This window comes from Musca autumnalis, unplaced genomic scaffold (genome assembly GCF_047663935.1).
Source record: "Musca autumnalis isolate F117 unplaced genomic scaffold, ASM4766393v1 scaffold_4, whole genome shotgun sequence".
NCBI lineage: Eukaryota > Metazoa > Arthropoda > Insecta > Diptera > Muscidae > Musca > Musca autumnalis.
The window spans coordinates 222,523,417-222,595,505 of NW_027411977.1; the positions used below are offsets into that span (position 1 = coordinate 222,523,417).

Below are 72,089 nucleotides of genomic sequence, written 5' to 3' on the forward strand. Positions count from 1 at the left end.
CTGAAGGGAGTCTTTATAGACGATCGAAAGGGAGTCATTGTAGTCGGACGAGAGGAAAGGTTTATAGACAAACGAAAGGAAATCTTTATAGACGACCGAAAGTAAGATGAATTGAAGAGCTGAAAAGGGGTCTTTATAGACGAGCTGAAAGGAAGACTTTATAGACGAGAGAAAGGGAGTCTTTATAGACGACCTGAAGGGAGACTTTATGGACGACCTGAAGGGAGTCTTTGTAGACGACCTGAAGGAAGGGTGTCTTTATAGACAAGCTGAAAGGGGGTCTTTATAGACGAGATGAAAGGAAGACTTTATAGACGAGCGAAAGGAAGTCTATAGACGAATTCAAGAATATCATAGGCGACCAAAACGCACTTTTGAAGATGAATGTTTTCTATAGGGGAGTTGAAGGTATTCTATCCTTTTAAAGAAGAGTATCTTCCTCTATAAGACATCAAAATTATTTATATCTATGGAAGGGCTAAAAGTTTGCACCTTCTAAATCCGTTTCACAATCTCGCCTTATTATGAGTGAACCAATCCATTTTCGAAATAGAAAAATATTAAATAAAATTTACGAATTATTATTTTATATTTTAAATTCAAATATTCAAAGTTTTTGTTCTTACTTTTGGCATCACTGGTAATAGGACGAGATAGTGAAAGTGAGATATCTCACCCAAGTGAATATTGATCGTTGTCGATATAGGCATGTCCATTTCTGTAGTGCGATTCTCTAACTCATTTTTTTGAGTTACCGACAAAAATCGGTAAAATTAAAACGCAAATTATGTATGAAAAGTTCAAATAAAAGTTGACACCACTCTTGCTATCGGTAGAACCTTACGACTACTTTTTATTCGTCGTTAACTTGCCGAAAAAAATTGTTAATTTCCGAAATTATAAGCATTTTAATTTTACCGACATTTGTCGGTAACTCAAAAAATGAGTTAGAGAATCGCACTACTGATTTCGGAAAATCTTTACCGGATGTAGTCAATGTGGTCCCTCCCCCATCACATCGTAATGGGTAATCAATGAAATTTGTCGGTATGTTAGAAACCAAAATAAAGTTATCGCTAAGTCCAAAAAAATGCGTTAGAGAATCCCACTACAGATATGCAATCTCACGGCAGCGGGTTCTTTCGCGGATTTGCACGAAACCGTAGTGTTTCGGCCAGCGGCTGCCAACCCAGCATCAGATCTATGCTCTACGTAGGTTTCTAAGCTGCTACAACAACAACTACAGATATGGGTCCCGAAAATTTTCAAAAATAATGTGATTTTTATAAATTTTATGGAAATAGGTTTTCGTATCGTACTGTCGTAAAAATCAGGTATGTTGAAAAATGCTTTCTCGGTGTTACTTCATGTCGATCTTCAGTCAATGGAGCTAAGTTAATGTTGGATTTCATTGATTCTCGATTCTATCAATATGTAGGTCTTGTGGGTTTTTAGGAAATGAAATGTTGGTGGATAAGTTTGGTTTTTGTTGGTGGATTATCAGAATAAGTTCGCATTGGTAGTAATCTACCTGTTTAGAGTAAAGTTCAACAACAATTTAAAAATCTTGACAATCTTCTACATGATTGTCCTGAACAAATTATCGAGTATGTTCTGTGAAACACTTCACCTCTCACTTCGCGATACAAGCATTTTGTTCACCCCATTTACACTTATTTTTCGAGTATTTTATGGATGGGCTAGGAGGTACTCTTCTTTTTAAATACCCTAATGAATCTTTGCCCCAATAAATTCGCAAAAATTGATAGAAAATGGGTGAAAAAATGCTTGAGGCGTGAAGTGAGAGGTGAAGTGTGTCTCAGAACATACCCGAATATTCGTTCCAATTTTTGAAACAAGTGATGAATTGACTTTCATTGATGAACATGTTTGTCTTTGTTTTTAGCACAAACTATAGTCTCGAAATCGCTAATAACAACATCGGTTATTACAACGTAATTTAAAAGTCCCGAAAGTTAGCTCGGAATTTATAGCGAATAAAAGCAAATATCGGTTATGGCGAACAAATTTTGTCTGTCCCTTCTTGATCTTCACTATAAGCGATTTCGGCTGTATAAGTCTTTTGACTATACTATATTTCAATTATATTTAAAAACTTCTTCCGGAGGTAAAAACTTATGTTTTTTTTTCAAATTATGTAATTTCAAATATTTAAAAATAAACAAAAGTTACAAGGGAATTTCGTTTATATACATTGAAACAACGAAACATAAAAGCTTGTAAACAAGACGCTTATTATTTTATTGTACTTTTTCTTTAAACAAACAAAAAAACACGCACACACACTACGTCTTTAAAGGAGGGTCTCCACTTTTCTTCTACCCATTTAGCTTTCGAAGCAATAAGAAAAAAGTAAGACCCATAGAACTTTCGTTCTACTCAAATTGTAGTTTTAAAATACATGTATTTTTAATGCCATAATGATAATTTATTTAATGCAAAACAAAAGACAACAAATTTTAAATATCGATTTAAGTAAACATATAGAAATAAATGATAATAAAATAAAAACAAATTTAAGAAAAATGAAATATTTTGAGGTTAGAACTTCTTAAAATATATTTGTTAAGATCTATAAGTTTCCTTTTTTAGTATGTTAGAGAAATTTGTAAACTTATAAATGAAACCCAAAAGCGGAAAAAGAGCTAAGAAATATGAACAAGTAGTTATTTAATATTTACATAAAACCAATTCATACAAATAATATAATACATGCATATAACCAATAAAGAAACTTTGAATGCACTCTGAAAAAAGAATCCTTTTGTTTGATTGATTAAATGTTGGTGAAAATAATTATCTGAGGTAAGATGTTCGAAAGGATGGATTTTAGAAAGGATTAATCCAAAAATAACGTACATTTTCCTTATGATTAGGAGAATGCAAAAAAACAAAGGTGTTCCCAATGACAAAAGTTGATATCGAACCCCCAGCACACTTCTAATACTACAAATTGTTTGTTTCTGTTTTTTTTTTTCGAATTTGGTCAATTTCCAGATAATGCCACAACAAGTATATTTCTGTTTCTATTCATGCAAAACACTTTGTAATGCTTTCAGCGAAACGAGCGTGTCTCTGAGTTTATTATGATTTTTGTTTTTTATATTTATAAATAGGGCAAACTCAGAACAAATCAATTATCGCATCGTTCTATTAGCTATAGTTTAAGGGCTGGTTTCGGGAAGTTTTGAATTTGTTACCGGAGTTTGACCACGTTAGTGCCTGTTTTAGCGGTGCGTAGTTTTTCTTGGTAAAGTCCATACTTCCTCAGATATTGGAACGAAATTTACAAAAATCGCCTCCAAATAGCACATGAAAGGAAAGGAGTAACCGACTTGAATTATTTTAATTTTCTCTGAAAACGTTTTTTCTATTTTTCCACAAAACGGATTTAAAACAAATATTTTTTTCTCAAAACGTGGAATTTTTAAAATAAAATTTTTAATTTTTTTCACAAAACGTCAATTCTTTAAATTGTATTTTTATTTTTCCACAAAACGTAGATTTAAAAAAATATACATATTTTTTTTAATTTTTCTGCCAAACATGATTATTATTAAATAAAGTTTTCACATTTTTTAAAATATATTATTTAATTTTTCCAAAAACGTGGAAAATATTTTTTAAATTTTTCTGCAAAATATTTCCAAAAAACGTGGATTTTTTTTAAATTTTAAATTTTTCCACAAAACGTCAAATTTTAATTTTTATTTTATTTTTTACAACATATAAATAAATATTATATAAATAATATTGCGGTGTGTTGTTTTTCTTGGTAAAGTCCATACTTCCTCAGATATTGGAGCGAAATTTACAAAAATCGCCTCTAAATAGCGCATGAAAGGAAAGGAGTAACGGATCTATATCAAATCTTGCATTTGGTAATGGGTTGGTTTTCCCATCAAATTCGAAAATGTACTATATATTTTTTTAAATAAATGCTTAATTATTCCAAAAACGTGGATTTCAAAATATATATATTTTTTTTAATTTTTCTGCAAAACATTTCTAAAAAACATGGATTTTTAAAAAATTTAAATTTTTCCACAACACAAAAATTATTTTTTATTTTTTTTACAATATTATATATTATTATATATCATATATTTTATATATTATATATTTTTAATATTCTCTAAAAAATGTTTTTTTTTTAATTTTCCACAAAACGTGGATTAAAAAAATATATATTTTTTTATTCTCAAAACGTGGATTTTTTAAAATAAAATTTTTAATTTTTTTTCTCGAACCGTCAATTTTTTAAAAATTATTTTTTTGTTTTTCCACAAATCGTAGATTTTTTAAAAAAATATTTTTTTAATTTTCACACAAAACGTAAATTTAAAAAATATTTTTTTAATTTTTTGCCAAACTTGATTTTTTTAATAAATATTTTATTTTTTTAAATATATTATTTAATTATTACAAAAACGTGGAATTAAAAAAATATTTTTTTTAAATATTTCTGCAAAATTTTTCCAAAAAAAACGTGGATTTTTAAAAATGTTAAATTTTTCCACAAATCGTCAATTTTTTAAAAATGATTTTTTAATTTTTTACAATATTATATATTATATAATATTGTTACGCATTTTATGTAATATATATTTTAATTTTTCTCTAAAAAATGTGTTTTTTTTTTTTTTAAATTAAACCAAACGTGGATTTAAAAAATATTTTTTCTCAAAACGTGGATTTTTTAAAATCGAATTTTTAATTCTTTTTCTCGAAACGTAATTTTTTTAAATGTTTGTTTTAGTTTTTCCACAAAACGTAGATTTTTTAAAAATAATTTTTTAATTTTCACACAAACGCAAATTTAAAACAAAAATATTTCTTAATTTTTCCACAAAAATGTGGATTTTTTAAAAAATATTTTTTAATTTTTCTGCCAAACGTGATTTTTTTTAAATAAAGATTTTATTTTTTAATATATTATTTAATTATTCCAAAAACGCGGATATAGAAATATTCTTTAAAATTTTTCCTGCAAAATATTTCCAAAAAACGTGGATTTTTAAAAAACAAAATTAAATTTTTCCACAAAACGTCAATTTTTTATAATTTTTTTTTTTAATTTTTTTACTATGTATTATAAATTATTATATATTTTATATATTATATATTTTTAATATTCTATATATATTATATATTTTTAATATACTCTAAAAATGGTTTTTTAAAAAAAATTTTTCCACAAAACGTACATTTAAAAAATATTTTTTTCTCAAAACGTGGATTTTTTAAAATAAATTTTTTAATTCTTTTTCTCGAAACGTCAATTTTTTGGAAAGTATTTTTTAGTTTTTCCACAAAACGTAGATGTTTTAAAAAATATTTTTTTAATTTTCACACAAAACGTAAATTTAAAAAAAAATATTTCTTAATTTTTCCACAAAAACGTGGATTTTTTAAAAAATATTTTTTTTTCCATTTTTCTGCCAAACGTGATTTTTTTTATAAAGATTTTATTTTTTAATAGATTATTTAATTATGCCAAAAACAAATATTTAAAAAAATATATATTTTTTTTTAAATTTTTCTGCAAAATATTTCCAGAAAACGCGGATTTTTTAAAAAATTTAAATTTTCAACAAAACGTACATTTTTTTAAAAATTATTTTTTTAATTTTTTTTTTCAATGTTATATATTATTATATATAATATATTTTATATATTATATATTTTTAGTATTCTCTAAAAAATGTTTTTTTTTATTAAATTCCACAAAACGAGGCTTTTTTAAAATAAAATTTTTAATTTAAAAAAAAAAATATATATTTCTTAATATTTCCACAAAAACGTGTATTTTTTAAAAAATATTTTTTAATTTTTCTGCCAAAGTTGATTTTTTTTTTTTTAAAAAAGATTTTATTTTTTTAATATATTATTTAATTATTCCAAAAATGTAGATTTAAAAAAAATATTTTTTTTTAAATTTTTCTGAAAAATATTTACAAAAAACGTAAATTTTTCTACAAAACGTAAATTTTTTAAAAATTATTTTTTTAATTTATTACAATATTATATATATGAGTATTTTTTAATTTTGGATTTTTTAAAAATATTTTAATTTTTTCCAAAAAACGTGGATTTTTTAATTTTTTCACACAACGTGAATTTTTTTAAAATATTTTTTTTTAATTTTTCCACAAAACGTGCTTTTTATAAAAACAATATTAGGGGTCGATTATGGATAGCAACAACTGTAGAAGAGAAAATCATGCAATTAAAATGAGCAAAAAGACGAAAATTTTTGTCAAATTCAATCAATATCAGTGTTTTGAATCTTCAGCTATTAATTTAATGATAAAAAAGTATAGATTTTAATGCGGAAATAGAAAATTCTATTACTAAATTTGCTGTGGGCAACGCAACTGGAGTTGGGTTGCTATCCATAATCGACCCCTTATTTTTATCCAAAAACGTGGATTTTCAGTTTTTCCATTTCCATTTTTTTTGTAATTTTTTTTTTAAATTTTCCTCTAAAAGGAGGTATTTTTAAGAAATATTTTTTGTACTTTTACTCAAAAAGGTGGTGTTTTTAAAAATATATTTTTTCTAAATTTTTCCAAAAAACGTGGATTAAAAAAAATCCATTGTTTTAATAAACTTTCGTTTCTCCCTTCAGTTCATCTATAGACTCACTTCAGTTCGTACATAAAGATTCCCTCCGACTCCCTCCAGCACGACTATAAATACTCCCTTCAGCTCGTTCATAAAGAGTCCCTTCAGCTCTTCTATAAATAGGTTCTTCAGCTTGTCTATAGAGATTCCATTTCACTACTCTGTTTTATATTCATTTTATGAATTATTTTGCTTCCAAATACCTCTACCACCCTCTCTAATAAAATAATCAACATTTGTTTCATTTTTTTCTTTAAATTTTTGTTTTTATTGTTTGTTCTCAAAACAAACCACACACGAGCAGCATTAATAACTAAATTTTGTATTTGGCTTCTTACAAAAAAGGAGAAAATTAAATTTTCAATTCAAAAATTTTTAAAACAATACAGGCGACTTAAGACAAATGCAATTCAGTTTTAATTTTTTTTTTTCAAAAACATTTTTACTTCCAAAGTTTGTTATTGTCTGAGTGCTAAAGGAGCAGAGACAGACAATTTGTTCTGCCTACCCAAAAATAGCATAACTCTAAATTTTGACGCAAAAACGGCAGACATATTTTTTGTATATAAGTAACACACTGGATAATGGAGGCCACAGCAATTTAGTAAGCAAAACGATTATCGGGATGATAGCCCAAGGCATCAAGGGCTGGATTACAAGCGAAATTAATCATGGGTGGTGGGCCACACATCAAGGTAATGGTGGAGTCATCGGCAGGGAAGAGATGGACCTTAACCATATTCTCGTTGACAAAACCAACGCCGTAGGGCCAGCCTAAAAGAAAGAAAGAAGAGATTTTGTTAATTAAAAATCGACATTTTGTAAATAATAAATTGTTTTATTTTTAATCGGTTTCAAAGCAAATACAGTCGGTCTCTAAGCGCTATGTTGTAGAGAAGTTGGAGCGTATTTAATTTGCCAGAAACCAAATAAAAATATTTAAGTGTTAATTTTGTTGACAATCTTCGTTCTCTATACTCGGATAAATACCTTTTTAAATTCCTTGTTTATATATGCAGCTTGTATAGAAAAAACTCAACAAAATATCATAAAAAAAAATAATCAAAAATTATTTGCTACACATTTTTTTCTAAAATTTTGCACAATCTACGTAGTTTCATTTAGCATTTCCTATTTCTTCTTCTTCTCATTCAGACATTTTATTATTCTATAGGTGTTTGTTTGCATGATGCCGCCTATTATACTAGACTAGTTGTTGCCACTTGAGGTGCGTTCTTCCCCTTTAGTAACTAAAACGATTATCACTATGATGACCCAGCCGCTCCAGTCCTGGTATACATGTATAATTAACCATAGGTGGTGGTCCACAAAGTAAACATAATGTGTCTGGACTTGGTGGGAATAGATGCTCCTTCATCATATCATCATTTACATAGCCAATGTTATAGGACCAGCCTATACGTTTAGGTCGTGGCGTCCGCATTAGTTGGGCAGCATTTTCAAAAAGTTATTTAAGAAATGGAATAGAAATTTGAAGGATATTTTTTATTGTCTCTTTTTTATTGAGAAAGAGATGATCTCTTAAAAAATCAAATTAAAAGAAAACAAAAAAACGAAAGAAAACAACTAAAAATTATAAAAAAAAACCGAAAAAGGGAAGGAAAACGGAGAAAAAGTAGACTTAACAGACAAGCGAAATGGGTATCCATAGACAAGTGAAAGGAAGTCTTTATAGACGAACCCAAGGGATTCTTTATAGACGAGCGAAAGGGAGTCCTTATAGTCGAGCAAAAGGGAGTCTTTATAGACGAGCGAAAGGGATCCCTATAGGCGAGCCAAAGAGAGTCCTTATAGAAGAGCTGAAGGAAGTCTTTATAGACGAGAGAAAGGGAGTCTTTATAAACGAGCAAAAGGGAGTCCTTATTGTCGGGCGAAAGGGAGAGAGTCTTTATAGAAGAGCTGAAGGGAGTCTTTATAGACGAACGAAAGGGAGTCTTTATAGACGAGCGAAAGGCAGTCTTTATAGACGAGCGAAAGGGAGTCTTTATAGACGAGCGAAAGGGAGTCTTTATAGACGAGCGAAAGGGAGTCTTTATAGACGAGCGAAAGGGAGTCTTTATAGACGAGCGAAAGGGAGTCTTTATAGACGAGCGAAAGGGAGTCTTTATAGACGAGCTGAAGGGAGTCTTTATAGACGAGCTGAAGGGAGTCTTTATAGACGAGCTGAAGGGAGTCTTTATAGACGAGCTGAAGGGAGTCTTTATAGACGAGCTGAAGTGAGTCTTTATAGACGAGCTGAAGTGAGTCTTTATAGACGAGCTGAAGGGAGTCTTTATAGACGAGCTGAAAGGAGTCTTTATAGGCGAGCTGAAGGGAGTCTTTATAGACGAGCAGGAGGGAGTCTTTATAGGCGAGCTGAAGGGAGTCTTTATAGACGAGCTGAAGGGAGTCTTTATAGAAGAGCTGAAGGGAGTCTTTATAGACGAGCTGAAGGGAGTCTTTATGGAAGAGCTGAAGGGAGTCTTTATAGACGAGCAAAAGGGAGTCTTTATAGACGAGCAAAAGGGAGTCTTTATAGACGAGCAAAAGGGAGTCTTTATAGACGAGCAAAAGGGAGTCTTTATAGACGAGCAAAAGGGAGTCTTTATAGACGTGCTGAAAGAAGTCTTTATAAACGAGCTGAAGGGAGTCTTTATAGACGAGCTGAAGTGAGTCTTTATAGACGAGCTGAAGGGAGTCTTTATAGACGAGCTGAAGGGAGTCTTTATAGACGAGCTGAAGGGAGTCTTTATAGACAAGCGAAAGGGAGTCTTTATAGACGAGCGAAAGGCAGTCTTTATAGACGAGCAAAAGGGAATCTTTATAGATTGGCTGAAGGGAGTCTTTATAGACGAGCTGAAGGGAGTCTTTATAGACGAGCTGAAGGGAGTCTTTATAGACAAGCGAAAGGGAGTCTTTATAGACGAGCGAAAGGGAGTCTTTATTGTCGGGCGAAAGGGAGAGAGTCTTTATAGAAGAGTTGAAGGGAGTCTTTATAGACAAGCGAAAGGGAGTCTTTATAGACGAGCAAAAGGGAGTCCTTATTGTCGGGCGAAAGGGAGAGAGTCTTTATAGAAGAGTTGAAGGGAGTCTTTATAGACGAACGAAAGGGAGTCTTTATAGGCGAGCTGAAGGGAGTCTTTATAGACGAGCTGAAGTGAGTCTTTATAGACGAGCTGAAGTGAGTCTTTATAGACGAGCTGAAGGGAGTCTTTATAGACGAGCTGAAGGGAGTCTTTATAGACGAGCTGAAGGGAGTCTTTATAGGCAAGCGAAAGGGAGTCTTTATAGACGAGCGAAAGGGAGTCTTTATAGACGAGCGAAAGGGAGTCTTTATAGACGAGCGAAAGGGAGTCTTTATAGACGAGCGAAAGGGAGTCTTTATAGACGAGCGAAAGGGAGTCTTTATAGACGAGCTGAAGGGAGTCTTTATAGACGAGCTGAAGGGAGTCTTTATAGACGAGCTGAAGGGTGGAGTCTTTATAGACGAGCTGAAGGGAGTCTTTATAGACGAGCTGAAGTGAGTCTTTATAGACGAGCTGAAGTGAGTCTTTATAGACGAGCTGAAGGGAGTCTTTATAGACGAGCTGAAGGGAGTCTTTATAGACGAGCTGAAGGGAGTCTTTATAGGCGAGCTGAAGGGAGTCTTTATAGACGAGCTGAAGGGAGTCTTTATAGACGAGCTGAAGGGAGGAGTCTTTATAGACGAGCTGAAGGGAGGAGTCTTTATAGACGAGCTGAAGGGAGGAGTCTTTATAGACGAGCTGAAGGGAGTCTTTATGGAAGAGCTGAAGGGAGTCTTTATAGACGAGCTAAAGGGAGTCTTTATAGACGAGCAAAAGGGAGTCTTTATAGAAGAGCGAAAGGGAATCTTTATAGACGAGCTAAAGGGAGTCTTTATAGACGAGCTGAAGGGAGTCTTTATAGACGAGCTGAAGGGAGTCTTTATAGACGAGCTGAAGGGAGTCTTTATAAACGATCTGAAGGGAGTCTTTATAGACGAGCTGAAGGGAGTCTTTATAGACGAGCTGAAGGGAGTCTTTATAGAAGAGCGAAAGGGAGTCTTTATAGAAGAGCGAAAGGGAGTCTTTATAGATGAGCTGAAGGGAGTCTTTATAGACGAGCGAAAGGGAGTCTTTATTGACGATCGAAAGGGAGTCTTTATTGACGACGAAGGACGGGATGCTAAACTACTCCATAGCAAACAAAACTCTGTGAATAATTAAGAGTAAAAAGAATTTTTAAATTGTACACCTCCTTACAGAAACTTTTTTTGAATTTAAAATGAATGAATTAAAACTACTCAAGAAAGGAGTGGGCTAGAGGAATATAAACTACTCCAAGAGCCAAAGAGATTTTTTTATAGACGAGCTTGGGGAAGTCTATTTAGACGAGCTGAAAGGTGTTTTAATGGACTAGGGAAAGTGAGTCTTTACAGGTGAGCTGAAGAGAGTCTTTTCAGACTTGCGAGATGATCGATATGGTAGCATAGGGTTCAAACTTAGCCTTGTTAAAAACTGAACGCCCTAGCGAGTAAAAGGCTTGCAGTGGCAAGAAGGGTATCTGGCATGTTCTGAGACACACATCACCTCTCACTTCACGCCTCAAACATTTTGTTCACCCAATGTACGCTAATTTTTCGAGTATTTTATGGATATGCTTGGGTATACTCTTCTTGCTAAATACCCTAATGAATCTTAGTCCCAAGAAATTCGGAAAAGATAGGAGTAAATGGGTTGAACAAAATGCTTGAGGCGTGAAGTGAGAGGTGAAGTGTGTCTCATAACATACCCGTATACCACAGTAGTCCTCAAAAAAACACAAAAACAATCCTTCCACTGATGTTGGTGTGGATGCCTCAACAACCTCAGCCTTCGTTTCCACAAGTGTATGAACCTCCCTCTTCTTGACCAGTATCAACACACAAATCTTCAATTATAGTCGCCAGCAGCTGAAGCTCCCGCAAGATACAACAACGAACTGTAGTTGTTGTCAGAGTCGACATTTCAAAACTTGACACTATCAGCGGCATTTTAGGTAGACGCTGCAGGGTACTCAACAACCTTATCGAGAAGAATGCTCCCCAAAATCTCAGCAAAGTCATCTGATAGAATTTATCCTTCTAAAGACCTTCTATAATGGTCTACTGTGGACTGAAGACCTCCTAAAGGGTGTTTCATAAACAGATGTTCCACTTAAAAGGTCTATATACGTAGAAGGTCCCCCTAAAGGGGGTCTCTGTATTAGAAGGCTCCCATAAAATGGTCTTGTATTGTTAGAAGACCTCCTTAAAGGGGGCTTCTATTCATAGAAGACCTGCTAAAGGAGCTTTTATTGATGAAAGATCTCTTTGAAATGGTTTCTATTGATAGAAGTCGTCCTAAATGGGGTTTCTATCTATACAATACCTTTGAAAAGAGACTTCTATTAATAGAAAACCTCCTTAAAGGGGCTTCTGTTCATAGAAGACCTCATAAAATGTCTCCTAAAGGGGCTTTTATTGTTGAAAGTCCTCCTTGAAAGGGTTTCTATTGATAGAAGACGTCCTAAACGGGGTTTCTATTTATAAACTACTTCTGAAAAGAGACTTCTATTAATAGAAGGCCTCCTTAAAGGGGTTTCTATTCATAGAAGACCTCCTAAAATGCCTCCTAAAGGGGCTTCTATTGATGAAAGTCCTCCTTGAAAGGGTTTCTATTGATAGAAGTCGTCCTAAATGGGGTTTCTATCTATAAAATACCTTTGAAAAGAGACTTCAATTAATAGAAGACCTCCTTAAAGGGGCTTCTGTTCATAGAAGATCTCATAAAATGCCTCCTAAAGGGGCTTTTATTGATGAAAGTCCTCCTTGAAAGGGTGTCTATTGATAGAAGACGTCCTAAACGGGGTTTCTATTTATAAACTACTTCTGAAAAGAGACTTCTATTAATAGAAGGCCTCCTTAAAGGGGTTTCTATTCATAGAAGACCTCCTAAAATGCCTCCTAAAGGGGCTTCTATTGATGAAAGTCCTCCTTGAAAGGGTTTCTATTGATAGAAGACGTCCTAAACGGGGTTTCTATTTATAAAATGCCTCTGAAAAGAGACTTCTATTAATTGAAGGCCTCCTTAAAGGGGTTTGTATTCATAGAAGACCTCCTAAAATGACTCCTAAAGGGGCTTTTATCGATGAAAGTCCTCCTTGAAAGGGTTTCTATTGATAGAAGACGTCCTAAATGGGGTTTCTATTCATAAAATACCTCTGAAAAGAGACTTCTATTAATAGAAGGCCTCCTTAAAGGGGCTTCTATTCATAGAAGACCTCCTAAAATGCCTCATAAAGAGCTTATATTGATGAAAGTCCTCCTTGAAAGGGTTTCTATTGATAGAAAACGTCCTAAACGGGGCTTCTATTTATAAAATACCTCTAAAAAGAGACTTCTATTAATAGAAGGCCTCCTTAAAGGGGCTTCTATTCATAGAAGACGTCCTAAAATGCCTCCTAAGGGGGTTTTAATGATGAAAGTCCTCCTTGAAAGGGTTTCTATTGATAGAAGACGTCCTAAACAGGGTTTTTATTTATAAAATAAAATAAAAGAGACTTCTATTAATAGAAGGCCTCCTTAAAGGGGCTTCTATTCATAGAAGACGTTCTAAAATGCCTCCTAAAGGGGCTTTTATTGATGAAAGTCCTCCTTGAAAGGGTTTCTATTGATAGAAGACGTCCTAAACGGGGTTTCTATTTATAAAATACCTCTGAAAAGAGACTTCTATTAATAGAAGGCCTCCTTAATGGGGCTTCTATTCATAGAAGATCTCCTAAAATGCCTCCTAAAGGGGCTTTTATTGATGAAAGTCCTCCTTGAAAGGGTTTCTATTGATAGAAGACGTCCTAAAGGGGGTTTCTATTTATAAAATACCTCTAAAAAGAGACTTCTATTAATAGAATACCTCCTTAAAGTGACTTCTATTCATATTATAGGTCAATAAGACAATTCACAATAGATATTTATTCTTTATAGAAGAATAGAGAAGTTTGACTGTAATTGCCTTTTTTGGCTTTGTCAAATTGCGAAGATAAGGTAAATGCACCTTGAGGTAATAGATAATATGTTGCATAATATGTTAACGTCGTACCAGACGACGATATCAGTTGAAGTGCCCCATCACTTAACTACATTTTTAAAATAAGCACCTTGAAATGTACACAAAATTGACTTGAATTAAAAACTAATTTCAGCCTCAGACCATTGATCCTTAAAGCAGTTATGCTCGACCATAGGCGTAGCTAACAAAGGAAAAATGTGTTCTGTTTATGTTCATCTGCCGTTCATCTATTTATAAAATAAATACCTCTGAAAAGAGACTTCTATTAATAGAAGAACTCCTTAAAGGGCGGCTTCTATTCATAGAAGATCTAAAGGGGCTTTTATTGAAAAAAATTCCCCCTTGAAAGGGTTTCTATTTATAAAATACCTCTGAAAAGAGACTTCTATTAATAGAAGACCTCCTTACGGGGGCTTCTATTTATAGAAGACCTCCTAAAGTACCTCCGAAAAGTGACTTTTGCGTTAGCAAAAGAAATACTCCCTCACAAAATTATGGGCAACACTGCCTTATGTGTCTAGAAATATTGCAATTGTAGTAATTGCTTTGACTTTTTATAAAATATCCATGAAATCAACTTCAACACGAAAGACATGATTTAACTAAATTAAAAACTTATCTTTGAAAATCAACAGAATGGGTTAAGATAATTTAAAATCAAAATCAAGCAACCTAAACTTTTATAAAACTTACCTTCAGTGGCCTTGTCAACGGTGTACCATACTTTGAATTGTTCAGGATGTTTCTTGGCCAATTCGTCTAATTCATTGCGCAGTAAAATGTCCTTTTCGCTCTATAAAAAACAAATCCAAAAACAATATTAATTTCTCTTCAAAAACAAAATACCACAAATCCCACTTACCTGATTGGCAAACAACAAAGCCAATTCAGTTTTATCCTTTTCATTGTGTTTCAAAACATCACGGATCAACTGCAACATGGGTGTAATACCAGTACCGCCAGCAATCATGTTAACACGTTTAGCCGTCACGGTTTTGGGAGGATCTTTGCGCAATTTCTTAATTGAAAATTGACCATTACCCAAGTATTGCAAACGTCCAGAGGGACCACGGAAAGCGATTTTATCACCAATTTTCATTTGATCCAAGTACTGGGACATTTTACCACCAGCTGGGAATTTGGGATGGACATCTTTGAAATAAACTTTAACGACAAGATCAACATAGCCAACATCATCATCCGAAGAGATGGGGGTATAGGGACGTATCACTAATTCACTATCTATGGTGGCAATTAAATGGATATGTTGACCCACAGGTAAACCTAAAATGTGTTGATGTGATGGTAACCCAAAACGGAAACGTCTTGTGTCATGACTCAACTCTTCCCTTTCGATGAGAGGCAGTTGATATTTGTCATTGGCATCGATCAAGGTACGCAGGCGAGCAGTTCTATTTGGTTCTGGGCGGGCTTTCTTTGTGGATTTCTTATTGATAAGATAGTGGACGATAACAGCACCAGCTACCACAGCAACAATGCCAACAGCTATGGGGATTATCTGCAAAAGTATAAACGAATTTTGAGATATGTAAATAAATATGAGTATTGGGCGAGAGATAAACAAAAAGCATAACGTTTGTTAATAATACAACTATGAATTTTGGAAATAATAATAAATACTTAGGTAAATTGAATAATCAGGGGTTTTGTTGTGCGTTACCATCAGAACTTATTTTAGACAACAAAGCAAACATTTTATTTCCTCAAAAATAATTAATAATAATCATGGCGATTTTCAATATATTATCTCCAAATACATTTATAAATTATTAACTGAAAAAAAAATACTCATTGTGACATGACTATGTGAAATGCATTACCCTAGGGAGACACCTCTAATACAATCAAATAGCTCCTCTACAAATCTCATCAGAATTGATATTTATGAACGCTTCTCCAAAAGCAAAAACGAACAAAAAAATGAAAACAACAACAAAATTGTTCATAAGTGTTTACATAAAAATATCATTATCGTCATGTTGAAAAATTTTGCAAAAATACAAGTGCAAAAAGAAATGAAAACGATAGGATGTAGCTTTCAACACTTTTAAACGATTTTCATTTTTTGTTGATCACCAAACGAAAAAAGTAAACTATAAAATAAAAGCTACATATTATTGGTGGTGCGATTAGTCTATATGACTGGATAGAGATATACAAACCGTAAAAATGTGTTAAAGATTAGCTGCGAGAGATTAAAGTTCAAAGGTCCAAACAAAGATCTTTGTATGTGAGGGAGACGAGAGGCAATTTAACAAACATAAAAAAGCTAGTTTATGGTTTCGTCATAACTTTTTTACGCGTGTAGCTCGTAATATATATTGGAAAGATTGGAATCTACATAACAAGTTGATATTAATAAGTCTTATTACGTTTTACTAATTACATGCAGCAGATAACAACAAGTTGTCAGTAAATGTCAAGAGAAAAAGTTAAACAGAGGGCTAATAATAAACAGCGTTTTACAAAAACAACAATTAACAGTCGTGCTTAACTCTATAGAAGCACCCTTTCTTTCAGAAAAGGACTGTAGAAACAGCTTTTCTTTTAAAACGAGACTATAGAAGCACCTTTTCTACAAGTAAGGGTCTATAGTAGCACCCTTTCTTTCAGAAAGGGACTATAGAAGCAACCTTTCTCTCAGAAAGGGACTGTAGAAGCACTATGAAAGCACCCTTTTTCAGAAAGGGACTATAGAAGCATCCTTTCTTGCAGAAAAGAACTACAGAAGCAAAGTTTATTTCAGAATGGGTATATGAAAGCAACCTTTCTTTCAGAAAGGGACTATAGAAGCACCCTTTCTTTGAGAAAGGGACTGTAGAAGCATCATTTCTTTCAGAAAGGGTCTATGAAAGCAACCTTTCTTTTAGAAAAGGACTGTAGAAGCACCATTTCTTTCAGAAAGGGTCTATCAATCTTTCAGAATCGGTTTATCAAAGCAACCTTTTTTCAGAAAGGGCTTTTAAGTCGACTTTTCCTTCAGAAAGGGTATATGAAAGCAACCTTTCTTTCAGAAAGGATTTATAGAAGCACCCTGTCTTAAAGAAAGCGTCCATAGAAGCACCCTTTCTGAAAGAAAGCGTCTATAGAAGCACCCTTTCTGAAAGAAAGCGCCTATAGAAGCACCCTTTCTGAAAGAAAGCGTCCACGGAAGCACCCCTTCTGAAAGTAAGGGTCTATAGAAGCACCCTTTCTTTCAGAAAGGGACGACAGAAGCAACCTTTCTTTCAGAAAGGGACTGTAGAAGCACAATTTCTTTAAGAAAGGGGCTATGAAAGCACCGTTTTTTAGATAGCGACTATAGAAGCATCCTTTCTTGCAGAAAGGAACTACAGAAGCAACCTTTCTTTCAGAAAGGGTCTATGAAAGCAACCTTTCTTTCAGAAAGGGTCTATGAAAGCAACCTTTCTTTCTGAAAGGGTCTATGAAAGAAACCTTTCTTTCAGAAAGGGTCTATGAAAGCAACCTTTCTTTCAGAAAGGGTCTATGAAAGCACCATTTCTTTTAATAAGGGTCTTTCAAGCAACGTTTCTTTCAGAAAGAGTCTATTAAAGCAACCTTTTTTTCAGAAAGGGTCTATTAAAGCAACCTTTTTTTCAGAAAGGGTCTATTAAAGCAACCTTTCCTTCAGAAAGGGTCTATGAAAGCAACCTTTCCTTCAGAAAGGGTCTATGAAAGCAACCTTTCTTTCAGAAAGGATCTATAGAAGCACCCTTTGTGAAAGTAAGGGTCTATAGAAGCACCCTTTGTGAAAGTAAGGGTCTATAGAAGCACCCTTTGTGAAAGTAAGGGTCTATAGAAGCACACTTTCTGAAAGTAAGGGTCTATAAAGCACCCTTTCTGAAAGTAAGGGTCTATAAAAGCACCCTTTCTGAAAGTAAGGGTCTATAGAAGCACCCTTTCTGAAAGTAAGGGTCTATAAAAGCACACTTTCTGAAAGTAAGGGTCTATAGAAGCGCCCTTTCTGAATGTAAGGGTCTATAGAAGCACCCTTTCTGAAAGTAAGGGTCTATAGAAGCACCCATTCTGAAAGTAAGGGTCTATAGAAGCACCCCTTCTGAAAGTAAGGGTCTATAGAAGCACCCTTTTTGAAAGAAAGGGTCTATAGAAGCACCCTTTCTGAAAGTAAGGGTCTATAGAAGCACCCCTTCTGAAAGTAAGGGTCTATAGAAGCACCCTTTTTGAAAGAAAGGGTCTATAGAAGCACCCTTTCTGAAAGTAAGGGTCTATAGAAGCACCCCTTCTGAAAGTAAGGGTCTATAGAAGCACCCTTTTTGAAAGAAAGGGTCTATAGAAGCACCCTTTCTGAAAGTAAGGGTCTATAGAAACACCCTTTATGAAAGTAAGGCTCTATAAAAGCACCTTTTCTAAATGTTAGGGTCTATAGAAGCACCCTTTCTGAAAGTAAGGGTCTATAGAAGCACCCTTTCTGAAAGTAAGGGTCTATAAAAGCACCGTTTCTGAAAGTAAAGGTCTACAGAAGCACCCTTTCTGAAAGTTAGGGTCTATAGAAGCACACTTTCTGAAAGTTAGGGTCTATAGAAGCACACTTTCTGAAGGAAAGGGTCTATAGAAGCACCTTTTCTTAAGGAAAGGGTCTATAGAAGCACCCTTTCTTAAAGAAAAGGTCTATAGAAGCACCCTTTCTTAAAGAAAGGGTCTATAGAAGCACCCTTTCTGAAAGTAAGGGTCTATAGAACCACCCTTTCTGAAAGCTATGGTCTACAGAAGCACCCTTTCTGAAAATAAGAATCTATAGAAGCAGCCTTTCTGAAAGTAAGGGGGTATAGAAGCAGCCTTTCTGAAAATAAGAATCTGTAGAAGCAGCCTTTCTGAAAGTAAGGGGGTATAGAAGCAGCCTTTCTGAAAGTAAGGGTCTATAAAAGCACCCTTTCTGAAAGTAAGGGTCTATAAAAGCACCCTTTCTGAAAGTAAGGGTCTATAAAAGCACCCTTTCTGAAAGTAAGGGTCTATAAAAGCACCCTTTCTGAAAGTAAGGGTTTATAGACCCTGAAGGGTCTATAGAAGCACCCTTTCTGAAGGTAAGGGTCTATAGAAGCACCCTTTCTGAAAGTAAGGGTCTATAGAAGCACCCTTTCTGAAAGTAAGGGTCTATAGAAGCACCCTTTCTGAAAGTAAGGGTCTATAGAAGCACCCTTTCTGAAAGTAAGGGTCTATAGAAGCACCCTTTCTGAAAGTAAGGGTCTATAGAAGCACCCTTTTTGAAAGTAAGGGTCTATAGAAGCACCCTTTCTGAAAGTAAGGGTCTATAGAAGCGCCCTTTCTGAAAAAAGGGTCTATAGAAGCACCCTCTCTGAAAGTGGTCCTATTTACAGCGACATAATGTTTTCGTGGGCAAGTACATGCTTCCTGACATAATGACCCAATAACTCTAAAAAGTCCTACGGTGATACCAGAACTATTATTATTTTGCGATCCCAAAAAAAGTAGCCTTTTTGATTCCGATAAAGATCCACCAAAAGCTCTAAAAATCTTAGGGTGAGTAAAGTAAAATAACTGTTTGACACGATAACTATCAAAAGAAATCACTCCTAAAATAGAATCAGTTCTTTCAGGTACCTCCTACGCAGAGCTCATCACTTTTGCGCTTTAGTCCAGTCGAAGTAAGGCCACTTTTCTGATCATATTGAAATTGCAAAGAATCCCGGTATTAATTTCTTCTTTCTTTGGCAAATTTTACAATTGTTATTCTGATATGCCACCGTGGTGCAATGGTATGCTCACCCGCCTTGCACGCTGAAGGTCGTGGGTTCGATTCCCCGGCCAGTCAACATCAACATTTTCAACGGTGGCAAAATACCCCTCAGTAATGTTGGCGACATTTCCTGAGTATTTCAGCCATGTAAAACTTCTCTACAAAGTGGTGTCTTAAGACACGCCGTTCGGACTCGGCGATAAATAGTAGGTCTCATATCATTGAGATAATATGAATCGGGGTGCACTCATTGATATGAGAGAAGTCTCCCTTGTCCCGTGTGGGATGTTTGTGATACAATTTTTTTGATATGTGTGAGGAAATTTTCCCTTGCATTTCGTTCATACTCGGCTACCAAACTGGCTCCAAATATGTGTTTTATAATTGGGCGCAATTAAGAGGTCACATTTTAGATATTTCTTTACATAGGGTTTCTGATTTTGGAGCAAATTTCCTTTACCGACAGATTGCAAATTTTTTTAAAAATCGTAAGTTTCTTTTAATAGCCGACATTCGGTCGGGAATTTGAGACTTTCTCCTATGGACAGGAGGCAATCTCGGGAACGGGAACAAAACTTTCTTTTAAATTAATTTTTTCTCTAAGTAGCCGACCTTTAACAAGGGATTTTTCGGAACTTCAGAGGCCCATATCTCGGGAAGTATACATTTCCCCAGCAAAAGTTATACAGCGTTGGAATCTGCATAAAAAGCACTATCTTGGTAACTAGTTCACATTTCTCCGAATACTGTCGGTAAAGGAAAGATATGCCCTGATTTTATTATAATTATTATTTTTTTTTTTTTTTTTTTTTTTTTTTTTTTTTTGCCAATTTCTATGTGATGGTCGTATTTCCCTTTTATCCTTTCTTCCATCATCCACCATTAGTCAGAATGTGATTGGTCATACTTTTTTTTGCTGGTCACTGACTAGACTTAATGGGTAAGTGGACTTTTATCAGCTCCACGTAGTATTATCACATTTAATTTTGTTCACCATATTTCTAGTAACTTTTGATTAACTGCAGATACGAGCCACAGTGTCAACCAACAGCAACGTAGCCAGCCTGATTATACAAAAAAATAAACAAAATAATCTTCCACAGATGATTTTTAATGTCATTGTTTCACATAAGTTATGGAATACCTGCCATGCATGCATAGGTAACTATATTTGCGTTTTGAAATTTGCTTGGATGTGGAGGAGAGGTAATAACTCATTTGAAATCCAATTATGGGACTAACAACAATTTTTTGCGACGTCTACGTGACAGCGCAAATCAAACAAAAACAAAACAATTATTAAACTAAAAAGACCCTGACCTCTAATGATTGATCTCGAATGATTAAAAGCGGCAAGAAAGAAAGAGGCTAATGAAAGTTAAAAGTTTTAATAAAAAACAAAATATATTAATAAACAGATTTTGAACGCATAATTCAGGGAAGCACTTTCAAATGTCAAATAACACGCGTTTTGTAAATAAATCACTTTTTACATCGAAACACATTCTTTTTCTCGTAGGGGTGTTAACCATGAAAATTATGTAAATAACCACTTGTCACCAAAACTTACATCGTTGTCATCCAGTTTGGGTGCCATATTTTATGACGTTTCTTATAAATGCACACTTAACTAACTACCCGTATTAACTTTATTAGAACTACTATTTGTAGTTAATATATATTTATTTTAAATAAATTAAAATTTTATATCAGTTTCCCTCGTCTGACAACCAAATACTGATTAGGTGTTCGTTTTTCTACTACCGTTGCTGACTGTGCGGCTTTTTTTCGTCCGAGTTTTTGAGAGTTCGCAAACGTTTTTTTTTTTTTTTTGTTTTGCTAGAGATTGTGTTAAGCATGCCGCCCATATTCCCCAAGTAAACAACAAAAAGAACGAACCCCATTGTAATCAGAGACCAGAGACCTTATGAGATACGATTATATGCCATTAAAAAAATAACAACAAAAAGCCCGCGCAATATTTGTGATGATAAAAATGCCAATGCTCACACACTCTTAAATTGGGGAAAGTAAGAGCTTTAATTTTAGTGGGCATGTGTTTATTGTTAAGAGAGTCCAAAAGCAGTGCTGGGAATTTGCAAATATTTTTCGTGGAATCACTTGATAAATTCAAACATTTTTAAAGTCAATAGGAAATATGTAATTGCAGGCTATAACCAACTATCTGAATGAATGACAATCGTACAATTTATTAGTTAAACATAAACATACGAGGATATAAACTCATCACCGAAGTAATGGCTTTAGACCCCACGTATATTTGGACGAAATATATTTCAGCTGATAGAGAGTGGGACGGACAGGGCTAAATCGACTTCAAATTGTCTGAAGCCTCGAACGGATAAACCAAATTGGTCTAAACTTCACACTTCTTAAAATTTTGTCCAAACTTAGATTATGTTCGAAGATGGACCATATGGGTCCACTTCTGTGGGTACTTCCCACCACCCAAAAGTTCTCTAAAATGGTGCTTACGATAACTCTTACGGTAGTCATCGATTTGGTCTAAATTTTACACATCGTAATACTAACCCCCATTATTATAAGGCCTATTTTGTTATAGTTTGGATTTTTCAAACAGATTTATAACTTACAGCGAGTCAATTAAGTATTTTGCCTCTTTAGAAAATTGAAAAAAATTTAAATAAATTCGTTTATTCGTGGTCAAAAAGTTTTTTTTTTTGATAGTTTAATATCCAATATCTGCAAGAACCGCTGCAAAAGACTTAATGGTCTTCTAAATATTGACAAAAATCTATAACAACACAAACTATTTTACCTCAAAAAAGTATTTTGCCTTAACATATTGTTACGAATGTAACTGATAGGTTTGAGTTAATTTAGTTTAATTTCCGTTAATTTAAAAATTTGAATTGTAACGTAAAGTTTTTATTACGCAGTTACTTTATTTAAGCAACAACAACTACCATGTAGAACTCTCTTCATTATTCTAGTTGTCACTTTACCTTTTATTTGTCTTGCCATAATCATGTAATTATCGTTTAGTTTCTACATCTTGTATTTCGTGTATTTGTTTGTTGTTGTAATTACGTCATTACTGCGCTTGTCTACTTGTATGTATGTGAGTATGGTTGTTCGCTTAGTGCGAATGTGCGTCTGTGTGTTCGCTGCACAGATTCGAGATGTTGCCAGATTTTGTGGATAATTCTAGACCAAGGAGATTTTGGATATAAATAGCGGTAGGAACGGCAACATTGAATGAGTTGTATTTTAAACGTTGAACTGAACAGATCGGTTAAAGAAGTGCTGCGTGCTAATTAGAGACAAGCTGTGTGCTAAGTAATTAAAGTCGATTCCGAATAAGTGTAATAAAGTAAATAAAGCATTGTAGAAACGTAATCTAAAACTAACCCTGTTTTATTTGGTACAAATCGTACTGGGGAATAAAACAACGTCTACACGGAGATTAGTTAAACCTAATTCCGTAACAATATTTTTGAGAAAATTACATTTTTGTTACATGCTAAAGATTTTTATAGCAACCGTTGGATATTATCACATTCTACAACCGTTTCGGCACCAGTTCCACCATCTTGCGACATGTTTTCACGGTTACTTTCTCCAATTTTCCTACATTAATTTCTTCAACAATATGTTCCATTAATTTTGATCATTACCGACATTAATCTCTAAGATTATCAGTGAAAAATGATTCGCCGCTACATTCCAATCATAACAAATGCGTAAAAAATAAATAAAAAGCTAAGGTGCATCGCAAATAGTGAAAGAAATTTCGACTTGGAACTATGAAAATCAAGAACAGAGGCAAATGGGGTCTTCAATATTAATCTCGGAAACAACGTCTTGGATGAAGTGTCCACAAGGTTCCAAAATCCAGAGATTTGATGGTTATGTTGCAAGAAAAAAATAGAAAATAATTGGAATATATAGAGAGGAAATACCCTCACATTGAGAAGATCTTTCTTCCAATCGATCAAATTCCGACCCCTGTAAAGGCTGCAGTTTCCAGCCCAGTGGCTGTGACAAAGGCAACCTCTACAGGGAAACTAACAAATCCAATGGTGACGAACTGCTCGAGTCCTTTGCGGACATCCTTGATGAATGCGGTAGGATCGGGCATCCCGGCTCCATTGGCCCCGAAGACGATGGAACGTAAGGGAAACCCTGGTGTGATCCCTCCCGTTTCGAAGTTGGCGCAGGAAAAGTTGCAGCCACAAGCAAGACAGCCGACGACTGTGCAGAGGACTGGGCAACAGACCACTGTAAAGCCATCGGCACCTGCTAGACCTCACTCTTCTGATATTAAGAGCAGTGCTGACCCTGTGAGAAGCCATGGGGCGGTGCCAGGAGATGGGTTATCGACCTCGAAACAGGGCGGACATTCAAAGACATCTGCGCAGGAATGCGTTAAGAGGGTCAGGTCTTCTGAAGATCCGCATCCTGTTGCCAAGAGGGTGGTGGATCGTCGACCGAGCAGCCACATGGACTCCGACTCACAGGGGGCCGGTCATAAGAAGACAGAAAAGGCTCAACTAGGGAAGGCCAACAAAGCTGACCCAAGTCTGATACCCCCAAAGCCTTCTGAAGACAGGACACCGAAGTCAGCGAGCTCAGAAGGGATGATCGCTCCGAAGAACCTCCGAGTGGCGATCATCGATAAGGCTGATCTGGATGGGAGGATCAGCGATACGCACTGGCTTGCAGTGGAACGCCTCCTGAGGAGGGCCATCACCTCCGATGAGGTAGACGCCAGTAAGACTGGCTTCGGCAGGGCGGTTGTCCAAAGGGGCATCAAAATCCTCTATTGTCAGGATGAGGAGTCGAGAGACTTCCTTATCTAGTTAATAGAGGGTGCTGGTGAACTCTGGAGCGGCTGCAGGCTGGCCGCTGTCCCTGCTGATGAGGTAGCCAGGAGCTACGATCCTCCTGGGTGCCTCCTCCTGACTCTGATGCAGGGGAAGTGGTTAAGATGCTGAAGAAGCAGAACAGAGGTCTCTCCGTTGTGGGTTGGATGCTTCTCAACCATTTCAAGGAGAGGGACGGCATGGTGATGCGATTCACCATTGATAGTGAGAGTGCGGACTATATCAGAGACTGTGGGGGAGTGCTGTTCTTCGGCTCTGGTGGACTTCGGTTCCGGATCTCGAGGTCGCAGTAAAGTAGTTCGGTAACATGGCCTTCGGGTATTGCAGATCAAGCTGCACCACTGTAAGGCCGCGGTTGCCGAACTCCTTCTCTCCCTCACAGACTCTGCAATAGTCTACACGAATAATGGAGACAAGGTATTGTAGCTAGGAAAAGTCTAAAACTTATCCAACTCTACAATTACAGTGATGGCGACACGACTGCAGTGAGGCTAGACGAAGTTACCGGTAGGACTTTAGTGCTAGCCTCGGTCTACATGCCGTATGAGTCACCCGACCCACCAAGCGGATTGGTGCGCAAACTAGTGGAGGAGACGACGGACAATTGCAGGTTAGTGATGGGCTGTGATGCAAATGCTTACCACTTCCACTGGGGAAGCAGTGACACCAATGCGAGATTTGAGTCCATATTCGATTTTATTTTAGTTAATAATCTACGAGTATGTAATAGGGGTAACACTGCCACCTTTCATAATAGGGTAAGGGAGGAGGTCATTGACCTTACCCTTACAAATATGGAAGATACAGCCATAATGGACTGGAGAGTATCGGAGGAGTGTTCATTTTCAGATCACAGAGCGATACACTTTCAAGTTCACTATGGAAGTAAACGGCTACTGCCTCATAGGAATCCAAAGATGGCAAATTGTGAAAACTACAACTCCCTTGTATCCTCGAGGCTGTGCGAGTTCTCTGCACCACGCATAGCGGAGGAAATAGATGGTCAAGTTGTAGATCTTACGCGTGTCCTCGGGGGTTGCTATGAGAAGTCTTGCCCATTATCTTATCCTGGTAGGAGAACTCAACCAGTTTCTTGGAACAAAGAGCTAGCAAAGCTTAGGAAAAACAGCAGGAAAGCCTATAATAAAGCTAACAACACCAAATCTGATACCGATTGGAATCTCTATAGGGAGAGTTTCAACCGGTATAAAAGTGAAATCAGGAAAGCTAAGATATACTCGTTGATAAGTTTTAGTGAATCTATAGAGGGGGTAAATGCAGCAGCGAGGTTCCGTAAGGTGATCTCGAAGGACCCAAAACCCTTTGGGAGCATCAAAAGGGATGACGGTAGCTGGACTAACTCCGCTCTAGAGACTTTAGATCTGTTGACAGGAACACATTTCCCTGGAAGTGAGGATGCCCGCTCGAGCACACTTGGTGTGGGCAAAAACAGGATCCGCACTCCGGGGGAGTTGGCTCTTGTCAACAGATTAATAAGCTATCACAAAATCTCAAGGGCGATAAGTACTTTTCAGCCATATAAGTCTCCTGGACCTGATGGTATCATTCCAGCGATGGTTCAGAACGCACAGACTGTTTTGACAACCATTCTTCAGAAGATATTTAGGGCTTGTCTGCTACTATCGCACATACCGACGCTGTGGAAAGAGGTAACAATGACCTATATTCCCAAAGCTGGGAAACCAAGTCACTCGCTACCGAAAGACTACAGGCCGATTAGTCTTTCCTCCTTTCTCTTAAAGACTTTGGGAAGGTTGTTGGACTTAGAAATTAGAACTTTCTTCAGCCAAGACCTTATAAGCAGCTCAAGGGAAATCAACTGAAACAGCGCTACATAGTGTCGTGGGTTATATAGAGAAGAATCTGGATGAATCGAATTTCACCTTGGCTGCCTTTCTGGATATAGAGGGGGCCTTTCACAACGTGAACCTCGAATCCATCCACTCTTCTCTAGAATCACTGGGTGTCCCCTCTATCCTAATAGACTGCATTGATAGCTTATCAATTCTAATATTGGGGAGAGTTCCATTAGGAGATCTGTCAACAGAAGCACCCCTTAGGGGGAGTCTTATCTCCCTTGCTCTGGCTACTGGTGATAAATGGGATACTCGGGGAATTCGACAAACTAGGAACTAAGGTAGTTGCTTACGCCGATGATGTGGTTATCCTGATAAGCGGGAAATTTTTGTCCACATTATCCGATTTAATGCAAAGAGCACTTGCCAAAATCTCACGCTGGGCTCACATCAACGGACTGGGTGTGAATCCGGCATACACAGAGCTGGTGCTCATGCATAGCCACGTTCTTCATCTACAAACAAATAACCCAATCTACACATCATCACATCACAACAACATCCTCATCTCTACAATACACATAATTCAATAGTTTGGATCATCACAATGGACCTCAAGGTCTCCGAGTGGAGTTGTTGCCAGCACGGCAGTTACTCATCCTAAACCTAACCTTTCTTGCTGCTTTCTTCAATTGTTTTTCTTATTGTTGATATTGCTCCCTTGTGACATTGTTTTTTAATAACGGTTTCGTTAATGATTGTTTTATTCCACCTACGCAGATGATTGGTCTGTCCTAGGTGGTGGGGCTGACATCCATCGTTGCCCAGAAACAATTCCTCCTTGAATTCGTGCAGTGGTTGGGGTCCTTGCTTCTTGCCATTTTCCTCTGGCTTACGCCATATCCTGACATTCATATTTTGTATTTTCCTCTTATGTTGATTTTGATGCCGAGTTTGTTGTTAAGAATGCAATTTGCGCTTCGGATGGTTTTCATCTAGAGGGAGACGTAAACAACACCTTAAACAAATTTTCCTCATCAGCCGTGATTAAATACTTAATAAGCCCACAAAATATTTAATGATCTGTCCGTCAACGCTTTTACAAACGGCAGTTTTTTGTCACAAAACTATGCAATATTTTTTAACAAAAAAAATAATTTTCAGGCTGCACGGCTTGTGGTAACCAATTTTTCAGTAATAATAATATATGTATCAATAGCAAACTCCCATCTCTGTCTATTAAACATAAAGAGAAAGTGACGTACAATAGTTATCAACAAAGTAGTAAATACTACTGTATATTGCAAACACAAAATGTTTTGCTGATTTGTATTTGATTTTAATAAAAACATTATAGCATTTTTAGATATTCACAGAAATAATAAGAGATTAGCATTTTTTGAAACGCAAATTTCTCTTAACTTTTGAAAGAGATTTGTCATATGAAAATTGTGTCAAAAGAGAGAACATTTTACAAAGCATCAGAGAGATTTCAAGGTTAAATTATAGAAAAAATGCACTTGTCGTCACTGTCTATCTATGTATATTCGATATAAAAAATAATTGCTACCCTCATCAGATACATGCCACAGAGACAGGGTATTACGAAGTACAATATTCAATACAAACAGCTGTTTTATAATAGTGGGTATGAGTCAACTTAAAAAGGTTAGTTATTTCATACTTGGTACATAATGTAAAAGATGGGCCGAAAAATAGCCGACCTAAGATGACGAGAGAAAAGTGGGTTGACAGATTTCAAGTTGCTCTATCAAAGGGTGAAGATGAAGGATTAACCTAATCTAAATTATATAAATTTATTCACAGGGCTTTTTTAAATTTTGTATAGTTTTGGAAGACAAGTCATCTAAAATAATGTAAATAACAAACTAATACCAGAGCTACAAATAATAGGTTGATCCTTCAATAATTAGAGAAAAGAAGGCCATTAGCATGTTATTGTAGTTAGAGTTGTCAAAAGTTTTAATTATTAAAATATTACATTCACTTCTAATATTGAAGACTTAACGATTTATTACTTTTATAATAAAGCCAAATCTGTCTCAACATGAGCCAAGGAATAGATTTTCTTTCCAATATTTATTCGACGTAGAATGTGTTAGGTACTTTTTTTCGTTTTCATTGCATCCCACCATCATTACATTTCTCATGCATTTTCATAATGATGATGATAATGATTCAACTTGGCACGTTCAATTTCAATAATTTCACACATTTTTATTGTCAACCACCGGATTATTCTCAAAATAGTTGTATTCGCGAATCATTTCCCTCTATTTTTATGCATTTATTTAAAAATTTTAATTTTTCGATACGATAGCAACACATCATGCACACGCATAGGTACATATGGTATTCATTCATGCCAGACACAGACACCGCACATTGTTGATGCACCAGTGCGACCACCCGTCGTATACATATGTAGATACATTTTTGTGGTGCTCTTGACAGGTGCTATTTGCATTCTTTTTCTTTTGCGTTATTAAATTGAAGTCTGTCGTGATTGAATATCTTGTAAAGGTTCGATGTCACAAACTGCTTAGAAATTCTAAGTGCCTGACTTGGGTCTTTGATATGATTGATGACATTTCATAATGGCCAGAGAAAATTTAATTGTGATTGTAAATGAGAAGTCAATGGAGGTAAGGAGGAGTGTTATGTCAGCAAATGACTTCATACAAATAGTATTTTAATAATTGCATTTGAGTCATTTTAATTGTGTAACAAATGTAATAAAAATGATTAGATGGTGGGTGGAAGAGTACATGTTGTTTATTGTGTTAGATCATGTCATGTAAATATACAGATGAAGTATTACAGATATTTATGATAAATAGCAAATTTATAAGTATGTTGCCCTTTTTTGAAACTCTAAAACATAATTCCTTTTTGATGTTATTTTTGGTTTGAGGTCTTGTTTTTGGATACAATATTTGGAACTGAAAAAATATTTTTGAGGTTATGTACTTTAAACAAGTAAAACAAATAAAAAGACAAAAACAGGAGTAGTGGACCTGAATGTACTATAAACAGATACCTAATTTTAAAATTAAAGTAATTTTAAGTCCATCGTCGAACATGATATAAGTTTCGAAGGAATATTACGATGTGCAAAGGTTGGAACATGGTCAGTCACTACTTTCAATAGTTATCGTACCCATTTTATTTGGTCACGCTATGTATTTTTAGACAATTTATAGAAAGGGTGTTTCTATCGAACCTTTCTAAAAGAAAGGGTGCTTCTATAGAAGCTTTCTGAAAGAAAGGCTGCTCTATAGACGCTTTCTGAAAGAAAGGTTGCTTCTATAGACGCTTTCTGAAAGAAAGGGTGCTTCTATAGACGCTTTCTGAAAAAAAGGGTGCTTCTATAGACGCTTTCTGAAAGAAAGGGTGCTTCTATAAACGCTTTCTGAAAGAAAGGGTGCTTCTATAGACGCTTTCTGAAAGAAAGGCTGCTTCTATAGACGCTTTCTGAAAGAAAGGGTGCTTCTATAGACGCTTTCTGAAAGAAAGGGTGCTTCTATAGCGCTTTCTGAAAAAAAGGGTGCTTCTATAGACGCTTTCTGAAAGAACGGGTGCTTCTATAGACGCTTTCTGAAAGAAAGGGTGCTTCTATAGACGCTTTCTGAAAGAAAGGGTGCCTCTTTAGACGCTTTCTGAAAGAAAGGGTGCCTCTTTAGACGCTTTCTGAAGAAATGGTGCTTCTGAAAACCCTTTCTAAGAGAAAGGGTGCCTCTAAAAACCCTTTCTAAAAGAAAGGGTGCTTCTAAAAACCCTTTCTAAAAGAAAGGGTCCTTCTAAAAACCCTTTCTGAAAGAAAGGGTGCTTCTAAAAACCCTTTCTAAAAGAAAGGGTGCTTCTAAAAACCCTTTCTAAAAGAAAGGGTGCTTCTAAAAATCCTTTCTGAAAGAAAGGGTGCTTCTAAAAACCCTTTCTAAACGAAAGGGTGCTTCTAAAAACCCTTTCTAAAAGAAAGGGTGCTTCTAAAAACCCTTTCTAAACGAAAGGGTGCTTCTAAAAACCCTTTCTAAACGAAAGGGTGCTTCTAAAAACCCTTTCTAAACGAAAGTGTGCTTCTAAAAACCCTTTTTAAAAGAAAGGGTGCTTCTAAAAACCCTTTCTAAAAGAAAGGGTGCTTCTAAAAACCCTTTCTAAAAGAAAGGGTGCTTCTAAAAACCCTTTCTAAAAGAAAGGGTGCTTCTAAAAACCCTTTCTAAAAGAAAGGGTGCTTCTAAAAACCCTTTCTAAAAGAAAGGGTGCTTCTAAAAACCCTTTCTAAAAGAAAGGGTGCTTCTAAAAACCCTTTCTAAAAGAAAGGGTGCTTCTAAAAACCCTTTCTAAAAGAAAGGGTGCTTCTAAAAACCCTTTCTAAAAGAAAGGGTGCTTCTAAAAACCCTTTCTAAAAGAAAGGGTGCTTCTAAAAACCCTTTCTAAAAGAAAGGGTGCTTCTAAAAACCCTTTCTAAAAGAAAGGGTGCTTCTAAAAACCCTTTCTAAAAGAAAGGGTGCTTCTAAAAACCCTTTCTAAAAGAAAGGGTGCTTCTAAAAACCCTTTCTAAAAGAAAGGGTGCTTCTAAAAACCCTTTCTAAAAGAAAGGGTGCTTCTAAAAACCCTTTCTAAAAGAAAGGGTGCTTCTAAAAACCCTTTCTAAAAGAAAGGGTGCTTCTAAAAACCCTTTCTAAAAGAAAGGGTGCTTCTAAAAACCCTTTCTAAAAGAAAGGGTGCTTCTAAAAACCCTTTCTAAAAGAAAGGGTGCTTCTAAAAACCCTTTCTAAAAGAAAGGGTGCTTCTAAAAACCCTTTCTAAAAGAAAGGGTGCTTCTAAAAACCCTTTCTAAAAGAAAGGGTGCTTCTAAAAACCCTTTCTAAAAGAAAGGGTGCTTCTAAAAACCCTTTCTAAAAGAAAGGGTGCTTCTAAAAACCCTTTCTAAAAGAAAGGGTGCTTCTAAAAACCCTTTCTAAAAGAAAGGGTGCTTCTAAAAACCCTTTCTAAAAGAAAGGGTGCTTCTAAAAACCCTTTCTAAAAGAAAGGGTGCTTCTAAAAACCCTTTCTAAAAGAAAGGGTGCTTCTAAAAACCCTTTCTAAAAGAAAGGGTGCTTCTAAAAACCCTTTCTAAAAGAAAGGGTGCTTCTAAAAACCCTTTCTAAAAGAAAGGGTGCTTCTAAAAACCCTTTCTAAAAGAAAGGGTGCTTCTAAAAACCCTTTCTAAGAGAAAGGGTGCTTCTAAAAACCCTTTCTAAAAGAAAGGGTGCTTCTAAAAACCTTTCTAAGAGAAAGGGTGCTTCTAAAAACCCTTTCTAAAAGAAAGGGTGATTCTAAAAACCTTTCTAAAAGAAAGGGAGCTTCTAAAAACCCTTTCCAAAAGAAATGTTTTATATAGATTAGAAGATCCCGAGAATAGGAATAGGAGTAATCGGGAATTATCTTCTATAGAATGGAAGACCTACGAACGGGTCTTCTGTAAAAAGACATATAGGATGATCTTCTATAGAAAAGAACACCTATGCAAGAGTCTCCTACCGAATAGAAGATCCCCTGAAGGGTCTGCTATAGAATACGAGTCTTCCGAAAATATATTCTGTAGAAGAGGAGATCTATTCAAGGTTCTTCTATAGAATAGAAGATCTGCGGTCAGATCTTCTGTAGAAAATAAGGTCCATAGGATGATCTTCTATAGGACAGAACACCTATGGGAAAAGTCTTCTACCAAATAGAAACCATACGGAAGTGTATTCTATAGTATAGAAACCATCCGGAAAGGTCTTCCGTCAAAAAGAAACCATCCGGAAAGATCTTCCGTCACATAGAAGCCTTCCGAAAAAAAGTCAGCGTTTATAATATTAAAGGAATTGAAGTCTTCCGTAAGTGTTTTATCCTACAGAATACCCCGAAATGCATTTTTTATAGAATAAAAGACCTCCGAAAGGGTATTCTAAGGAATTAAAGACCTCAGAAAAAAACTTTTTTTTAGAAAAAATGAAGACATCCGTCAGGTTCTCTCATGGAATATAAGGGTGAAGATCAGTTAGAACAAGTAAAAAGGCGTTAGGTTCGGCCGAGATGACGTTTTATACCCTCCACCATAAAATATTACCTAGTTTCTTTCCTGTCCACAATTTTAGGTGGAGATATTTTGTGACCTCGGATACCCAAATGCCTAAATAAATCAAAAAAAGTAACTACCTATATTGACAATTTTTGGTGGTGGTGGAGAAGTTTTGTGACCACTGGGAATCTTATACGGCGTTTATATTATAGTTTTTTGCAGGGTTAACCTTCTTTATGAGGATTTGTTTGAAGTATATACAATGGAAATGACATTTGAAACCCAGACCCACTGGGTTAACCTTGTTATATATAAACGGCCTATTATAGTATGATATAACCGGATTTAACAAACCCATTCGGTTTCAAATGTCAACTCCTTTGCGTATACTTCAAATAAATCCTCATTAAGAAGGTTAACCCTGCAAAAGGCTATAATATAAACATGGCCTTATCTGCCATATTGCGGATAGTTCCATAAAAAATGTAGCTAAAAACCCGAAAATCGGGAGACACTGTTATATGGGGGCTATACCAAAACATGGACCTTTGGTGACAATTTTTAGTGGAGTAGTTTCGCAATTGAAGGGACCTCAACTTGCAAATTACAGCTAGTTCGGTTAAAAATTGTTTCGAAAATCGGGAGGTACTGTCATAATGGGGGCTATACAAAAACATGGACCTATGTTGACAATTTTTGGTGGAGATATTTTTTGACCATTGGGAACCTCACATGTTTAATTACAGGTAGTTCGGCCTAAACAAAATACCAAACATCTGTAGTTACCGTTATAGGGGGGGCTATACCTAAACATGGGTCGATAAATTCCATCTTCGAATTTGACCTGCCTATGGAAAAAAATACACTCGGGTGCAAAAATATAGCGTTCTAGCTCAATTTTTGCGGACAAATTTAATATATCCTCCATACTATGGTAGAGGGTATAAAAATCTCCGAAAAGCATAGACTAATGAAGACATAGATGTCGGAACTCTCTCACCGACTATGTTCGAATTGAGTGTAGTAAATAAGAAACTCAATATTAAACGCCAAAAAAATACAATTTAATAAATATTTTGTTCTGGCAAAAGACTACATGGGGATAGTTTTAGATGGGAGCTATATCCTCAGATAAAAATATCCAAGAAAATATTGCAATTTCCCCCAAAAATCGTCTTCGAACTTTTTTGAGTTTTCGGGTTTGAGTGACTTGACCGCGGAAAAATTGAGTGATCCGACGTCTATGTCTTCATTAGTTTATGCGAAAAGTTATTCTATAGAAAAAATCTCCGTGAGCTGTTTTGTGACCTCAATTTCTTCCTCCCCACCTCTAATAGAAATATATTTCCATCTTTGCTGCGAAATAGGCCAGTTTAAACTAATTTTAATAATTGTGATCCTCATTCGAGACTTATGCCAAGTCCAAGGGCATTGGCATAAAAAGGGCTGGGCTATGCGTTCAAATTTTTCTTTAAAGTTTCGGAACTTCAGTGGCACCCTTTCCCTCACGAAATATGTAAATCTATACTAAATTTGCGGGGTACATTTTTCGGGAAGGTTTTTGTTGGTTAAAGTCTTTCTACATTGTGGAAAAAATGTAATGTATTAAACAGAATCTACGCGGTCATATTCTCAAAACAATCTCTTTTATTACCCATAACGCCCTTTGAGTTGCCCAATAATAACAAATTTTTTTCCTCTCAAGTTTTCCCATTTCCAATTTCCCAAGTATCTATGTATGTATTATTGTTATCCAATATGGATTATAAATATTATTTGCTCATTGTTGATGACATAACAAAAGCGAAATTCTCCAACGAACATTTTCCATTACCCTTATCACTGAACTTGAACTTATATCTACCATCCGGCAAAAAATAAACAAAAAACATACACAAAAAAAGTAGAATAACAAAATTTCACATCATTTGCAAATTTCCAATGGAATAATTTACTTACATTATCATTAATTGGACGAGCCATTGGTGTTGGGTAAGGTTATGGTTAAGTTCTTTCACACAGCAAAAAAACACGAAGCTTCTATGGGATGACGGCCCAGCAACTTATGTACAGATGGATGTGATGTTTAACAATTAGACAAAATATAATTATAAGTTTTCTTTATTATTATGCAATGTGTTACTTTTTTTCTTTAATGAAATTCGATTGATGTCAGAACTGCTGCTATTCCTGCTTTTCGGTTGTTTTTGAAGCTTCCATACGAAAGTATCTATACGATATTCTTGTGGTTTAGTTTTATTGTTGTTGTTATTGTTAGTTTTCTTTTTTCTCAAGGCACCTTAGATGAGTGTGGATGTCGGTTGCTTGTTTTCTTGTTTTTGGGGTTCAATGGATAATATGAATTTCACTTATTTGGGTGTCATGAAGGAAGGAATTTCATTTCCTATTTTGTTGTTTTTTTCTTGGCACAAAACTTCTTAGACAATTTTTTGTAATTTTCTTTGCCAATTTTTTTTTTTTTTTTTTTTTTTTTGTTCAGAAACACTTTTCACTGTTTGGAATTGGATATTTTAGGTCTTTTCCACACTCTGTACCCGCTGTGACTGACGGACTACTGAACGATGATGCACTTAGTTTTCTGTTGTGTGGGCCAAATGTAAAGACCCAGTGTCTGACAACTTTCGTTTTTTTTTTTCTTTTTTCTCTCTTTTTCGAATTGTTACTCAAACAATCACTGGGCCAAGCAGATGCTCTTGCAAAGAATATTTTGACGTGTTTTCTTCCTCTTGACTCTATTTGAAGAGACACAAAGTGTAAAGCAGGAATAGGAAGAGACGCAAGAATATATATTTTTATGCCGCAAATTCTTAAAACAGAAAAAATATATGTATTTATTTGTTTTTGTTTAAAAAAATATTTCAAATTTTACCTTTCAGAAGTGGAGCCTACTGAGATTTTCTTGGAATTCATGTAATGGTAAAATTGCTGGAAGGAAATAAAAGGAAAGTCCCAATTTACATTAGGCGAGTTTACTTGCGGCAATTGTCACTTTGATGGAGAGAGAGGTGAGGTATATGGTAACCCTTTGCTTCTCAACACCCTCTCTCACCCACAAACTGACAATTGCCGCAAGTAAACTCGCCTAATGTAAATTGGGACAAAGGGATTAGACATATGTATGGATTAAGTATAGCTGCAGGGTATGTTATTGTTGCCTGTTATACACTTCCGTCACCATTATGGTATGTCATCGTATTCAGTACAATCAAAACTAAAGGCCCCCACTCATTTATCAGTCTGTGCCGTCAGTCCGATGAACCCTTTCTGTATGTGTGACTGACAAGTGTGTAGCACGAACCATCAGTCAAGTCTAAAAATCTTGCATTTCTCCTCCAAAAATGAATGAATTCTACGTTTTTTGTGTTCCAACACCAACATTATTTTCTGTTTTTCAAAATTATTTATTGGCAATTTTAAAATAAACACAATTCACCCAGACTGATGGGGGTTCATTTTGAAATCAAAACTATTTTGATTTTCATCAGTCTTGGAAAACTCACACATACATTCTCAAAATTTCAAAAATTTACACATACTACCATAAATGCTGGCAGTCAGACTGACTAATGAGTGGGGGCCTTTACACATAGGTATGTTACGAATTTCATAGGAATTCGGGTGGAATGGTATTCTTTTTCAAATTATCAGTTATCCTATAGCATCTTATAGTATCCATCTCTGGCTAACTCAATGCGTAAAGTGTTTTAAATATTTTTAAACATTTCCCTAGTATAAACAAGCAATTTTGTTGGTATTTCTTAGATAGCTATATACCTATTAAAAATAAATATAAATTCTTTAAACGTTCATTCTCGAAATATTTTAAAATATTTGCTGAGTTATGAGCGCCATTTCATTGGAGGAATATTTAAGTACATTACAGTTGAACAGGTGTATAAATAACATCAGAAAACTTGAGGTGGCGTACTAATAAATCCTTATAGCCCAGTCAAAATAGACATTGAAATAGCAAAAATTCCCAGAAAGCTGAATTTTGGTGGAGAGCTAGGGTTTGCCATTAGAAGCAACGTCCTCATAGTCCCCATCGATCCCATGTGTGCAAAAAAAGTTATTCGAGGTTAAAGGTCAAATTTTAAGGGTATTTAACGTTTTCGGATTTATTTTTTGAAAACGTTTGATCTAATCAAAAAGTAACTAAAGTAAATATTGTGGACAGGAAAATTATCTACAAGTTTGGTCTTTATAATTTTTTCCTAGAAGGAACCATTCTTGAGATGTTCTAAAAAACACATGATTTGTATGCACATATTCAGACGAACCGGCTAAAATAACCGAAGTAATCGGGTCTGCCCCCCAAAAAAATATATGTTTCTTTGAAGTGTGAAATTATACCTATCATTAAAAAAAAAAAACTCCAACAAAATTGGAGCGAGTTTAGTACAGTTTTTCCATGTTAGAGTCATTTTATGCAAAAATAGTCCATTTAACCCACCTGTGTAGTCGAAAACCCAAAGGGAACGACCCCAACGAAAACTCTCCGATTTTTTTTAAGTTCTGTCCAAAGATAATATGGGCCGGTTCGCCGGTTATTCGATCTGAAATGCCAGATTTAAAATCCGGTTCTACTCAACCGATTACTGCAAAGTGGATATCGTTTGAAAGCTTATGGAAATACCTAACACACAGTGTGGTTATTTTAACCGGTTCGCCTCATAATGTACTTACGCGGCTAATGTTTAATTTGATCTTTAGATGGCGATATCTCGAAAATGGTAAGTCTTTTGTAAAAATCATAAAGACCATTCTTGCCGACAATTGTCAAATCTACAACTTTTACTTTAGCCGGCTTATGCTAAGTGTTACCGTTTTTTGAGTAAAATGAAAAATGCCTCCAAAAATTACCTTTTACCCCGAATAACTTTTTTTGCACCACATGGGATCGATGGGGACTTTAGGACCAACATTTAGTTTTGTGGTAATTTTTGCTATTCCCCTTATGCATGTCTATTTTGACTGTGCTATTATATTCACAAAGAATAAGGTGTTATGGACGGGTAAGGGCGTTCGACTAGGAAAAAGGAAAGATAAACGGAAAATCCTTTGTTGCTGTATTTTTTTGGTCTGCAACTAATTTCACTCTTTTGTGCTTCAAAAAAAATGGAATAAAAAATATATTGGCAATACCTTAAACACTGTAATTACCATACTCCATAAGACTCCCAACTGTCAAACTTCTCTACAACGTAGCCGGTTTAGGACGAAAAAACAACACGTAATATACTTCCTTGATATGTATGTACATATAAGACAAATAGTTATAGAGAATTTATTTTATTATTGGCATGTTAGTTATACAGAAGTTCTACTGTTTATAATTTTTCATTGTATTATCTTCATAAAAATAGTAATTTATTTTCCCCACACAACCCTACGCCACTGAAAGAAAAATATAAACAATGCTCTCTACTTGCCTTGTGCCATTCTCTTTTTCTTCATTTTTCTCTCTCAGTATAATTTAATCCATATTTACATTAGGCAATTTTTCTTGCTGCAACTGTCAGCTTGAAGGAGAGAGAGGTGAAGCATATGGTAGCCCTTTGCCTCTCAGCACCCTCTCTCACCAATAAACTGACAATTGCCCCATGGAAACTTGCCTAATGTAAATATGGACATACTCTCAAAAATTTTTCTTTCTCTATAAACTATTATTTGCCAAAAATGTTATTAGATAATAATATTTACATATGTTTACATACATTTTTTTGCAAATAAACAACACACGTCAGAATTTATAAATATTCAATCTTGTTTGTTTTTGTATCTTTTCAATGCTTCGCTTCAATGAAAACACATACACCGTTACACATAAACAAACCGGCTTTTGACAAAAGTATCCGTCTTTTTTATTGATAAATATTAAATATTTTATTGATATATTTCTCACAATTAGTAGTAAATTTCAAGTAATATATTTTATGCTGTTGCGTGTCGTTAAAATTAATAAATTCCGATAGATAATAACAAGAGATGCAAAAACTAGAGTTGCCTCCGTTACAAAAAACTTCCGTGTTCTACCTACTTCATTTGCGTACTGTTACAAGTGCCAAAATAAGAACAACCTATAGTAAAGGCGTGTAATGTTGGATTAGAGGTAGTTTACACTATATGTAAATGTCATATAACACAAAATAAAATCATTCTATATCTACCCACGGAGGCAATGTGGAGACGTAGTTTTACTACATTATTGCTGGTGTGGACGCATGGAGTAAATTGCGTAAGGAAAATCTCCAATATTGCACATATTAGCGAATATATAACGATGGAAAAGTTCATGTCATATGACATTTACATATAGTGTAAACTACCCCTTAGGTTTACATTTTGTTAAGAATTTGATAGGAATTCGGGTGGCATGGTATCCATTTTCAAATTATCAGTTATCCTATAGCATCTTATAGCTTCCATCTCTGGCTAACTCAATGCGTAAAGTGTTTTAAATATTTTTAAACATTTCCCTAGTATAAACAAGCAATTTTGTTGGTATTTCTTAGATAGCTATATACCTATTAAAAATAAATATAAATTCTTTAAACGTTCATTCTCGAAATATTTTAAAATATTTGCTGAGTTATGAGCGCCATTTCATTGGAGGAATATTTAAGTACATAACAGTTGAACAGGTGTATAAATAACATCAGAAAACTTGAGGTGGCGTACTAATAAATCCTTATAGCCCACTCAAAATAGACATTGAAATAGCAAAATGCTGAATTTTGGTGAAGAGCTGTGGTTTGCCATTACAAGCAACGCCCTAAAAGTCCCCATCGATCCCATGTGTGCAAAAAAAGTTATTCGAGGTCAAAGGTCAAATTTTAAGGGATTTTTACTTTTTCGGATTTATTTATTTTGATCTAATCAAAAAGTAACGTAAGTAAATATTGTAGACAGAAAATTATCTACAAGTCTGGTCTGGATGATTTTTATGCACTTATAAGGGAAATATGCACATATTCAGACGAACCAGCTAAAATAAGCGAAGTAATCGGCTCCATAAGAATCCAACTGTCAAACTTCTCTATATTTCCTTGATATTTTTATATACAGTTAGTCAACTATATTATTGCAAACGATGCATTTTTAAAGAATTTAGATGTTTAATTAGGAAATTCTACAAGAAATTCTTTTAATAATGCTGGGCTTTTTGTAAATATCTGTTGATTTACTTGTTAATGACAACATCAAGCCAACAAAGAAAGAAATCGGTAGGAAATAACAAAAACGGCGGGCAAAAAGGATAGGTATCTGGTTTTTGTGGTGTCAACTAAATAATTGCAAAATGGATGAATGTGCAATAAAATCGTGGGATTTTCCCCGCGATTTTTTTCAATTAAGGATTTTAATGATTTTTATGGTATGTGGACATGTAGATCCATTATTTTTTATCATAAATTAATTTTTGTGTGTGTAACATAGACAGTATAATCAGAAAAAGAGAATGTCAGGTAAACGGTTGCGGAAAATATGCTACATTTGGTCTATTCCAATTATAATAATGGTAAATCCGAAAGAGAAGTCCTTAAAGTCACCTCTCGTAAGCTGAGAAGTGTATACAACATAATATACCGCACCGAGAAAGAAGCCAGGCTCAAACTGAAGGCGTTACATGGTTGGCCCAAAATAGTAACCACACGAATTGACAGGAGAATGATTAAAAAAATTGACGAAAGAGCACCAGAAAATTGCTTTTTTTAATTAAAAATGATTTTGGAGTAAGTCTGTTACATGGAAGAGTCAGAAAAGTGCTACATAATAACAAGCGCTTATCACGAGTGACTAGGTAAAAACCATTACCTTCCCACAGCACAATGTAAAGAAACTATTCAGACTTGTTAAGACAACTTTTCACGCCATCTATAGTATCGGCATGACGATATATTTTCTGATGAGACTAAAATTATGCTGTACTATCACGATGGGTCTCAAAAAGTGTTGCGAAAACCCCTTACAGCCATGGAAAAACAGAATTTAATACATGCCGTAAGGTTCGGAAAACTGTCGTGTATGGTATGGGGTTGCATACCAAGCAGTGACGTTGGTAACATCCAGATTTTGGAGGAAATAATGACAGCGGAAGTTTATTTAGATGTTGTAAAACATGATTTCACCGAAAGCTTCAAGAAATTTAGGCCTGTTGGCCGTGAAAATTCAAACAAATTGCACTATAAGAACTACCAAGACAACGCTCCTAAGCATAAATCTAATTAATGTAGGACTTGGTTGTTTTACAACTGTACCAAAGTCATTTACACCCCGTTCCTATGTCTAGATATTATAACCCCATCGACAATTCATGGGTACACCTGAAGGAAAAAGTTGGAAATAGGCCGCCCACTAACCTGGGGGACTAAATAAAATCCAATAAAGAAGAATGGCAAAAAATACCATTGGAATACGACATTCCGAAACTTATTTATTAAATTCAGATACGTTTACAAACGTATTTTGATGTCAAATTTGGGCATACGAAATATTAGAACCAACTTTTCGAAAAATACCGTGAAAGACTGAAATGTTGGGAATTTTGCAATTCTTTAGTTGACAGTGCAAATAATGAGTTGTTCTCATTTTAGTTAATTTTAAGAAAATGTTTAGTGTAATTAGGCTTCTTTTTATTTTTTTATATTATTTTTTATATTTTATTTATGAGAATTATACTGTTAACAAAAATATTAAAAATGATATTTATTTATACCAATAAAATGATGTTTTATTTAAAGTTTTATAATAATTTTGGTTTTGCAATAATTAAGTTGACTAACTGTATGTACATATAAGACAAATAGTTATAGAGAATTTATTTTATTATTGGCATGTTAGTTATACAGAAGTTCTACTGTATATAATTTTTCATTGTATTATCTTCATAAAAATAGTAATTTATTTTCCCCACACAACCCTACGCCAGGAGTACCAACTGTTACGAGATAAAAATCGCTACAGCCACTTAGTGCTGTTTTACATTTAAGCGACTTGTCTTACGATTTTTTGTCTCCTCTTTGTGGTGGTTATTCTTGTTAGGCAGAGTTGCAAAACATAGTAAGAGAAATTGAAACAAAATTTAGTTTTGCAATGAATTTTGTGCATAAAAAATCATTTAAAGCATAAAATGATTATTTGTTATAAGCATTTTAAAATTTGTATAACATATTTTTATAAAATACCTTCTTTTTACATTAAGTATTTTTAAAAAAATGTACACTTGGTACCATGTTACAAAAAAATGCAACCCTGTGTGTGAAATTTACGAAGATGAGCAAAGAGGAGACAAAAAATCGTAAGACAAGTCGCTTAAATGTAAAACAGCACTTACGCACCATAGGTCTGTAGCGATTTTTACCTTAAAACAGTTGACATTCCTGCTTAAACAGTGGTTTTTGTACGTCAAAAATCACCGCAAGTAGCGGGAAAACCACCAACTTGGCACCCCTGCCCTACGCCACTGAAAGAAAAATATAAACAATGCTCTCTACTTGCCTTGTGCTATTCTCTCTTTCTTCATATTTCTCTCTCACTATAATATACTCTCAACCATGGTACAATTAGAAAGGTAGATGCCTCAGCCCAGCTGATCAAATCTAAAACGTCAAAAAACTATGAATTCGCCATGAAAAATCAAAACAAAAAAACCATATGATTCGGTAAGTAAGAGATAGCATGTCTACACTTTATAGACAAACACAAGCGATTTGATACAGAGCATGATGAAATAATAAGGTGGCGTAAAACGTCCAGCTGATTGGTTTCAATCTGTCAAATTTTTTGTTATTGTGAATAAATTGTATGAAAACGTAAACAAACATTTTGACATATTGAAGAATTTTCCGCCAAAAATGAGTTGTTGTTGTGCTACTTACGTGACCTGTTAAATAGATCTTGATACAGAGACAACAAGAGACCATTTAGCGAAAATTTTGACAGTTTACATTACAAAAAAAGTTGCTTTGTTGTAGCAATTCGCCGATGCATCTACCTTTCTTATTGTACCATGCTCTCAACAATTTTTCTTTCTCTATAAACTATTATTTGCCAAAAATGTTATTAGATAATGAGGTAATTTACACGAGGTAACAATGTTTCCTCTAAAACGTGTGTTCCGTTTTGATTCTCATTCGTAATTGCATTTTCAGGGTTGCGCTGTTTAACAAGCGTACCTTTTGAACGGTAGACGTACGTTTTTACATAAAGTTACCAAAAATGATTATCTACCTATTGTACATGAATATTCAAAAAACAATTCTTTGGAAAACTACAAAAACAGGTAAAAAGAAAGGGTTAATAATATAAATAACCATTCATGAACAATTCCGTAAAAAGTATGACACATGAGGGTAAAAAATACCTGTATTACCTGTCGTAAATTGTTAAAAAATGGGTATCAATTCATGAAGTAGTGAAATACCTTACTATAACAATTACAAGAAACATTTTTTTACAACACAAAATAAATAAATTATTATGAAATTATTATTTATTTGTTGCACATATCCATCCAAAAGTGCCTTTTGTACGTTTTTGTACAATCATTTCTACATTTGTTCCCAACACTGACCAATTTTGCGAATGAGAATCAAAACGGAACACACGTTTTAGAGGAAACAAGGAAACATTGTTTCCTCATGTAAATTACCTCAATAATACATATGTTTACATACATTTTTTGCAAATAAACAACACACGTCAGAATTTATAAATATTCAATCTTGTTTGTTTTTTGTATCTTTTTCAATGATTCGCTTCAATGAAAACACATACACCGTTACACATAAACAAACCGGCTTTTGACAAAAGTTTCCGTCTTTTTTATTGATAAATATTAAATATTTTATTGATATATTTCTCACAATTAGTAGTAAATTTCAAGTAATATATTTTATGCTGTTGCGTGTCGTTAAAATTAATAAATTCCGATAGATAATAAAAGAGATCATGGTACAATTAACAGGTAGATGCATCAGCCGACAACTACAACAAAAACGACTTCAGTACTGTGAAATGTCAAAAATGTTTTCCAAATATAAAGCGATTCACACAATTTTTTCAACAAAATTTTATTAGGTAGTTATTAATAAACACATTATTACAAAAATCCGACCAAAATTCACAATTTTTCTTTTAAATTTTTGTTTTTTAATTTTGTGTTTTCAATTACAACAACTTTTTTGACAGCTCACAGTACATCAGCTGGGCTGATGCATATACCTGTATGATTGTGCCATGCAAAGAGATGCAAAAACCAGAGTTGCCTCCGTTACAAAAAACTTCCGTGTTCTACCTACTCCATTTGTGTACTGTTACAAGTGCCAAAATAAGAACAACCTATAGTAAAGGCGTGTAATGTTGGATTAGGTTTACATTTTGTGAGTACACACACTGCATCTTTTGATACATGCATCACCATTTTTTTTTTTTGCAAAAAATAGAGTGATAGAGGGAAAGAAAATGCACGAAATGTATGTGCGTTTTCAGACGATACGGTTTGACTGCTCAAAAACGCGTTGTCCGTTTTGGTTCTCATTCGCAAATTGTGCCAGTGTTGAAACAAAATGTGGAATTAAGTGAACGAAAACGTACATAAGTACTTTTTTAATAAATTAGTTAATGAAATAAATTTTTGTAAACATGTAATGATTTTGTAAAATTAATTTTTTATTTTATCGTGATTGAAATTATGTTAAATGCTTTGAAATAAAAAATGTATGAATTTTACGCCGGTAATACTATGTTTACATTTACGAAATCCACTCGATTTCATCTGTCAATTCCATTGCTCAAACGTCAAATGAAATCCAATCGATTTCGGTTGAGTTTTCATTTGACGTATACACAAAGGAATTGACATATGAAATCGAGTGGATTTCGTAAATGTAAACATAGTCTTACGGAATCTTCTTATAGCTCATTTAGACTAGCCATAAATCCTCGACTGGATTTAATAAATCCAGTACAAATCTCATTGCATTTAGATATACATTTTGGAGGATTTAAATGGCAGTCAGCTGATTTTTGTTCATAGCACAATTACCAAGGTAGATGCATCAGCCCATCTGAACGAATTTGAAACGTCAAAAGAATTTTTTTTTTTAATTGAATTCGTCTCAAAAAACATACGTCAACTTACAAATTTATTGTTTAATACTGAAAATGTTAGCACATTATGCTACTAATACTAAGTCCCGGTCCACACTAGCGTGAATTTCATTAAAAAGTTTCATGAAATTAGGTGTTCTTAATTCGAATTCCCCACTACAGCAATTTTATCATTTTACTCTACTATGGACGTCGATCTAGAGACGCATAATTTCATATCAAAATTTCAGTGAAATTACTGTAGTGTGGCCCGGGGCTAACTAAAGAGCAAATAAAGAATTATTTTATCGCAGTTTGCCCATCTAAAATAAATAAACGAATTATTTTATCGCTTAGACATCATAAATATTAGTTTTGGTTGATTAAAATCAACTTTGTACATCAAAACAGATTTAATTTTTCCGCCTTGTTTACAAATTTTTACATTTTAAATTATTTTTAGTGTAGCAATTCACCGATGCATCTACCTTGTTTCTTGTGCCAGCTTGCAACTTTTTGTATTTTCTAGCAACATGTTGCAAAAAACAGACTTGTATACGAGGATAAAGTCTGTCTGGTTACTTTCCCAGCAAGAATTGCCCATCAAGAACTTTCTCAGAGAGTAAGGGGTTTTTATTCTCTTTTGCTAGAAAATTTTAAAAAGTTAACAGACACCTTCCCAGCAAAAACCAGCAAGCAATCAGCTGACTTGCCAAAACAGAACAATTTGTCCACCTACAAAGGAAGCAAACACGTTGTATTTTATTAAAAATAAAAAAGAAAATGAAACAAAAAAGTATTTTTCCACTTTACAAATTTGTCCGCCATAAACCAATACAATTAGACTATGTTATTTCCACAATAAAATTGTTTTTAATGTTCACAAACATAAATCAACAAAAAACTAAAAACAGCTGATTGATTGTTTTCAGGAAGAAGAAGAGCTTGCAAGTGCTTGCTAGAAGAAATTTGTCCAGCAAGAATTTGCAAGCTCTCAGTGAAAGAACTGTCAAAATGTCTCTCTCGAATCGCTCTCTTTTGCTGGTTTTTTGTGTTAACAGACGGCTTCCAGCAACAATTGGTACAAATTGTTACAAATTTTAGGGTAACCAGACACAGCTATTTATGCCAGCTTTAAAACAAATCCACTCAATAGGAGGATTTATTTTTGTATGGGAAATCTGGTCGATTTTGGCTGGATTTAGCAAATAAAACCTGATAATGAGCTAAATCCGGCTAAAGGTGTCATATCTAAATGGCATATTACCCCCTCAGGTGTTAACAATTATTACGGTATTCGTTATTAACAATTTTAACCCATTCGTTTTTCCTGATTTTGTGGAATTTACAAGAATTACTCTATTTTAAAATGTTAAAATACAATACACACATAAATATTTTTGGTACATTTATGTAAAACCGTACTTCTTTTTGTTCAAAAAGTACGCTTGTATAAAATGACTTCAAAAACGCAACACTAGATGTGGAAATTACGAATGAGAGTCAAAACGGAAACCACGTTTTTGAGCAGTCATACCTTATCGTCTGAAAACGCGCTATGAAATGAAGGATTTCATGATTCATTAAATGGTATCCCAGCAAACAAGTTTGGAAGTACATAGTGCAATGCAGAGTTGTGATTTCAATACATCCTTCGATGCAGTCCACACGGAGTTATGAAAAATGCACTCCGTTCGATACATTTTAGAAGCACTCGCTTAAAGATCTCTATATGTAAGACAATCCCTACAAAATATGTCGCAGTATCCAAATACAGCAAAGAGTGTCTAATATTCTAAGTATTATTTTATTTATTTATATCATTACTTTGCAATCGAAGCCATATGGTTAATTCAATGGCCAATTCAGATATAATTACAAAGATTCCACCTTACTTCATAGCTACTCTATAAATAAAATATTAAACATTATTTTTCTTACAAACTATACATAAAATATTTAAAAAAAATGATTGCATTGATTATAATTTGCCTCCTTTACATCATAACTACTCATATGTATATTATCAACATATTATAAAATAGGTAAGAATTAATATAGAATTTTCAAAAAATATCATCGGTACAACCAATATTTTCTTCTTTATGCCATAGCTACTCGAATAAAAGTTATGTTTTTTGTATTTTTTTTCTGTGAAGTTTAATAACAATGAATATATATGCTATAAAAATTTATTTAACTATTTAATTTAATAATAACCAGTTTTTTGAAAGGTGAAATATTTTCCAATATTTTCTTCTTTATGCCATAGTATTAGTAAAAAATAAAGAAATACAAAATAAAGTTGCGAGCATTGCGGAAATTCACGAAGCGGAAATTATTTTTGGAGTGGAGTTAGAGTTAATTTCGAAATCTGAACTGGAGTGGGAGGACAATATAAAAAACTCTTTGGATGATGGATCAAAATCAATTGCGGTGGCATAAAATGCAGAGCAAAGGAAGTAAACTCAGTCACGATGTACTCCAACCGCGCTTGTACTGTACACTTGTAGTGATTAAACTGCATCCGCGGATGTAAACTTTTTGCTGGTACCATATCTAAATTATACACTGCATAAAATAGTCGACAAAATCCCAAATGTTACTTCTCATAGTCCTTGGTCACACTAGATAGTTTCATTGAAACAATTTCATGAAATCCAGGGTCCCTAGGTCGATTTCCATACTTAAGTAAAATCATGAAGTTGCTGTAGTGGGGAACTCGATTTAAGTACCACTAAAAGTGTCAATGAAACCATTGTAGTGTGACCTTTGACATAGTTGGAATCGGTTGATTTTTATGAATCATGTGATATTTATTTATACAAAACAAACAACAGAGTTTTAAGGGAAATTTAATATTATTTTTTTATAGTCCATTACTTCTTTTAATTTTGTATATGTTGTATAAAATAGTTCACGAAACAGATTATTAATAAAAAACATAAAAAAAGAATTCTGAGAATGATTTCTTTGTTGGTTCAAATGAATAAAGAGAACAAATTCAGCATTGATATATACTATACAACCGGCAATCCCACGGCAGCGCGTTCTTAGGTACCGGATTGACCCGAAACCACAGAGTTTCGGTCAGCGGCTGCTTCTACGTTGGTTTCTATGCTGCCACGACTATACCGCCGCCTTTTCGCTGTTCTTTCGGCTTCGTCCAAAACTAGCCTAGACAAGTCATGATCAGTTTGACATAACTTTTTCCAGCCTTCCGTCTCTGTGACGGTTTTAATATTGTTTACTATAAACTTAACTGCCTTGGTTTTGAGACGGTCATTAGAGTGACGATCGGCCAACAAAAGGATATCAACAACTGTAGCAACCTTCATTGTATTAATTAAAATATTTTCACACATTGTTTGCAAATCCAATATCGAGTATTTGTTAGCAGCAATAAAGAGTTCTTCTACTAATTTTCCCGATATAGCGCCACCCGTGTACAAAAATTTTAACATTTCCTCAATTACTTCGGCATCCATATCATCAATCCGTATACAATTTGTTTTATTTTCTTGGAAGTTATTGCGAAACATAGCAGCGAACACTGGACTGCGGGCACATAATATTAATTTGTGGGCTTTCAATTCACTTCCATCTTTTGCAACAAGAGTTACATCGCAAAATTCTTTACTGGCGAAAATGTTGGCAAAGTCCTTCTTAAGACTGAGGCATGCTACAGTATTGTATAAGGGTATTATATCAACCTTAATATCGTGGTATATATCGTCACCTTCATCCCCATACTTATATCTGATATCATACGCCATTAAACGCATTTTATTTTCTATGTCTGTTGTTATCTTTTTAGTAAAAATTTTGTTTTCTCTGGATATCGTAACTTGAAATAACTCGTCCTTGTCGCTGGCTGAGAGTAATTCTATGTAAATCTCGAATGTTTCAGTTCCGTCTTCATCATTAAAATAACCTTGGACTGCAACCAAACTCCATTCGGTTCTACCATTTGCACTGTTAATAGCAATTGATGGAGAATAATATTCTTTTGGTTGTTCATATCTAATGATTTCATATCGATCATAGTAATATCGACGTGTACAGAATTTGAACTTATATTGATTATCTGATATTTTAGTTAAAGAAACTCTCGACATTTCCTTCCGTTGAATTTAATGAATTTAAAGAAAACAATGGGCGGGTTGTCCAATAGATGATCAACAAAGCCATGAAATCTAAATTGAAGCAGACGACAAACAAATCCGTCGATTGATTTGAGTTAACAACGCCGACCGACTGCATTACCCTGCGTTTACACATGATAGGACAGTTGACTTCATTGATTGTCAAAATCCCAAAACGTGCCTGTGTGACATAGGCGTCCTGACAACTGCAAAAACAGTTGTCAGGCCCATACCCAGTTGGAAGTTGTCTACTATGCATCTTCAAAGTTGTCCCCAATCCATTGAAGACGGCTCGACGACAGCCCTTTGCGATCATCAACGACATTTTCACACAAATGTCGCAAAACTCGTGCAGGACAAGTTGAGCGACAAGATAAGCGAAGTTGTCTTCACGGACGATAGAATGAACATTAACTTGTACCAAGGCACATTGCAAGACATTTTCGTTCAGAATGTCACACATCGCACATGGAAGAGTGACAAATTCGGTGACACGGTTTTGCTTAAAGACAATTTTGAAATTTTGTCGTTGATGAAATGGTCATCGCAGATTCAATTTTCAACTGGGTACCTATATACCAGCGATCGGCAGCGTGCCCTTACTGAGAGCAAAAGAGCGTAATTTTCATGCATTTTACATTGAAATTTATGCTCTTTTGCTCTCAGCAAGGGCACGCTGCCGATCGCCGCTATATACGACCGTATACCCAGGGCGTGTGTGGTGAAAAAGTAGAACACATGTATTCTGATGAGAACTACCGAAAAACGTCGAGCGTATACATCAGAGTGAGGCAGAGAACATTTTTGGGTCTCTCTTGTGCTCTCAATGAGCGTAAATTTGTTGTTGTTCACAACGTGTTAGCATTTACACAGGCTGTGAGCGATAACAAATTTACGCTCACTTAGAGCAAATGGGCTCTCTTGTGAGTCACAATGCCTCCTCCTGGTATACATATTGTAAGTAGAACAAATTCAACTATGACAGAACATTATTGTATGTGTGTGTGTTTTTTTTGTATTTTGAAAACAAAAGCCCAACAAAACCTGAAATCCAATTAATTCAGTGTTCACCAGCAACAACAAATTCAACCGCTGCGTTTGTGTTGGGCACACACACGAGATTATCTATCCCTCTCTAGATAAACATCGTGTGCGTTAGTTCATTGCTAAAACCAGCGATCGGCAGCGTGCCCTTACTGAGAGCAAAAGAGCGTAATTTTCATGCATTTTACCAATGTCCGGCAAAAAGGGGCACACGTGCCCTTGATGAGAATAACAACAGAACAACCACCTCTCAGTCTTCGTTCAGAAGTCAAAGTCAAGTCAACAGAACCTTCTGTTGTCGGTTGTTTCAATGATTTTTAATTTTAGCAATGCATTAACGCACGCGCTGTTTGTGGAGAGAGCGAGAGAGAGTCGTATGCGTGAGGTCGCAAACAATGCATTTGTATTGGTGCCGATACCTGCATTTTACATTGAAATTAATGCTCTTTTGCTCTCAGCAAGGGCACGCTGCCGATCGCCGGCTAAAACAAAGAAGATGATCGGTGGTGAGAGCAACGTTCAAACTCACCACAATTGAGATTGTGTGTGTTCACACAGACACGGCTCGCGAGCCCAGTGGTGATTAACCCTTTCGACCCCAACGTTGCTTAAAAGCAACTTCGATTTTTAGCATGGTTTAATTTGAAACTGATGGGATTTTCTCATTAAAACTCGCATTGGTTTGGTTAATTGAAGTTCTGAGAATAAAATACAACAGCAAAAATATCAGTTATGTGACGAACGATCTATTTATTATGCATTATTCACCATGAAGTATAGCAAATCGCGCGCTCTAAAAAAATAGTGCATCAAGTAAGGTTTAAAAAAAATATATTTATAAATAATAATTTTAAAAAACAAATACGCAGTGTTATTACTAACAGGTATAATTATAAAACAAAAATAACATTTTGAAAAAATGTGGCATTGTTCCTTTCCATAATTTTTTTCTTTTTTGAAGTTGCTTATAAGCAACTTTGGTCCACGGTGATAGTGAAAACCATTGAAATCGAAAATATGAACAAACCACCTAAACGGCTCTGGAAACAAGTATACAAGCCATTCTGGAGTTCGACTGAAACAAGTCTTCTGATGAAGAGTGCGAATATGAAGAAGAAGAGTTTATGTAGAATGTTTTTAACGAAATTTTGGAGAGAGGTGAAGAAATGAGATCAATTTGCTAGAAGATAGCACCATTGAACTACGTGTTGTAAAGTATCCAGAGAGAGTCGAGAGTCCAGTTCCAAGCGCCGTAAAGTTACTTACGACCTGCCAAATTCGTCAGTGGATGGTATGTGAGAAAAAGGTCGATGTCGTTTTAACAAGACAGGAACACCTGTGTCAAAGTGTGGTGTTCATCTATGTTCAAATACAAGTAAAAATTGTTTTCTTGCCTATCATACTAAGGTATTATTGATATAATATATAATATTATATCAAAAATGATTCTTAAAGAATAAATAACAAGCAATTTGTATGTTCTTATAAACTTGTTTTAATATATTAATGCCATGAAATACTACCTCAACGGCCCGAAGTTGCTTATAAGCAACTTCCAAAATCTGGTTCCCCAATAACTCCCGAAGTTTGAAATCTTCAAAAATCCTTAATTTGGAGCTAACAAGCATTGCTAGCACAAAAAAATAATTTTTAGACATTCGGTTCTGGAGCGGGGCCGAAAGGGTTAACACTGAATTAATTGCAAAGCAAAATTATTTATTTTACGAATGAAAACATTTATTCATTTATTGCGATTAAAGCTTTTAAGCCAATAAACATCGCAATGCGCATAACAAAAAATCTTAAAACTATTATTAAGTAATTAACAATTTTTAAGCAAAAACCAAATATAGTATAGGCTCCCCAGCCATAAATAAATAAATAAATACATATACAAATTACAACAAATTACATTTGAAAAGGTTTTGGTCGCGGATTTGGTGTTTTAAATGTGATTTTGATTTGATTGTAAACAAACCTACTTGTTGCTTTTGTGTTTACTAATTTTGACGTTTTAGGAATTCAGGAAAAACAAGAGTTCTATAGATTATTTTCATTTAAATCTACCTCTTTATACCATGGGTTTGTTTAAGTATAGTACACACTGACAAGCAAAACTGACAGTCATCGAGGTCTATTTCGTGAATATCAAAGACTAACTGACAAATTTCTTTTGTAATCTCTAAATAATAACGTATATATTGTATTTCAAACGTTTTTAGCTAAATAAAAGTTGTAATTTGACCGAAAATGGTCCTAAAAGTACGTTGACTGTCAGTTTTGAATGATAGTGTGTACTCTCCTTTACAATACCATTTTGAGCAGTTTATACACAGTCTTACATAAGTATACGTACGCCCCATAAATCTCGGGTTTTAGGAAAAGTAATGATAGTAATGACACCCAGACACATTAAACAATAAAATGTATAAATTTTGCTGCTAATTCCATAAATTGTACGATAATACTCATATTTCCTTGGGGCGTATGTATACTTTTGTAAGTATCATTTTTTGGTTTTTGTAAAATTTACCGTTATTTATATTATGGAATATACTTTTGCTGTATTAAATATTGTTTATTAGTGAGACGAAATAAACCTGTGTACTTGGAATTTCATAAATATCATTACTTTTTCTAAAACCCGAGATTTATGGGTCGTACGTATACTCACAGCAAAAAAGTTGGGAAGTAGTGCAATGCAGAGCTATGATTTCAATACATCTTTCGATGCCATCCACACGGAGTTATGAAAATGCACTCCGCTCGATACATTTTGGAAGCACTCGCTTAAAGATCCCTAGCCAAGCAAGCCAATTTTTTGATCCCTAAAGTCGCAGTCTTTTTTTCTGAACATAAGAAAGAGTGTCTAAAATTATAAGAACTTGTTTTTAAAAAATAAAGAAATACAAATTAAAGTTACGAACATTGCTGTAATTCACGAAACGCAAATTATTTTTGAAGTGGAGTTGGAGTTTTTTTTTTTGGAAATCTGAACTGGAGTAGGAGGAAAAATGAAAAACCATTTGGATGATGAAGCAATATCAATTTCGGTGTCATATAAAGCAGAGCAGAGGTAGTAAACACAGTTGTAATAAAGTTACTATTCTTTTTTTGCGCCAATAAGCAATGTATTTTATTTATTTTGGGATATTTGCAATGGATTGCATTCTATAGCATCTTTAGACTGCATTTAAATCCAATCGAAAACACTACATCAAAGGCTGTGATCTAGATCGGAAATGGAGTGCATCCTAGCGACAATACCAGATTCATTATGTTTATGATTGAAAACAATCGGCTTAACTCTAGTTCAGTAAAAACTCTCCGATTTTTTTGAAATTTTTACCAGAGGTAGATATTGTTGCGCTGATCACGGAAATGTATAACTTTCTTGGGGGACGGACCCGGTTACACGGAAAAAATCGGAACTAAACTAGAGTTGTTCCATAATTAATTATGGTCAAAAACGGCCATAATTAATTATGGTCAAAAACGGCCATAATTAATTATGGTCAGAAACGGCCATAATTAATTATGGTCAAAAACCTCTGTTGCTACGACATCATAGCAACATTCTGTTAAACGAAAACTGTTATTCATTGGAATATTGACAAGAAAAACATTAAAACTCAAGTTTGACGGCATTCGCTTTTGATTTTTTCATTGAATGAACCATGGTACAATAATTCATAGGTAGGCCAGGTATGAGAATCGCCAAAAAAATACAACCCTGTCCCTATGGCTTAAAACGTCAAAATTGTTTTGATGAATGATAATGGATGAGTATACAAAGAAGAAGAAGAACGAAATGTTGAAATGAAAACAAAACAGAGTTGAATTTTTTGATCAATAATAAACTCTGCATGTCAACACGGTTTTGACAGATTAAGCCATAACAAAAAAAAATTGTAATCAGCTGTTAGCTGTGGCCTACCTAAGAATTATTGTACCATGAATATACTCTCAAAAATTGTTCTTTCTCTATAAACTATTATTTGCCAAAAATGTTATTAGATAATAATACATATGTTTACATACATTTTTTGCAAATAAACAACACACCATGGTTTACCCCCCGTTTACACATGCAAGTGACAGTTCGAAAAATACCAATACACTCACACATATTCACTGCCACACCAACTAACAACCTCACTGCCGACAAAATTTCCTTGTCAGTAATCAATGTAAGTGCTTTGAAAGTAACTTCAATTTTTTTCCGAACGTTTACACATGCAAGTGTCAGTTCGAAAAAAATGAAGTTTCGACTATAATATGTATACACAACTGTCTGCAAGTTACTTGCATGTGTAATCATTAGGTTAATAAGAAAGGTTAGCCAAAGCTTTATGTCTATTTAATTTTTTTCATTCGAGTATGCCTAAAACTTCAAAACAATATAAACAAACTGTGTATGTGTGTGGTGTTTGAATAATATGCCAAACAATTTTAAAAACAATCGAATTCAATGATTTTTAAAATTGTTTTTAGACCATTTGTATGGAAGAAATTGTTGAGATTTGCATGGAAACAATCAGTTTATCTTATTCACAACTCGATTATGTGGAGAAAACTTAACGCTTCATTCATTTTTCGCGTTTTTTATAAAATGCTCAAAATATGCATTGTAAACAAGCCCACTTGTTGCTTTTATTTTGAAGTTTTAGGAATTCAAGAAAAACAAGGGTTCTATAGATTTTTTTCATTTAAATCTACCTCTTTACTTATACCATGCAACACACGTCAGAATTTATAAATATTCAATCTCATGGTTTAATAAGAAAGGTTAGCCAAAGCTTTATGTTAATTTAAATTTTTTCATTCGAGTATTCCTAAAACTTCAAAACAAAATACACAAACTGTGTATGTGTGTGGTGTTTGAATAATATGTCAAACAATTTTAAAAACAATCGAATTCAATGATTTTTAAAATTGTTTTTGGATCATTTTTATGGAAATAATTCGTCAGGTTATCATTGAAACAAACATTTTATCATATCCACAACTTGATTATGCGGAGAAACAATGGTCCTTCATTCATTTTTCGCGATTTTTATAAAATGCTCAAAATTGGTGTTGTAAACAAACACACTTGTTGCTTAATTTTGAAGTTTTAGGAATTCAGGAAAAACAAGGGTTCTATAGATTTTTTTCATTTAAATCTACCTCTTTACTTATACCATGTTCAATCTTGTTTGTTTTTTGTATCTTTTTCAATGCTTCGCTTCAATGAAAACACATACACCCTTACACATAAACAAACCGGCTTTTGACAATAGTTTCCATTGCAAATTTCTTAAATTTTCTCTTCTTTTTATTGATAAATATTAAATATTTTATTGATATATTTCTCACAATTGGTAGTAAATTTCAAGAAATATATTTTATGCTGTTGTGCGTCGTTAAAATTATTAAATTCCGATAGATAATACATGGTACAATAAGAAGGTAATTTCATGCTAACATATGATTCAAATTTTTTTTAAATTTTGAATTTGAAGTACATTCATTGTCAAAATAAATTTGACACAGAATGTTTATATGTGTGTTTACATGTATGTACATACATATACATATGTATCTATAAATGTCAGTTAAAATTAAATTTTCATTTGAATTGGTTTTAAATTGAAACGAAAAAAATCTCTAAAATCAATACGGTCTTCAAAAAAATGCAAGCGATTAACATATTAAAATGCTGATTTTGTTGTAGATGGACCCTACACTGCTCCAACCGTTGGAGCTTTGCAAAAACATGAAGTAATTGATGATAATTATTGTATTTACCCAGCCAGCCTGCAAAGATTTGGACAAACTTCATACTCTGGCTAAGTTATTTCACGAATCCAAATAAAAGAAGATCATTACTGCCCTCTGCCTCTAACGAAGAAAAGCCGATTACACAAGAAATTTGGTGTCTGGTTTATGCAAAATTGGCAAGGATGGCAATCTATTTAAGGTCTGGGACTGTTCTAGGAAAGAAACCAAAGCGTTTACACCTGCAAAGCGGTTAAACTGAGTTTCAATATTTTGTTTCTGAATTTTTTTGAGCAAGACCACCAAAAATCTCAAAATGGAACTAAAACGTATATATAATAAATTTAAAAAGTGAAACAACGTTTATTATGCTTTTTTTATTAATAGAAGTTTACAAAGAATTAGCAAGATTTTTATATCTGTAAAAGTAATGATGTCGGGAATTATCTGCCTAAACTTTTCAGTGTGGTGTATCCTATATAATATATATATATTACACATTATTTAACCGTGGCTGTAACACTGGAAAGCTTGGAATATTGATGATTTGACCCAGGCAATAGTCGTGAATGTTTGTGTTTGCATAGGTATTTGTTGTTCTTGCTGATTCGGTGCAATATTGATCACAGTCAATCGTTGCTGTTGTTGTGGTGGAGGTGTTGCTCAGAAGACATTCTCAATATATATTTTTATGTTGATGTAGCATCACAAACAGGTTTGTTCGTATATTTTATTCAGGTATTTGGTTCCTCTGTGTGGTTCAACGTGTTGTGTGGTCCCAATCCTCATGCCGGGGATGTGTTGGATATCGTGGCATTCGTGGCATCAAATCGGGCCCAATATGAATTGGGAGGCTGCATCGTTCGGATCTTAACTGGGCCAAAAACACTGTACCTCATGAATATAATGAGGAGGCACGCTGTCCTACGGGCGACATTCTGACGCGTTTGGATATTCTTCTACTAGTAACATTTTCGTACCACGCTGGCACCGCATATCTTCCCACAGACCGGTCCATTCATTGATAATTATGTGTTTGAGTTTTTAAGATTATTTATGTGGGTTTCGATCGCCTTGATTTGTTGATACCGAAATTGATGTAGCTGCGGCTTTTCCAAAATGTATGTCATCCTTGACTTTGTGCATTCAATTTGAATGAATCCAATGAAGTTTCCACAATCAATTCATATAAATATATTCGGTGTTGTTTTGATTAATTTTCCAATCGTTTCGTTTCCGCAGCATCTGGAAGTGAGCGGTTGTTGAGACTTTGTGGTGTTGAAATTGGTTTTTATATGTATGTGCGCCTTAACAGCCATGGAATTTGTTGATATATGCAAATTTTCTTTTTTTCACAAACATAAAATATTCACAAATAAATGTTTTTGACTTTTTGTTATGAAATGTCATTTCACATTATTGTTGTTCTGTATTTGACACGCTGCCGTACAGACATACAGGGTTGTATTTACCTGAATTTGACAGGTGCGACTACCTTTTATCATTCTACCATGTAGATAATAAAAGAGATGCAAAAACTAGAGTTGCCTCCGTTACAAAAAAAGCGTAGGTTTTCTACCTACTCCATTTGCGTACTGTTACAAATGCCAAAATAAGAACAACCTATAGTAATGTCAAGTTTACACTTGCGCTCTAAAATCCACTGGATTTCACGAAATCTCCCGAAATACATCCCGGTGTTTACACTTATTTTTTGTTGATTTCAAACATATCACAATGATCAAGGTAGATGCATATGCGCAGCTGATCGAACATGAATTTTCAAAACAAGTTGTTGTAAATTGAATTAGTCATCAAAAATATACGACAATATAGAACTTTACAACTTTATTTCGAAAATTATCGTAAAATTATCTATATATCGTATTAATTGTGTATAGTAATAACAAATGAAAAAATAAAAAATGATTTTATCGTTGAGACATCATAATAATACATTTTGATAGATACAAGTTGTGTTCAGAACTTGCAGCAGTTTTCCCGTTTAGTGCTAAAAATGCGTTCCCGTACTCCGAAGTTTAGCAAGACTTGCACTTCTCTTTAAATAAAAACAACGCCGAATAACACCCTATTCTCCTGTTTTTGCCATAAAATTTTGGCATAGTAGAAACTAGCAACATGTTCATTATCATCTGAATACAATAGCTGATACGTTGATTTGCTGCAGTTTTTGCAATTTCCGTAATTTTTTCGTTCCATTATTTTTTAAGAAATTTGTATGGGGAATCAATTTTTATCAATTCGCTCTTTTTTCTAACATTACCATTAAAAAAGTACAATAACTCACTGAAAAATAGCCTTTTGACAAAGTAATTTAATATTTTTTCACATTGTTTACAAATTTTGATACTAAAATTTTTTGTTGCATCAGTTGACCATCTACCTTGTTTATTGTGATACGTGAAAAGTGTTGCAACTTTTGGTACTTTTTCAGGCAATAACAGGGTTGTATATCATGTGTACTGCGATTTCGACGTTGATTTCGCTGAAATCGCGAAATGAGATGATTTAATTTTTGTATGCGAAATCATGATAATTTTTGCTTGATTCCGCGCGAAATCACGAAACGCCTTCGAAATCACGAAAAGACGCCGAATGTAAACCAAACATAAAGCTTTAATATTGGATTAGGTTTACATCATAGTACAAATACATATTGTTACGGAATTAGATTTAACTAATGTCCGTGTAGACGTTGTTTTATTCCCCGATACGATTTGTACCAAATAAAACAGGGTTCGTTTTAGATTACGTTTCTACAATGCTTTATTTACTTTATTACACTTATTCGGAACCGACTTTAATTACTAAGCACACAGCAAGTCTCTAGTTAGCTCGTAGCACTTCTTTTACCGATCTGTTCAGTTCAACGCTTAAAACACAACTACTCCGTCATTGCCATTTCCCCGGTATTTTATACCCCAAAGTCTCCCTGTTCTAGAGTCCTCCAGAACACATATGGCAACATCTCGAATCTGTGCAGCGAACACACAGACGCACATTCGCACTAAGCGAACAACCATACTCACATACATACATGGGGGAATACAATTGGACGACAAGCACAGTAATGACGTAACAACAACAAACAAGTGCAAAGAAGTAACAAACTAAACAATAATTACATGATTATGGCAAAACAAAATAAAAGCACATTAATGAAAGGTAAAGTAACATCTAGAATAATGAAGAGAGTTCTACTTGGTAGTTGTTGTTGCTTAAATAAAGTAACTGCGTAATAAAAACTTTACGTTACAATTCAAATTTTTAAATTAACGCAAATTCAACTAAACTAACTTAAACCTAAGTCCATATTTACATTAGGCAATTTTCCTTGCGGCAATTGTCAGTTTGTTGGAGAGAGAGGTGAGGTATATGGTAACCCTTTGCCTCTCAACACCCTCTCTTACCGACAAACTGACAATTGCCGCAAGGAAAATTGCCTAATGTAAATATGGACTATCAGTTACATTCGTAACAATATTATTGTACCATGGTTTACATTGACTCATTATTAGTCCCGGCCCACACTAGAGACATTTCAATGCAATTTATGGGTCGGTTCCACATTGTCAAAGGTACTAAGTGAAGTTCTGGAGTTACCCCCTGTTTTTGTAAAAAAAATTATTGTTCTCACACGAATTGTCAAATTTTGCAAATCGATTTACTCGCCTTAGCGCAAATGTGGAACGTTGATTTTTGAATGAGGAATTATTAACTATATATAGAACGTGTCTACGAAGAATTAGGTCTATATGTCATCTAGGGCCTGAACTATGGATGCCCAAATTATAACGAATATAGAAGAACGAACAAAAAATAGTTACAAAAACAGGGGTTAATAGAGGAAAAACTGTGTAAAATTTGGATTGTTTCCAAATTAACAGAAGAGGAAAAGCGGCGAAATAAAAACTATTTTTATTCAACAACAAATTTCCCGTGCGTTGTCGGATGCATTGACGGAACACACGTACATATAATGGGACCAAAAGAAGATGTTTGCCATTTATATCTGAATAGAAAAGTATATTTTAGTTTAAACATTTTGTTGGCTAGTACGTTATCAATTTCTACTTCATTTTGAGGTTTTTCATTTTCTACCTCAGCAGATTGTCCAATTTCACTGTTATTATCATCCCATGTCTCTTCAATTCCGTAGATCGCACCTGCAGGACTTGAAACCATATTAATTTGCAGTAAGTCTACTACAGCTTGCTCCATCGGCGACAAAGATGTTTCTTGTGATGGTCCACCTCCTGTAGCTGTAATGTTCTTCTTATTTTGAGACATTTTTTCTTTAGTTTGGATTTAAAATGAGTCCACACTCTGTGCCATTCATCTGATGTACGGGTTGGTGGACTACAACTATTTAATTGCTCCGGAACATCCTTCCACACCTCATCAAAAGTGGATTTATGGGTCGATTCCTTATTGCGACACGAGTCGTGTCGCGTTGCCAGTTGAAATTTTTCCATTACGCATGGCAAAAGTCGCCCGACGACGTCAAATTCTGTCGCCATAAAGTTAATTTTCCGAAAAATTGGAACGTAAGTAACATTTTCATTTATTTTAAGTGAATTTTTGGTGTTTCAGTACTTAAGCCCTCGGCACATACGGCGCGTGGAGCGTTGCGTTACAACAACCACATGAAAAATTCACGAATAAACTTGGCATCACTTGCACATTTTTCATGTGGTTGTTGTTTTCAACGCCCAACGCGTCACACAACGGACCGTATGTGCCGAGGGCTTTATAATGGTGAAAATTACTACAAGACAGCAACTTGAAATGCTTGTTGAAAAAATTGAAGCCCACCCAAACGTAGCTCGTGGAGTCAGACTTTTTGCCGAAACTAAAGCCACTTTTGATGAGGTGTTGAAGGATGTTGCGGAGCAATTAAATAGTTGTGGTCCACCAACCCGTACACCAGATGAATGGCACAGAGTGTGGACTCATTTTAAATCCAAACGAAATAAAATAATTACACAAAATAATAACATTACAGCTACAGGAGGTGGGCCATCACAAGAAATATCTTTGTCGTCAATGGAGCAAGCGGTAGCAGACTTACTACAAATTAATATGGTTTCAAATCCTGCAGGTGCAATCTACGGAATAAAGAGACATGGGATGATAATAACAGTGAAATTGGACAATCTGATGGGGTAGAAAATGAAGAACGTCAAAATGAAGTAGCAATTGACAACGTACTTGCCAACAAAACGTTTAAACTAAAATATCCTTCTCTATTCAGATATAAATGGCGAACATCTTCCTTTGGTCCCATTATATGTATGTACGTGTGTGCCGTCAATGCATCCGACAACGCTTTTTTCTTTTGACGCTTTTCCTCTTCTGTTAATTTGGAAATAATCCAAATTTTACACAGTTTATCTTCACTAACATCAAAAAATAGTTCCACTGGGCTTATCATTTTAGAAAACTATAACTTTTGTGTACAACTTGCTCTGATATTTTTTTCTGATTTATTCAAATCAAAACAAAAAACGCTCCGCTACATCACCGATAACTTGTTATCGACGATTATTTTCCATCGCTTTAGGTAGTGCATTTTGTAAATGTTGTCACAGAGACGATAGACGACGCGACATGACTCGCCTCGCAATACGGAATCGACCCATTAGTTTCGCCAAAAAGTCTGACTCCACGAGCTACGTCTGGGTGGGCTTCCATTTTGTCAACCAGCATTTCAAATTGCTATCTTGTAGTAATTTTCACCATTATAAGTTCTGAAACAACAAAAATGTATAAAATTCACTTAAAATAAATAAAAATGTTACTTACGTTTAAATTTTTCGTTTTTATTCGTTAAGCTGAGTACACATTGCCAGTTTTGAATGACAGCTTCGTTGGTGCTTGCTAGTGTGGCCGTCCATTTTCGTCATTCATCATGCAACCGCAAAATGTTTTATGGTTGTTGGACGGTTTGACAGTTATCGATAATTGCGAAATATCGTCATTCAAAACTGACAATGTGTACCCAGCTTTAGTAAAAATGTACGGCGACAGCTAATTTGTTGTCACCGGAAAATGAACATTACGGTGACAAAATTTGACGGCGTTAGGCGAGTATTGCCGTACGGAAACGAAAAATTGCATGTGGCAACTCGACGCGATACGGTTTTTCCACATAATCGATCATGGTAGAATAAGAAAAGGTAGCAGCAATACACAGCTGACTGAACTGGGTTGTAACGTTAGTGTCAAATTTCATATGACATTTTATACATTTATTTCTATTTCGATGTACATTAGGGACATATATTTTTTGGGGGAAAAAATATATCATTCGGAAAAAACCATTCCCCAGCAAGACTTCTTCATATCAATGATATGTAACCTCCTCCAAGTTCGAACGATAAGCCGCGCAGTAAATCCCCGCTTGTAGAGGCGATACAACGTATGTTAATATGTGAGGTATTTTGTTAAAATTTAAAAAAATGAAGCCCTAATAAACATGTGCTTCTTTGATTTCTAAAACAAAACTTCTTCTTTCTCCTTTTTCTATGAATTTCCAACGACCCCAAACTTTTCTGCAAGAATTGTACTTTCTGCGAGAATTTATGCATTTAGTGGAATGATGTGGAAACATAAAAATTGAAAATGTAACGAATTTTCATTCATGTTTTCCAAAATATTCAACCAAATGTGAAAATTTATTAGATTTTTAAATTCCAATAATTTATAGACATTTCCTTGTTTTGTTTACAAATACAACTGGCAGTAACGTTACAAACAAAAACAAATTCCTTTGTGGTTGTTGTTCGAGTTGTATTTGTTGTAGTATTAACTTTACCTTATATTTGTTCTACCATGATAATCGATGTGGATATGATAAAATGTTTGCTTCATTGCAAAGCTGAAGAATTTCTTCCATACAAATGTTCTAAAAACAAATTTAATCATGAATCCAATCATGAATATTCTCGCGGAATGCAGTTCTCGCGGAATAAACTTTTCTCGATAGAACATTCCTCCTATCATGAATACTGTGAGAAAAATAGTCATTGAATTTAGCAGCACTGAAGGGTGTTTTTCATACATTGTGTGCCCTATTTGTTGTGAAAACAAAGAGAAAATGTTAAATAGCTGTTTCACTATGTCGAAAGAAAATTAATGCGAACGAAAAACACCCAAACTTTGCTTTTCATTGTAATATTAACTTTGTTTTTGCTTCGAAACAACTACAAATTTTCAAAATCATACATGAGTTAATTAGTTTTTCTTTCGTTTTCATTTTCGTTCGACATACATGTATTGATTGTCAAAACCTCAAAACTTGTCTGTGTGACGTAGGCGTCCCGACAACTGCAAAAACAGTTGTAAAATTTTGAATGAAACTCATCCACATCTTTTTGTTTTCCGTTCACATGCTTTGTTTTTGTTCATTTTCTTTTGTTTTCAACACATTTCAATTATTATCTCACTTATTTTTACAAAAATGCCAAAAATTTGTCTTCCTCACTGTCTGTGAAAAAATGATGGACAGCTGGGAGACAAACGACAAATGTATGTATGTGTTAGTAAATCAGAGTTGTATTTGAAGACAAACTGTCTGGTGTAAACGCCTAGTTAGACAAACCAAACAAATTTAATCAAATAAATTACACTTTTACACATCAAAGATATTCAGAAGATGTTACTTATTACGGCAATTCCCCGTGAATTTTTTCACCTTCTCCCTTAAGTTGCAACGGTGGAAAGACAAAACTTACGGGAAAATATCATTCATGATAAACCCCCTTTAAGTTTTTCTCTTTGTTTTCACAACAATTACCCTGCGTTTACAAATGCCAGTATTGGCAAGACAATACAAAAATACAAACCTTTTTCACAAATACATTTATAAATTTTTAAATATGTATAGAGAAAAGTATGAATGTATTGGCGAAAATGGTTTGTAACTTTGCTATTGTCTTGCCAATACTGTCTGTGTGTAAACGCCTAGTTATGGTACACAAGGTATGAAAAAGACCCTACAGTGCTGCCAAATTCAATGATGAAATTAGCATTATTTGGTCTGTTCCTTTACTTCTGAAAATGGTAAAACCGGCAAAAGTAGTAAAAGTTGAAGACTGCTCCCATATGAATTGTATTGTGTCTGAAGTAAAGGAACGCTTTTCGAGTAAAAAGTTGTAAAACTTGAAGATTCTTGAACGTAAAGGAACAGGGCTATTCATGATAGAAGGAATCATGGCCCAATAACAGTTCCCCCAGCAAAATCAGATGATTTCGATTTGAGCTGTCAAAATTCATATTTGTCATTTGAATTCGCTGTGAGGTATAGAACTGTTAAACTGTACAGAAACAGGTAGATGTATCTCGAAAAAAGAAAATAAATAAACTTAATGTTGTAGACGTAAAATGTCAACATTTTTTGTGTTATGTATGAGAATTTAATTTACAATAACTTATTTTAGCAGTTCAAGTTCGATCAGATGGTATTTTCTGTTTCGTCAAACTATAGCTCTGTTCCAGAACTAAAAAGTTTTTACAATTTTTACACATTTTGCGTTCCCGTACACAAAATTTATATGAAAATCGTTTACGACTTTTACAACTTTTACGACTTTTACCACTTTATACAGTACTGGAACAGGCCAAAAAATAACTCTTTTTCAACTTTTTCTCGGAAAATGTAGCTCTGTTCCTTTACGTGCAAGAATCTTCAAGTTTTACCACTTTTTACTCGAAAAGCGTTCCTTTACTTTGGATACCGTACAATTCATATGGGAGCAGTTTACAACTTTTACTACTTCTGCCGGTTTTACTATTTTCAAAAGTAAAGGAACAGACCATGTTTTTTATGTATCTACAATTGTTCGCTTCTGTTTATGAATTTTGTACATTTAAAATCTTTGTTTTTCTATGAATTCGCTTGGTGGAGGACCTGTAATTGGGCCATGGAAGGAATGTTCTATCGAGAAAAATCTATTCCGCAAGAATGCTCATGATTGGGCTGTTTATTTATAATTTTCATTCATAATATTGCGTTTTAATTTTGTTGGTAACTGCAAAATGAATTAGGGAATCCCCCCACTACAACATCTCTAAATTATACACAGCATAAAATAGGTCGACAAAGTCGCTAATGTTGATGAGTCATGTGTTAATGAATCATGTGATATTTATTTATGCAAAACAAACAACAGAGTTTTTAAGGGAAAATTAATATTAATTTGTTATAGTCCATTAATTTGTTTAATTTTTTTAGTCATATGTATATTAGGGCTATAACCAAAAAAATACCACCACATAGCCGTGTAGAGCATGGAAAACTATTACGAAACATGGTGTAAATTTTTCTCTATCGCGAAAAAAGTTTCTGCATCAAATGCATTGAAGTTCATTAATGCATTTTTTTAATTTTATCTGTTATAACAACATATTTGCTTTTCATTAAAATTTTTATTTTTTTGTAACCTAATTTAAAATTATTATCAAACCGTTCTGGACCAATTTGTTCTTAAATCGCGCCATTTCGGAGCATATTAGGAACTTTTGACACTATTGCAATTTTTGGTTTTTCTTTTTTATTTATAAACTCGTGTATTTTATATTTATATTTATTGTACCTATCGGACAAGAGAATATGGGGTCATTTGCAAGGTATTCGCGAAAGTTACAGGTTGTTTTTGTTTGACTTTGCCTATGAGAATCGTGTTTGTTTTCTACAAAAATATGTACAACACCTGTACCATGTGGGGAAGTTTGTCCTAATAATGAAAACGCGTTTCTAAGATCGATTCAGTGAAAAATGTTTCCACTCCGACTGTGATTACTAAATCCCTTTTGATATTTTTTCTACTTAAAATTTTGCTTGTTTGAATAAATTAGCTTTGTTTGAATAAATATTATAGAAAACAAATTTAATTCTCACAGGCAAAGTCATTAAAAACGACACCATATTCAAATTGCAAATGACACCATATTCTCTTGTCCGATAGGTACAATAAATATAAACATAAAATTCACGAGTTTATAAAGAAAAACCAAAAATTGCAATTGTGTCAAAAGTTCCTAATATGCTCCGAAATGGCGCGATTTGAGAACAGATTGGTCCAGAACGGTTTGATAATGATTTTAAATTAGGTTACAAAAAAATAAAAATTTTTATGAAAAGCAAATATGTTGTTATAACAACTAAAATTAAAAAGTGCATTTCTAAACTTCAATGCATTTGGTGCGGAAACTATTTTCGCGATAGAGAAAAAATTACACCTTATTTCATAATAGTTTTTCATGCTCTACACGGCTATGTGGTGGTATTTTTGATATTTGCAAAAAAGTGCAAAAAGTTATATCCCTAATGTATATGTTGTCGAAAATAATTCACGAAACAGAATATTAATAAAAAAAACCATAAAAAACATAAAAAAAGAATTCAGAGAGATTGTTTTTTTGTTGGTTCAAATGAATAAAGAGAAAAAATTCAGCATTGATATATACTATACAACCAAATCCCACGGCAGCGCGTTCTTAGGTACCGGATTGACCCAAAACCACAGAGTTTCGGTCAGCGGCTGCCTCTACGTTGGTTTATGTGCTGCCACAACTATCACTACTACACCATACGTATGCTTCTATGCTGCTACTACTATCACGACTATACCGCCGCCTTTTCGCTGTTCTTTCGGCTTCGTCCAAAACTAGCCTAGACAAGTCATGATCAGTTTGACATAACTTTTTCCAGCCTTCCGTTTTTTTGACGGCTGTAATATAGTTTACTATAAACTTCACTGCCTTGGTTTTGAGACGGTCGTTAGAGTGACGATCGGCCAACAAAAGGATATCAGCAACCGTAGCAACCTTCATTGTATTAATTAAAATATTTTCGCACATTGTTTGCAAATCCAATATCGAGTATTTGTTAGCAGCTATAAAGAGCTCTTCTACTAATTTTCCCGATATAGCGCCACCCGTGTACAAAAATTTTAACATTTCCTCAATTACTTCGGCATCCATATCAGCAATCCGTATACGATTTGTTTTATTCTCTTGGAAGTTATTGCGAAACATAGCAGCGAACACTGGACTGCGGGCACATAATATTAATTTGTGGGCTTTCAATTCACTTCCATCTTGTGCAACAAGAATTACATCGCAAAATTCTTTACTGGCGAAAATGTTGGCAAAATCATTCTTAAGACTGAGGCATGCTCCAGTATTGTATAAGGGTGTTATATCAACCTTAATATCGTGGTCTATATCGTCACCTTCTTTATATCCATTATCATCATCCTCATAATTATATTTGATATAATACGCCATTAAACGAATTTTAGTTTTTATGTCTGTTGTTATCTTTTTAGTAAAAATTTTGTTTTCTCTGGATATCTTAACTTGAAATAACTCGTCCTTGTCGCTGGCTGAGAGCAATTTTATGTAAATCTTGAATTTTTCAGTTCCGTCTTGATCATTAAAATCACCTTGGACTGCAATCAATCTCCATTTGGTTTGCACTGTTCCATTTGCACTGTTAATTGCAATTGAAGGAGAATAATATTCTTTTGGTTGTTCATTTCTGATTAATTCATATTGATCATAGTAATATCGACGTGCACTGAATTGGAACTTATATTGATTATCTGATATTTTAGTTAAAGACATTTCCGACATTTCCGTTGAATTTAAATTTAATTTAAAGAAAGCAATGGGAGCGTTCTCCAATTCTTCACTAGATGATCAACAAAGCCATGAAATCTAAATTGAAGCAGACGACAAACAAATCCGTCGATTGATTTGAGTTAACAGCGCCGATCGACTGCATTACCCTGCGTTTACACATGATAGGACAGTTGACTTTATGTATTGATTGTCAAAATCCCAAAACGTGCCTGTGTGACGTTGGCGTCCTGACAACTGCAAAATCAGTTTAAAATTATGAATGAAAATCATCGATTTCTTTTTGTTTACCGTTCACATATTTTATTTTGGTTCATGTTCTTTTGTTGTCAACACAATTCAATTATTATCCACTCACTTATTTTTACAAAAATGTCAAAAATGTGTTAAGCCGACTGTCTATGAATAAATGATGGACAGCTAGAAGACAAACCGACAAATGTATGCATGTGTTAGTAAATCAACTCACAAAACACCTGTTTTAATACAAGTGTAAAATACGTTTAGAAACCCAGTGGGTTAATTAATTAAGGCGGCCATCAGATCATCTGCTTTTTCACATGTATAGCTTTGTTCCTTTACTTTTTTAATGGTAAGGGTGGTAAAAGAGAAAAGTGTCAAAATTGCTCAGAATTGCTCTCTCATGAACATTTTTACCACAAAAGTAAAGGAACGGAAAAATGGTAGATCAGGCAGCAATGTCAAAACGAAACATAAAAAAATCAATTTTCGTCTTTTATTTCACAGTTTTTAATTTATTTTTGTCAGCGTTCGACTTTTTCTTCTGTTTTTCTTTTTCGTTGTGAAATAATCGTCAAACAAAAGTCGAAAAATCAGTTCTGCCATTTTTTACCTGCAGAAGTTTTGCTGGCAGCCTGTGGTAGAAGAGAAAGTCATTTTCGCTCTCTCTCCACTCTCACTCTCTTAAAAATTGCTTCCAGTTTTGCCACTTTTCGGGGTTAAGGAACGCTTTGCAGGTTAAAAATGGTAACAAATGGCAAAAATGGTAACCTCAGGTAAGTAAAGGAACACAGCTTATGTTGTCACTTTGGGTATACTAATAGCACGGTTACACTACAGCTTTTTGCCGGGTTAACCCACTTCAGGAGGATTTATTTGCTTATACCCCGGTTACACTATTGAAGGTTAACCCACTGGGTCTAATAGATCCAGTGGGTTAATCTTTGCTGGTTACACTTAGCTTTTCGAGGATATAAACTGTCAGCTGATGTTTGTTTACGTATACATACAAAATAACTAATAAAGTCGTGTTTTACACTTTTACAATTTCTCGTATGAGATATGGTCCCCTCTTTGCTCATATTGGTATATTTTTCACACAGGGATACATTTTTGTATCTGGTATCAAGCGTACTTTTTGTTAAAAAAGTGTCTATTGTAAAAAAATAAATAATTTTATGATTTTCAAATAACTTTAGATTTATTAACTCCATAAAATCTCATGCGGCCAATCGTAAACGTGTAAAACACGACAAACTCTGTTGCAAAAACAGTTGCAACTTACATACAACAACACTGTATTTTTGGTGGATTTGTACCGGATTTAAAATAAACCCTGTCGTGAGAGGATTTAATTTTTGTATGGCAAATCTGGTCAGATTTGACCAGATTAAGCAATAAATCCTCTTAAAGTGGGTTAACCCGGCAAAAAAACTGTAGTGTAACCGCACTATTAATCTGCTCAAATCTTACCAGATTTGCCATACAAAAATTAAATCTTCTCATGGCTGGGTTTATTTTAAATCCGGCATAAATCCACCAAAAATACAGTGTTGTATTCGGTATTTGTGCAAAAAAATCCAACTCTACTCAAAAAGTGTGTTTTACACGTTTACGATTGGTCGCATGAGATTTTATGGAGCTAATAAATCTAAAGTTATTTGGAAATCAAAATTTTTTTGTTTTCATTACACACTTTTTTTAACAAAAAGTACGATAGATACCATGATACAAAAATGTATCCCTGTGTGTAAAATATACCAATATATGAGCAAAGAGGGGACGATATCTCATACGAGAAATTGTAAAAGTGTAACACACGACTTTATTAGTTATTTTGCATGTATACGTAAACACAGTAAACACAGTTTATATCCTAGAAAAGCTAAGTGTAACCAGCAAAGATTAACTCACTGGATCTATTAAACCCAGTGGGTTAACCTTCAATAGTGTAACCGGGGTATATGTCAAATAAATCCTCATTAAGAAGGTTAATAGTGCGGTTACACTACAGTTTTTTGCCGGGTTAACCCACTTTATGAGGATTTATTGCTTAATCTGGTCAAATCTGACCAGTAGTGCGATTCTCTAACTCATTTTTTGAGTTACCGACGATTGTCGGAAAATTAAAATGCTTATAATTTCGGTAGTTGTCGATGTTTTTCGGTAAGTTAGCGACGAATAAAAAGCAGTCGTAAAGTACTACCGATAACAAGAGTGTTGTCAACTTTTATTTGAACTTTTCATTCATAATTTTGCGTTTTAATTTTACCGATTTTTGTCGGTAACTCAAAAAAATGCGTTAGAGAATCGCACTACAGATTTGCCATACAAAAATTAAATCCTCTCACGACTGGGTTTATTTTAAATCCGGCACAAATCCACCAAAAATACAGTGTTGTATTCGGTATTTGTGCAAAAAAATCCAACTCTACTCAAAAAGTACCAAAAGTTGCAACTGTTTTTGCAACAGAGTTTGTCGTGTTTTACACGTTTACGATTGGTCGCATGAGATTTTATGGAGTTAATAAATCTAAAGTTATTTGAAAATCATAAAATTATTTATTTTTTTACATTAGACACTTTTTTAACAAAAAGTACGCTTGATACCATGATACAAAAATGTATCCCTGTGTGTAAAATATACCAATATGAGCAAAGAGGGGATGATATCTCATACGAGAAATTGTAAAAGTGTAACACACGACTTTATCAGTTATTTTGTATGTATACGTAAACAAACATCAGCTGACAGTTTATATCCTCGAAAAGCTAAGTGTAACCAGCAAAGATTAACCCACTGGATCTATTAAACCCAGTGGGTTAACCTTCAATAGTGTAACCGGGGTATAGTCCAATTTACATATGCATATTAAATGATTTCGGTTTACGAAATCCTAGAATCAAATGAAGTGTATTTACATCTGTTTTTTTGCTTCATTTGCTTACGCACACAATCGCACATACACACTTATACAATAACACAAACACACGCACACAATATATTTATTCAGAAAAATAGGAATTTCACAACACAAATGTGTACCACATAATAGGCCGTTTACATATAACCGGGTTAACCCAGTGGGTCTGGGTTTCAAATGTCATTTCCATTGTGTATACTTCAAATAAATCCTCATAAAGAAGGTTAACCCTGCAAAAAACTATAATCTAAACGCCGTATAACTTAAATTAATTCCAAAAACAAAAAAACATAATTTTTGCAAGTTATTTAACCATTTATTTTCACTCTTGTCAACGTTTGAGTATTTTTGTTTTTCTACAACACACACAAACAAACAAAGACATCATAAAACAGTTGCATTTTTTGGTAGTTTATGACGAAAAAGCAGGGTTGCATATAAAAGTATGGTGTTTTCGTGCGTTGTTTAGAATAAATGACGTAGCTATCGTCATTTATTTTTGTATGGCAAATGACGCAAAATGTTGCCTGTTTTAGCAAATAAATGACGAAACAGCTCTAAATGACGAAAAAGTTGCTAATGTAAATTGGACATATATGTCAAATAAATCCTCAATAATACTATGTTTACATTTACGAAATCCACTCGATTTCATCTGTCAAATCCATAGGTTTAACGTCAAATGAAATCCAATGGATTTCAGATGAGATTTCATCTGACGTTTGAGCTATGGAATTGACACATGAAATCGAGTGGATTTCGTAAATGTAAACTTAGCATAAGAAGGTTAACCCTGCAAAAGGCTATAATGCTTGGTTTACATTTACGAAATCCACGCGATTTCAACTTTCAATTCCATTGGTTAAACGTTAAACGAAATCCAATGGATTTCAGATGGGATTTCATTTGACGTTTGAGCAATGTCCCGGTCCACACTAGCGTGAATTTCATTCATAATTTCATGAAATTAGGTGTTCTTAAATCGAATCCCCCACTACAGCAATTTTATGATTTCACTCTAGTAGTGGATTTAGAACTACGATTTTTTGACGTATATACTATGGAATTGCCATTTGAAAACGAGTGGATTTATGACTCTAAAGCTGAAAACAGATACAACGTTTGATTAAAGTTTTGCGTTGGGCGTCGAGAAAAAACAACAACAACAGGGCGACGACGATACCAAAGTCCAGCGTTTATCTGTTTGTCGGCATATATTTCAAATGAATTTGAATTTTTCGGCATCATGCCCAACAGTGTAAAAACGGCCAAAACGACACAAAACTTTAATCAAACGTTGTATCTGTTTTCAGCTTAAGGGCCATTATTATTGGTCTGTTCCTTTACTTTTGAAAATAGTAAAACCAGCAAAAGTAGTGAAAGTTGCAAACTACCCCCATATGAATTGTATGGTGTCTGAAGTAAAGGAACGCTTTTCGAGTAAAAAGTGGCAAAGATTCTTACACGTAAAGGAACAGGGCTTATATGTGTTCTTTTACTATCTTATGGATTTGAAAACAAAAAATGAACCAATTTGGAGGCATTAAAAATATAATTTTTACATTGAAAGTTAATGCCAAGAATCTCCTCCTTGAAATTCAATCATCACTTTTAACTTTAAGTTAAGCGGAACGCTCTAAATCGGTTCGGTAAATCCAAAATATAACAAAAGAAGACTTGTAATAATGGGAATAATGGGGGTAAACGCATGGCACAATTACCCAGGTAGTGGCATCGTAAAATTTTGAATATGTTATGTCAAAACTTTCTTTATGTTGTTGGGGAAATTACAACAAAAATAATTGTTTTATAAAGGGATTTGACTTTTCATATTCGATCAGCTGGTGTGATACCACTACCTGGTAGTTCTGCCATGGGTAAACGTAATATAAGTCGGTCAAATAAACAAAGCCATCCATATCGACGGCGATTGTTGCAGACACCACAGCCATACGCATATTACAAATGACGCA

The 72,089-nt window shown here is 34.4% G+C and overlaps 3 protein-coding genes across 15 annotated transcripts in view; 1 reads left to right on the plus strand and 2 right to left on the minus strand.

The window, feature by feature from the left end:
- Positions 1-6,892: 6,892 nt before the first annotated feature.
- On the minus strand, positions 6,893-43,207 carry LOC141404179 (NADH-cytochrome b5 reductase 3-like). 13 transcript variants are annotated; one of them, XR_012412969.1, is made up of 8 exons: positions 37,964-38,224; positions 35,116-35,171; positions 34,369-35,052; positions 34,185-34,287; positions 14,596-15,252; positions 14,427-14,526; positions 7,639-8,064; positions 6,893-7,422 (listed from the first exon to the last, which is right to left on the minus strand). XR_012412969.1 is itself a non-coding variant. In XM_073987523.1 (7 exons), exons 4-7 carry the CDS (start codon positions 34,206-34,208, stop codon positions 7,250-7,252), a joined length of 954 nt encoding a protein of 317 aa, XP_073843624.1. In that variant the 5' UTR covers positions 34,209-35,052; positions 35,116-35,171; positions 37,392-37,491; positions 37,964-38,305; the 3' UTR covers positions 6,893-7,249. The 13 variants fall into 13 exon arrangements, 8 of the variants coding, with proteins under 8 accessions (XP_073843624.1, XP_073843630.1, XP_073843631.1 ...); XR_012412968.1 differs by lacking the exon at positions 37,964-38,224 and adding an exon at positions 43,023-43,166 and having other exon boundaries at positions 34,185-35,052; XR_012412966.1 differs by having other exon boundaries at positions 34,185-35,052; positions 38,063-38,300.
- A 4,182-nt stretch (positions 43,208-47,389) lies between these two features.
- On the minus strand, positions 47,390-48,121 carry LOC141403256 (speckle-type POZ protein-like). Its single transcript, XM_073985441.1, has one exon. It carries the CDS (start codon positions 48,119-48,121, stop codon positions 47,390-47,392), a length of 732 nt encoding a protein of 243 aa, XP_073841542.1.
- A 23,936-nt stretch (positions 48,122-72,057) lies between these two features.
- The window catches only part of RpL10Ab (ribosomal protein L10Ab), a 1,752-nt gene continuing 1,720 nt past the window's right edge, over positions 72,058-72,089 (plus strand). Inside the window, exon 1 of the mRNA XM_073987531.1 lies at positions 72,058-72,089. This exon is cut by the window's right edge and continues 79 nt beyond it. The gene's annotated coding sequence lies outside the window, so the exon portion shown is untranslated.

Coding starts and splice junctions, on each gene's coding strand:
- LOC141404179 (XM_073987522.1), bottom strand. CDS start 21,067: ATGGCACCCAAACTGGATGACAACGAT. Junction 15,253..21,040: donor CCAAACTGGATGACAACGAT/GTAAGTTTTGGT, acceptor ATACTTTTGCAG/ATAATCCCCATAGCTGTTGG. Junction 14,527..14,595: donor CTTTGTTGTTTGCCAATCAG/GTAAGTGGGATT, acceptor TGTTTTTTATAG/AGCGAAAAGGACATTTTACT.
- LOC141403256 (XM_073985441.1), bottom strand. CDS start 48,121: ATGCGTTTAATGGCGTATGATATCAGATATAAGTATGGGGATGAAGGT.